Source organism: Notechis scutatus, chromosome 5 (assembly GCF_049901735.1).
Source record: "Notechis scutatus isolate UNSWTSFEM ecotype Mainland chromosome 5, rNotScu1.2, whole genome shotgun sequence".
Classification (NCBI taxonomy): domain Eukaryota; kingdom Metazoa; phylum Chordata; class Lepidosauria; order Squamata; family Elapidae; genus Notechis; species Notechis scutatus.
The window spans coordinates 82,864,391-82,936,479 of NC_142013.1; the positions used below are offsets into that span (position 1 = coordinate 82,864,391).

Genomic DNA, 72,089 nt, shown 5'->3' on the forward strand with positions numbered 1-72,089 from the left:
GATACATTACTGTATAAAGGATAATTGAGAATGGATAAAGCCTTCTAAATATCCTGTGCATTGCACCTTTACATGGTACATGAATTTGACAACATTTAGTTGCTTCTTTAATGCCAAATATTGATCTTGAGTAAAAGCAAATGGACTTTCTAGTTCTGAATTGGTGGCTGCATTTATATATGATATAATATATAAACTTAGTAGGCTATGTTAAGGTTACTTAATCATAGATAAAATGTTTCATATCTTTATAGACTGTAAGAATATTTTTCTATTTTAAGATAGAAGTACAAGGCAAAATATTATTACATATATTTCTGTCTCAAGGCATACTAGAAAGGGATTTGGCTAGAAAATATTTTAAATTCTTCTTGTGATTATTGGAAAAGCTTGCCTTCCTACGCAATAATCTATTCTCTTCTTCTTTTTCTTTCTAGAATCTAATCCAGATTTACCAGTTCACGCCTTTACTGCTGGAATGATAACTGCCATAATGTTTTCCTTTATTGCTGTAATGATAGTGGTTCTCTGTGTAATATTCAAGATTGAACTTGTTTTATTGTTCAGAGCTATAACGGGAAAGGATGAAACACTGGGAGGTAAAATGATCGATTTGACTTAACAAAGAATAGTACTGATTTAAATCCATAAGGATCAAAGGGGAAAAAAGAAGAAATTGTAACTTCTTCACTTTTTATTATTGTAGTCTTTCTCTATTCTGAAAGAAAACAGAAATTAGGGATACAGAGTTGGTTTTGGAAAGTAACACAGATACACAATTGTTCTACAAAATGGGAAATTATTGATTCTGTTCATCTGTTTCTGTCTTCCTTTGGCTCCGCATTTAATATGCCATAAACAATCTCTATTTGATTGTTTTATAAAGGAAATAATTACAGAATAAATAAATGCTATTTAGCCAATCGTACAACAAAATAGGAGAGCTTGCCTGAATGTCCTTCCTATAAGTAATTATGTCAGAGAAGTATGCTGACTCTGTGAATTATTTATTTATAGATGGAAAACTATATGATGCTTTTGTGTCTTACCTGAAAGACTGTACACCAATATGTGGTGAAGAGAGAAAATTTGCTCTGGAGATACTGCCTAAAATATTAGAAGACCATTTTGGATATAAGTTATGCATTTTTGAACGAGATATTTCTCCTGGAGGAGGTAAGTAGATGAGACAAATGAATATATTGGTAAAATATCTTTTTCTTTTGCTTAAATTTAAAATATACCACAGCAGAGGTGGTATTCAGCAGGTTCTGAACAGTTCTGGAGAATTGGTTATGGAAAATTTGAGTAGTTCGGAGAACCGGCAAATACCACCTCTGACTGGAGATTTTACAGTTTCCTTCCCCTGCCACGACCACCAAGCCATGCCCACAGAACTGGTAGTAAAAAAAATTGAATCCTACCACTGTACCACAGCCATTTAGTTTCCTAGAAATAGCACCATTGAGATTTTATTATATACTATATATCAGTGGTTGCCAACTGGTGGGCCGCGGCCCACTGGTGGGCCGTGAGAAAATTTTGGTGGGCCGTGAGAACATTTTGGTGGGCTGCAGAGAAATCTCACCTCCAGAGCACCCCCCCAAGCAATTAATCCAGGCTGCACAGAAACACAAAGCTGCGCTGCCCACATGGCCCGCGGGAACCCTCCCCGCCCACTCACTCCTTACCTGGTAAACTTGCCTGTTAAATTGCTATTTTTCCTTTTTCTGACCATCATCTGTTCTGCTGTGCCCGGAGATTTAGATTAGCTAGGAAGCAGGAAATGGTTGGATTTCTTGCTTTCTAGCTGGTCTTTAGATCTTCGGCTCTGCTTTTAAGCACAGCCGAACCTCCCTTAGGACTGAAGGTTTTATTATTCAATGCAGACTCATGGCAAGCACATTTGAGAGACTGAGTTAGCCGATGGCAGATAGATAGATTACTGAATGATTCTGTGAGCAACTCAATCTACCTGTTTTGCCTGATTTTGGGTAAAAGTTGCTCTTTTTTATAAAAAAAATTCAATATTTATATAAATGTTTATAATATTTACATACAAGCCATGCTCAGCCAATCACATGACCACCAAGCCACACCCACAAATTAGGCCACGCCCACAGAACCGGTTAGTGGTCCCTGGGATCTAAAATTATGAGTTTGGTGGTCCCTGAGGTCCAAAAGGTTGGCGACCCCTGCTGTATATTATATACTGTTTACAAACACACATACACAATACAGACACACACACACACATATGTTCATTTGCTGTGATTTTGGAGAAAAGTGCTGAAACTCTTGGCTTGTTCTTTTGCTCAAATAAAAAGCATTGGATGAATGAAGCAATGATTCTAGATGTGGTATATGGTTGTTTCTGAAAATATTGCAGATAACATCTCCCCTCCCTCCCTCCCTCCCTTCCTCCCTCCCTCCCATCCATCCATCCATCCATCCATCCATCTGAATTTGTCCTAAAGCTCGGAAATGTTCAAATTTGGCTGCTGACTGATTTTAGCATAATTATATGGTTTAACACACACACACACACACACACACACACACACCTATTTATTACTGTAACCTTTTACATTTGTATATGTTTTATATTGCTTTATTTATTGATATGTGCCACCCAGTTTATTTGGAGAAGATGGGCCACTATATAAATTTGATTAATAAATTAAAATATTTTTTGCATAAAACATTAACTAAAACTAGTAAAATATGAATAATTGTGGTTTCATAGAAATAAAATATAACCTCTTCTAACTTACAGCTATTATTGATGACATCCAATCATCCATTGACAGAAGTCGAAGATTAATTATTATTCTGAGCCGAAACTATGTCTCTGACCAAGTCATGTACGAACTAGAGATTGGACTGCATAAAGCCTTGGTTGAGAGAAAGATCAGAGTCATATTAATAGAATACATGCCAAAAAATGATTTTGATTTCTTGCCCAAGTCGTTGGAACTTCTTTCTTCCAGCCAAGTGGTGAAATGGAAAGAAGAAAAATCACTACCTTTAAATTCAAAATTTTGGAAAAAGCTTTGCTATGCCATGCCTGCCAAGCCAACTATTTCAGCTGCTTGTCAAGGGGTAACAGGACAGAAGAAAAAGAACAAATGCCTTCTGTATCACTTCTGAGCCATCACTTGCCTACTACTAGATCTTCATCACTGTTGCTTGGCAGTAAAATATAAGAATGTGTTCACAGATACTTGGGAGCTGCAGAATTGAGGCTGTGGGCTTCAGGTTGTCCTATCTGTGTCATTAGACTTTATTTCAATAATATATTTATGTATTGTTTAATTCAGTATGTATATTCCATATGGATGTCCATCTTTTTTACACAATATGTCAAAATGCCGGACTTCTGCCTTACAGATTTATTTGAAAAGTGGGGGTCCAATGTCAACATGTCAAAGAACAATCGTGTTTTCTTTGTATTTTATTGCTGTTTGAACCTTAATGCAGCAGATGGTGACAAAGAATCAGAAGCCCAAGAGAGACAATCAAAGCACTGCAACATCAATTAGAATGATGCACAAAATGCAAGCATTTGTTGAAAGATGGTTGACTTACCATTTACATTGTCTGTAGAGTTGTAATTGCAGGAATGTTCCAATCTCGGATGGCAAACCTCAGATAAAGAATGTTTCCAAGCAAATACAACTCAGGCAAACAAAGTCACTAATCTATGGATAAAGGAGGATTAGAGAGGGGAAGTAGACATATGTTAGACTTTAACTAGAGATAATTAATTGTATGGATTACTGTGCTGAACAGTAACAAAAGTTAAGCAGTAACCAAAGTTAACCAATGAGGGAGGATAACTAAAAATGTATATAAATACAAGACTATACTCCAATAACGATCATCATGATTCAGTTGTTCATGATCAAACAACTCTACTGCCTCGTCATTACAACAATTGTCCCCAATTAACAAGAACTATATTTGGAGTTCAGCTCTGTATGTGAGAGAGAGACATTGGAAAGAAAGCACTGAAAGATACCTAATACATGTGAATTCATTGGGTCTTGTGTTATTTAACTTGGGCAGGAATCAGTCAGAATTTTAGTTTATATCTGTGTATTGCATATATGAAATATATTTAAAAGAACCAGCTGCAGCGGCAATACTCTGCTTTTACTGTCATGCTGACAGTACCCTTAAGTGTCTATAACTGTGAACATAGCATCTGTCTTGAAAGTGCTGGTGTATTCCCTGAAGTCCTAATGGTGTCAGAGAGTCCTGAGAATGGCTGCTAGTTGGAGTCTGGTGCTGCATATGTATCCCATATGTTTCAAATATGGATATGGACTACTGTATAGATCTATCATTCACAGCTAGGTTATCCGATCAGGCTGGCATCAGCCTGAGAAAATTCATCTAACATAATGCTGCTGCTACAAGGTGACTAAAATGCATTTATAATATATAATAACTTATTACCCTGGAATTCCCCAGGGTTGTATGTGATAACACATTAAATTTGATGGATTGTATCTACTGGATGTTCTTAATAGAGGAATTTCTCTTTACATAAGATATTTCTCTCCAGGACAAAATTCTTCAATAAAAGGGTAGATAAGATTGCAGGTCCTTAGAGTTTTCAAGTCCTTCAAGGTTGTTTTTTCTGTGTCAGAAAGAAAACAATGTTAAAGTCATAAACACTGATTTAGATTTAGGCTGGTCCTGGTTTTCCCTACCTTTTTTTTTTTTTTTACCTTGAAGCCATGTCTATTTTTGTTACACAATCCTATGTTCCAGTTTGTGATGGAAAACCATTTCTGTACAGTCACTTCTCAGCTTACACAAAATTTTTAAAAAGCCTTTAAGCAGCAGATAAGAATGGAGACAACCAAGGGAATGTAGGTGGAATAAAGGCCATTTTAAGAGTAAATGTGTACTAGACATTGCTTTGCTATGATTTCCATGTTAGATATTTGTTAAACAAACTGACTGACTTTTTGCTGTATTAAAATTTAATTACATCCAAATGTTGAAGTCTAATGACTGAAATGTGTTCAATTGTAGTATGCCTTAATTTACTATCTACTGACTCTGTTGCAATTTTTATTTTTAAAAAATACAGAAAAAAATGTGTTAACAATTGTTCTTTTCGAAAGGAGTTATATAGATATCTGGGTTTTCTTTGATTCTTTAATAATCAATTAGGGATGTCCACGGAATCGGAAAAAAAGCATGACAGAAGCCCTAGTCAGTTTTTAAAAAGTGTGTCATCTTGGTTTTCCTATCTTCAGCCTGAATGCCTTTAGTCACCTAGATACAATACATAAAGACAAATGACCGTGATGTCCATGATAACTTTCCTCGAAGGCAAGATTATTTTTATCCAGCCTGCAACACAGGACTGATCATCACTCCCTACCCTTAAGCATGTGCACATAGCACAGTATTATTTGCTTTAAAGAAGGTACAAAATCATATTGTTTACCCTGTAGTTTCATGAACTTGTAGGAAAGAGATCTGTGAAACTGAAAAGTAAGACATTAATAGGAAACAGTCCAAGGTAATGGAGAAAATGAGTCACTCAGTTAAGGCAAAACTAGCCTGTCTCCAGTTGTATGATCTGACATATCTAGAACGTTGGTCTTTCTCAGGGTGAACGCGTAAGTGTTTTTCTCCTTCAAGTCTGGTAGCAAAAGTTCAACTTCAGTGTATTTGGCAAATATGCATGGTTTTTTTGCTGATGATTTCAGGATTCTAGCTAACTACCTAATTAGACATACATACAGAGAGTATTGTTGTGAGTTGTAAACATTTCTAGTGCTGTTGTTCAAGGTTCTTATGCTGTTTTACTTCACCATTCTCATCTCCTTATAAATTATCTAAATCCTGTACGATCAGGAATGAATTGTGAATTTCCTTTCTTTTCAGCTACATTGATTTGCATGCACTTCTGAAGCGAAATGTATGTATAATCCTAGACTGATTTCTAAATGGACTATTCTTGTTCTTATGAATCAATCTTTGCTCCTTCCCTCTGGAACATCTTTCCCCCAACCCAATGTGAGGTTAGCCCTAACCCTCCTATCTTTCTATAAGGGTCTAAAGATGTGGTTATGCCACTCGGCCTGGGGCCCCAGTGGGGGATCAGCACAATGGAGGTAGTGGATTGAGTGATAACAGATCCCACCTCCCCACCACTCCATTCCGCTCTCCCCTGCACTCTGCCTCCTCCCCATTGAGTAATCACAGATCCCACTTCAGAGGTGGTATTCAACAGGTTCTGACCAGTTCTGAAAAACTGGTAGCAGAAATTTTGAGTAGTTCGGAGAACCGGCAAATACCACCTCTGACTGGCCCTGCCCCCATCTATTCTCTGCCTCCTTCTTTTGTTGCCCTGCATAGGAGAATGGAGCTGGAAAGCAGGTTAGTGGGGTGGGGAGGAAATGGGATTTTGCAGTAACCTTCCCCCAGGAGGGGGAGAGAATGGAGATTTTGCAGTATCCTTCTGCCATGCCCACCAAAACCACATACACCAAGCCATGCCCACAGAAACGGTAGTAAATATTTTTGAATCCCACCACTGTCCCACTTCTTCCTGACTATGCCGCCACCCTCCCCAAACCTTGGCTGTAAGGTTTGATTTTAACATTTTATCTTTTAACTAAGATGTAATTGTAAGTCACCCAGAATTATCCTATGAGAAAGATGGATAGCCAATAAATTTTATAAATCAGTCGATCTCCACCATTTGCCAGGGAGAAGTGTATCACCACTCTCTGGTGATAAGAAGCCAAATAACAACTGCCTTAACTGCTAGGATATATCATTGTATTTCATGATAACAGGAAAGTGATTTATCATTGCCTTTTCCCCATATTTATCCTCTTTTCCTTCTCAGTCTAGCCTAGACTGTCAGGATTATTAACCAGGTCTGGGTTTCTTTTTTCAAAAATTGTTAATGTTTCAGAGCTAACCAACCTAAGGCATTTGAGTTATTAAATTAAATAGGGCAAAAAAAAAAAATGTAGGGTTAGTCATAACTTTAAAGAGTTCTGTTTGTGGTTTATTGACAGTGTCTGTCATTTCACTATGAACACAATTGTGAACTGGATTTAACCAATGGTAGCAATGACTGTGGTTTTCTACTTCAGACCTAGATCTAAAAAAATAAATTACTCAGATTATCTGCCAGAAAAAGTAAGGGGTACTTTAGAGTATTGTGAGCAGAGAGAGAGGACACATATAAAGGAAGGAGAATTTATTATCACAGGCAGTACTGAGGTATGTTAGTTTCTATCAGTGCAAATCTGGGAAAGATATATTCCTATTGTGTAATAATAAAATACAGATTCATATCTTGCTCACAAATTGTGGCCGGAAACATGACTTGTTAAAAGGAAGTAATGATGACATTGAGGTCAAGGAAGCTGATTAAAAGGAAATATGAATATGAAATTCCGTTTAGAAGGGAAAACAACGCTTACTGCTTCTGACAAGATTGAAAGGTAAGATTTTTCATTCAGAAAATAATCCCTTTTCAAATTACAATTTCTCAGATTTACTACCTCAAATAATACTTAAGGATTTTTTAAAATGTCACAAATAGTATGTACATATTTGTTTCCTTTCCTTTGAATGTCTTGATTTAACTTTTTGTTTGAATGCAGGTAAAAAAAAGCCTTTGGATTTCTTTCACAAGTATATCTATAAATCTATTATCTCTACTAAGTAAATTTTCTGTGTTAATTAGATGAATGTAGTAGTTTTTATTTCTCAGGTCCCAAATGAAATCAGTTCAAATGAAGATTCTATTGTGCTCTATAATCTGTCTCATTCATAGAAGCTTCATGGAGAAAATCTTACATTCAGTTGGAAGTCAACCATATTTCCCCATATGTTTCTTTTAAAATTTTCTTTAAACAGGTAGTATAAAAGATAATAGATACATGTTATATTATTATTATGTTTGGATTGTCACACAATCAGATGTTTAAACTATATTTGGCATTCTTATAATTTTGCATTTACAGTAGTTATAAATACAATCCCTTGTTTTTTCTTAATACAAATTAATAACATTCTGACAGTTGTAGCTATGAATCAGTGTGGAAAAGAACAACAAAGATCATAAGGGTTCTGGAGGCTAAATCATATGATGAATAGCTAAAGGAACTACTTATGTTTAGTCTAACGAGAGAAGGCTTAGAAGGGACATGATAGCTATCTTCCAATACTTGAAGGGCTGTCACAGGGAAAAGGGGATTGATTTTTTTGCTTACTTCTATACACTTTCCATGTAGCTTCTGTCTGGAATGAATTATTTTCAGATAACTATATTTGATTATTTCACAGTAATGAAAAGAGTTTCGATGTCTGCCACTGAAGTCTACTGCCAAAGATACAACACTGCAGAAATGAAACATTAGACAAAAAATGCTTATTTTTTTCTGGTGCTTTCTATCGTTTGTGGCAAGAGTAGAAACTGGTGATATTACTGTTACTGGTAAGCTATGTCATTACTCTTACTGCAAATCTTCGTTGTTTGATGTTTCCTTCTCAGCTTTCCTATAATGCAGAGCTCCCCAACTTCTCCAGCAAAGTGGGGGAGGCAGAAGTGGTATTCAGCAGGTTCTGACCAGTTCTGCAGAACCAGTAGTGGAAATTTTGAGTAGTTCGGAGAACCGGCAAATACTACCTCTGACTGGAGATTTTACAGTATCCTTCCCCTGCCACACCCACCAAGTCATGCCCACAGAACTGGTAGTAAATAATTTGAATCCCACCACTGAGAGAGAATGGTTCTGCCTGAGTGGCCACCAAATATGCCCACCCCAGCTCCATTTGCGCTTGTCCACTGCTCATGCAAATGGGGATGTGTGCATGCTCCCTGATCACTTCCACAGCCTGGTTCCGAAAAAGCTCACGGAGCAATAGTGGGCCATGGCCCGCGACTTGTGGATAGAGGACCACTATAAAGGATTCTGTTTTTAAAGATATTTTCCTACCTAAAGTGTTATCTTATATCTTTCACAGAAGCAGATTTTAATGATTTCCAGATAGGGAGGGCTTCCTAGGTCAGGAATATGTATATTTCTTGTTAGCTACAAAAATCTATTGTGCATGTCAATAAACAGTATAAGGCGTTTTCAAGAATACATATATTCTTGTCATTATTCACCTTTCAAAACTGCATCCTCTTCATAAGTTGGTCTTGAATAGCAAACAAGAGTTTTCTTTTTCTTAAATATGCTATCTATACATCTTTTTTCAGCCTCTGATGATAAAAAGATTTCAATTCAAAGATTAAATGCATAGAACACACTTCATCTGAAAAAAAAAAATCTGAGTTTAATTCCCAACATTTCCTGATCATTCTGGAAGTTCCTGTTAGAAATCCTGGAGAAACATTATCAATCAGTGTTGATCGTATTGAGATTGATAGATTCAATGCATATTAAAGACATATTGAAGATCAATATGTCTTTAATATATGTTGAATCTATGGAATCTTTGAACTAATGCTGAATCAGGTAAAGACTCTGCAGTCTTAGTCCAACATCTGTTTTTAGCAACTCACCCATTTTTTTCTGACATAGTTGTGGTATATTTTAAACTGCAGAATTTTCTTTGAAATGGTGCTATGCTGTATAGTTTGTGGGGAAACCATTTCCTCATTTGCTTGAACATTGGCCTTAATTCATCTTTTGGTACCAGTTTTTTAACAATCTCCTCAGATCTACCAGGCAGATGATGGCTTTTAGGCTTCCCCTTATAGGAATTGGGAGAGGGGGCTTAATCAGGTTTCCCCCCTTTTATGTGCTGCCAAATTCATTCAGTATGAAATAAGACGTGTGTGTGTGTGTGTGTGTGTGCGTGCGTGCAAGCATGTTATTTTCTTTTCAAGTAAAGTGAGGGAAATGAACTGCTATTTTATGACCTATGGATGCTTGGGGCATACAATGTTCTCAATGTGTCATGCCCTGTTGGAGCCTGAATCCGAGGAGGAAGACAATCAGCTGACAGAGTGGGAGAGTAGCTCCATTGGCTGTGGAGGAAACTGGGGAAGGGCAAAGTCAGGCTGGGCAGAGCAGGGAAGAGGTAGAACAAGGGAGAGGGGGTTCAGAGAAAGACCAAGGCCTACCCCCTCTTCATCCTAGGGTATGCAGGGCAGAACGGAGAAGAGAGCAGCATGGTGAGTTGCATGACTTACGAAGGAGGAAAGGGCCCTGGTTCCCTTCACAAGGCACACCTAGGATGAAGTTTAAAGGGAGGGACAGTTGTTGGGAACAAACATTGAGTTTATCTTGTGTTGGCTGCAGTTATCTGAGTTCTTGGCATCCTCCCAACCGGTTTGATTTACTGCCCTGTTACTTCATTTCTGGAACTCCATATCTTGCTCTGCTGGATTTATTACCTTATTTTGCCTTGTTGGATTTATAGTTTAAAGTTTTCAGTTTGGACTGGAATATCTGCAACCAAAAGCTGGTGCAGGTTCGTGGGAGACCTTTTCTCCAGACCAGAAGGTAACTGGGTCATTGTGGGCAAAGTTGGAGCTAATAAAAGAACTCTGGCTGTATTGCCTTGGTGCCATGCCCCAGGTCATCAAATAAGGTTTTGATATCAGAGGTCTTCGTGGCTTGTTTTCAAGCTGTTTGAGAGGATTTAAGGAATGCAGCTTGTTGTCTTATTCATGGCTGTAGAACTAGTGCTGGCAAATATCACACACTGGCAAATCTGATGCCTTATTGTTACTAGTTGAGAACCCGATTGCTTCTCAAAAGCAAAGGCCTACATATGTTCCTGGAGGCATATAATAACTAAAATGTCCTTTAAAAAAATAGTACTGACTTCTTTCATTATTTTCAGATTGCCTTAAAAAGCATACCAATGTGAGGTATAGAGCCATCAGCAACCACAAATTTATTGTATCATGTGACCTGCCATCTGAAGACACTACATCAATTTACAACCATTCTCCTCTTTATGAAAATCATGTCATGTGGTTCCAGCAATCCAGTGATGGAGGAGCCACTGTGATCCTCAGTGATAAAACTGCCAATCCTACTCCTTTGGGGAATTCACTCTGGTTTAACCCAATAAAACCCGAACATTCTGGAATATACATCTGTATGAAAAGGTTGGTTGTGCTGTGCAAATGAGCTTCTAATTTGCTCGTGTTTTACCATCCCAACAATTATTTCTTAATTATTTTGGAAACAATTTGTGGATGGTGGTGATAGAAGAAGTGGTTTGGGCATGAAATTATCTTTATCCAAAAGAACTGGGAATTAATGGTAATAATTGGGATAGATCATATCCTCCAATGCCACCCAGAGTCCTTTGGGTAACATGGGTAGCTATATAAATTTGACAAATAAATATATAATAAAATGAACGAACAAATAAATAAAGACATGTTAAATTATTTAATCATTTTAACTATGCCAGTAGACGAAACCTCTACAATAAATAGCAGTCAGGCTTTTTATTTTAATCTGATATGATCTACAACTAATTATTTGTAAAATATGTTTTTTTCATGTAGATAACATTTTATATTAATCATAATTCAGAAAAAGAATGGAAGCTATTAAGCTATTAAGAGTATGTATGCTGTGTAGTGTGATCATAGCCATATAATTTTATGAATGATATGATACTGTATAATATAATTCTGGAACAAGATAAAAATAAGCCAGGATACAAAACTATCCAATGATAGTGAACAGGAATTTTTACTCAAGCAACTGGGAAGGCCACATTTTCCATACCGTTTTGTGCCATGTCAAATCTACAAACCTCTATGTCAATTTCTTCCATAAATAAAATCCCCTCTACAATCTTAGGATATACTGGGACATTATAAATATAACTGTTTTCAAATATTTTAATAATACAATGGTACTTTGGTACTCAACTACTTTGAAACTCATCAAACTTGGTACTCAATGCATTTCAACATGAAAATGTTGTCCGGTACTTATCGGTTGTTCGATACATCACAAGCTAGAACTTGTCAGTGTCAGCTGCCGTGAGACTCGCTACATTATTCCATATGGAAAAATTTGTTTTGGTATTCATTGCACCTTCTGGAACCAATTAACAATGAGTACTAAGGTACCACTCTACATTTCAAGTTCAACAATATATTCAATTTGTTTTTTCTCTTCCTGCACAGAATTAGTCTCTGGATAATTTCACCTGACATTTCTTTTTGCGTCACACAGGGATAACATATCACCATGTGTCAATATTTTAATAACTGTTCAAACAAAAATTATGGCTAATTGTTCAGTTAACAACATAAATGACATTTACCTCTACGTGGACCAAGGAACATCCATTGGTTGCCCAGGGAAAAACTGTTACTCTAATTTTCAACAATCACCAGTGAAATGGTACAAAGTAAGTTTCTTTTAAGGTAACAATTCCTTTGAATCCATTCAATTGCTGTGCATTTCACACCAAAAAGCTTTGATTTGTTTGAAAAATTATAGAGAGATTGTCACTATTTCTACTGGAATATTTTATTTGACCTCCAGTTTAACCTTTTAGCCTAACATTCCCTGGTTTCTTGAAAACCTAAGCAACTTTGGATCTTGTTAATAGTTGGATGTACATTCAAGATTAGCCAAGGTCAGGTACTATAGGTGCTGCTACTGGATGGGCAAATACAAAGCCCTTTAGTTTTAATTTTAATTTCATTTTAAGAGCCATGGTGGTGCAGTGGTTAGAATGCAGTTTTGCAGGCTAATTCTTTCACCTGCCAGAAATTCGATCCTCACCAGCTCAAGACAGACTCAGTCTTCTATCTTTCCGAAGTCGGTAAAATGAGGACACAGTTTGTTGGGGGCAATATGGTGACCTTGCTTAGAGAGGGCTGTAAAGCACTGTGAAGTGCATATAAGTCTAAGGGTTATTGCTAATTGCTGTTGGAAAGGTGGGATGGGAAAGGTTGTAGGATCTGGTTTCATGTAGAATAGAATTTCACAATCTGGCACTCTTTGCTTATAATGGATCACAATTTGTGCAGTTCCCAGCCAGCATGGTCAAAACCAAAATGGGATTCATATGAACTGGAATGCCACATATCTGGAGTGCGCTGGTACAGGGAAGACTATTGCAGGAAGAAAAGCAAATTAAAACTCCTTTTTTTCATCCAAATTCTTTAATCGCACCCTTCATGACTGATAATCATGATAGTTTTATAATTCATTTGAGGATCAGAATACCAGTTGCTATGAAATATCTGAAGAATTTGTGAATTTGTACATTTCAACCTATCATAATATTTGAGTTGTTCATTTTTATCTTCTTGTAGAATGGAGTACAAGTAAAACTTAAAAAGAAAAGACCTGGCCTACAATTCTACCATGATAAACTAGTGCTGCGTTCTGTGTATGATAAAGATAATGGCACTTATACATGCGATTTCATGTTGACTGACAATGGTATACAATGGAAAATGAGAACAATACTAAATGTGCATGTTATCTGTAAGTCACTATACATAATCCAGCATAATAAATAATTTCATGTAGTGCTTTACATTCTGGCAGTAAAATAGGTGTTAGGGTATACTATATCAGTCTTATTTAGAGTTTCTTAATTTTGTTAAATTATAATTATATAGTAATATTCAATTACTATTTCAATTATTTGCTTATCTTTGTCATTCCTGAATGGTCTAAGCCAGGGATCCCCAACCTTTTCGGCGCCGCGCCCGGTTCCGGCGTCAGCTGGCGCCGGCCCGGTTCGGCGTCAGCTGGGCGCCGCCATCTTTTTGACGAAAAATCACTTCCGGTGACGTCAGGGAGTGATTTTCGCCGACAAAATGGCGCGCCAGCGCTTCTGGTGAGCTTTTTCGGGTAGAAATGGCTTTCTACCGAAAAGCTCACCAACAGCGCTGGCGCCGCCATCTTTTTGACGAAAAATTGCTTTTTTACCAAAAAGATGGCGGCGCCCAGCAACCAGCGGCCCGGTAAGGCTTGTTCCGCGGCCCGTGCACCGGTCCGCGGACCGGCGGTTGGGGACCCTGGTCTAAGCAGTTATAACATTCCCTGAAAGCAATTTACTCAGAAGATACAAACATGGGTTTTATAAACTTTTTTTAAAAAAAGAAAAAAAATGAGATCTATGTGGTAATAAATAAATAAATCACTGATTGCACTTCTTTTTCAAAATGGATCTAATTTTATTTTGGAAAACTTTGCAAGAATGCATTTAGATAATTCTTGTTTAAGATTGATGGAGCTAATTTGCAATGGTAGATTATTATAGCAGTCCAATTATGCATGCTAAGATGATTTCAGTGGAAAGTCATATGGAAAAAGTCCTGTTGAAGGAAAAGAACCAATTTAAACCCTGTTATGCCAGTTACCTTGCAGTGTGTGTGTGTGTGTGTGTGTGTGTGTGTGTGTTTGTATAAGAAGACTAGGAAATTTCCTGCCCATTAGCAGTTTGAAAGCATGAGTAGATAAATAGGTATCACTTTGATGGGAACAGCTTATAGTCATGGTGGCCATATGTCCCAGAAATATCTTTGGACAATGCTGGCTCCCTCAACCAAGAATGGAGATGAGCACCACCCCCTAGAGTCAGAAACGACTGGACATTACTAGGAAATACTTCAAAAAAATCATTATTTTTATTTTATATAAGCAAATAGTTTTTCTTTGCTCTCTGCTTGATTTCAAAAATCTGTTATCTATCAGGCCTATGGAAATAACTCTTCTGCTACTTGGTTGAGACGTCAAAAGTAGGGCAACATAACATTGTGTGCCAGTGTGTCAGTTGGTCATGTGACTGGTTGTTTGTTTGAAGCTATATTTAAATTCAGAGCAGCTGATTGGTACTCTTGTTGATTGGTCATTCAAATGGTCTGGTTTCTTATGTAGTCCTATGCTGGATTAGATCAATATGTTTGTTAATTGTTCCTATGGTAGAATACCAGGCTTCAATAAATTCACGTGTATGGCGGATGTTGGCATGGCCAATAATTTTTGTTCCTTTCCAATCAAATTGAGAAGGTTTGTTGCAACTTTGATGGTTTCAAATGAACAACCAATCACACAACAAGCTGACCACACCGGCACACAAGGCATATACAAGCTAAAGAGGAATAGGCCAAGAAAATCCTGCTGATGATATGACCTAGTCTGATAATGAAATGTTCAGAAATTAAATTGAAACAAGTTTGGAGAGCAAACCACTACCAAAATCTAAAACCCGAGCTACATATATTTTCTTTTATTTCCTAATTATTATTTTTAACTTCTAACACACCGTTTTTCATGTTTTAGCAAAAGACACTATCCATCCTCCAAAGGTTTTGAATCCGAGTGATGGGATGACCCTTGAAGTAGAAATTGGTAAGATAATTAAATTTTCACATTTATTTTGCAACCTATGAGACAATAAGTATCTTACATTGACTGCATTCCACTCTAAGCTAGAGCTTAATTTTAGTGAAAATGGACTAGCTGTAGGTACTCTTGGATTAATTATTTTATGATATAAATCACAGATTGCCTATTGTTTTAGCAAAACAGCAAGATTCTATTCTGAAAAGTTGGAGAAAAGTTACAATTCTTTTTTTTTTAAACAAATTTTATTAATTTTGAAGACAAACAAAGCATCATTAGACATTAAAGACATTAAACCTCTTTCCATTATAAATTTTTACAAGGCATATAAAACATTGTTTTATACAATATAATTCTAATATATCCCATTTCCACTTAAATATTTTTTAGCAGATTTCTTATTATTTCTCTTTGGTCTTATTCAATTACATTTCTTCTATATTTATCCATTTTATACTCATCATATTCATATTTCCCTCTGCCTTGTTTACAAATATTCTTCTCGCTTTCTCCCAAGGTTTTATTAAATCTCAATCAAAGATACACACACAAAACACAAAAACATAAAACTTCTTTTTAAAAAGTAGCTTGGCCCCGGATTACCTCTCTTTGTATGGACTTCAATTAAATTCATGTTCAACTTATATGCCATTACCTATCTTATTACCCTTCTATATCTTCATTATAACTTCTCCCCGCTTTCCAAATCATTATATTTGTATCTTTTGTCCATTCTTTTCCAATTATCCATTTATCTCATTCATATTAGAAAAAAAAAAGATTTCTCCTGAAATCACTAATCGAAGTATGATGCCTTTCCATCGCTCCCCTAAATTTACATTTAAGGTAACACCTAGTTCCTTATCTAATTCTGCTTAGTACATTCTACTTACTAAAATAGTAAATCCATAAAGTAATTAAATATATAATTAAACATTAAATCTCATAGCATTCCAATTATCTATTTCAAAAACAAATACCATAATAATAAATTCATACAAACATCCACACAATAGTCAATTAAACTCTATACTTAAACTAAATATTTTAAACATTCCTTTTAATATTTTATTAAATCTTAAAATCTATCATTATTAAACCTTTAATGTTTTAATCTTTACTTAAGTCTTATAAAATTCTAATTTTCTATTTCTAATACAAATACTACAATACTATCATGTACCTTGCAGAAACATTTTGGAACAAAGTTATGCATTACCCATTATCCCTAAAAAAAGATTTCTTTTCCACATCTTGTTTCATACCTTTGTGGCTTTTCCCCCCCTTCTTCCTTCCTATCTTATCCCATCTGGTCTTTTTACCCCCCTTAGCTTCCCCTCTCTGTTCTATTTCTCTTTTCTTTTGCTTTCTAACATTGTATTGATTTTGCATCTTATTTTTCTCTTTCTTGGATATTTTTTTAAATCTTATGTCCTTTTTAATCAACTTTGTAAACTCGTTAAAGATGGCTTCTTCTTCTTCTTCTTCTTCTTCTTCTTCTTCTTCTTCTTCTTCTTCTTCTTCTTCTTCTTCTTCTTCTTCTTCTTCTTCTTCTTCTTCTTCTTCTTCTTCTTCTTCTTCCTCCTCTTCCGCTTCCTCCATTAATTGCTGCTGTGTTTGTTGATAGGTGGCAAGCGCCATTTCTAAAAAGCGAAAAATTTCTCTCACACCGTCTTTACCTTCTTTTTTTATTTTACCATATTCCTCTCTCAGTTCATCAACAGATAAAGCCATTATAAACCTTTTCTTCTTCTTTTTTCTCTTCTTCTTCTTCTTAAAACAACCAAGATAATTCAAAGCTTGAAACAATTCCCCAAAATCCCAAAGTCATCAAACAATCCAAACAGAGCACAAAGTTCTTCACACTTTTTCTTCCTGGGGTAATATCAATTGGCAAGGGGAAAAAAACCCAATCTGTATTTTAAAGTCTTATTGCAATTAACTTCCAATCTCAAAATCTTCCAGGCATCTCCTCCAACAAAATCTTAATAAAAATTTTCCTTTTGTCCTCTCCCTTCCCACTTATAACAGAAAGCTTTAAATTTTACCTTCTGTAAAATAGCAGGATTTTCAATATCCATTTGTTAAATCCATGTGGAAGGAGAGTAAACTTTCTCTTTAAGCACTTTCACTCGCCGCTTGTAAATCTCTTCTGGAAACAAAGTATCTTTCAAAAAATCAGGATTTTCAGGATATTACTTGTATCTTATAGTCCCAGTTCAGCCAAAAAACTTTCGCTTCAGAACTTTCTCCTTCTTCCTCCAGCACAATCTTATCCAGCTGTCAGCTTCTTTGTGGCAGCCATTGCTGACCGCCGCTCCACCGCCTTGAGAAAAGAGGGTTAAGCCGGGTGGGGAAGGGGTCTGCGAAAACCCCAACCCCCTGTCCAGATCCCTCCTATCTTCGGCTGCCTCTACGGGGCAACCTTAGCCTCCAAACCCGTCCGGATCGGAGGCACCAAGACGGCTAGCGCAACAGGGATCGCGCAGGATCGCGAATCCCTGCCGCTGCCGAAGCCGACAAACCGGAAGTGAGAAAAGTTACAATTCTAACTCCCAGCTGGTTTCCATATGTACATTCACCAGTTAATAACAGTAGCTTAATGATATGAATTTGGTAGAACTATTGCAGTGTATGGATTCAAGAGTATATTATCAGAATTTTGAGGGGCTAGACATTATGTTTTAAACAGTGGTGGGATTAATTTTTTTATATTACTGGTTCTGTGGGCGTAGCTTGGTGGGCGTGGCAGGGGAAGGATACTGTAAAATCTCCAGTCAGAGGTGGGATTTGCCGGTTCTCTGAATTACTCAAAATTTCCGCTACCGGTTCTCCAGAACTGGTCAGAACCTGTTGAATACCACCTCTGATTATGATCTTTCTGGGGAAAACTTTTTTTTTAAGATTTAGACTAGTTAAAATGTAGGTTAGTGTCTTTTGTGCAGCCATTTTAATTGATAAATTCCTCATTCAAAGGTCCCATTTGGCACCCTTCTTCCCACTATCTATGTACAACATATTTTTGTCTTAAAAAATGACAGATGTTTGACTTTCTGGTTTGTGGAATTGTTCACCCTTCAAGGTAGTCCAGGCAAGAACCTGGAGTACTAACTCTATCTTTATTGAAACGTAACATAATTTTGGAAATCCAAAAGTACCTTTCATCTTTATAGTCCATGAAACTAGAAGGGTCCCTCAAAAGGATCCCTTCTGAGAAGTTTGCCATGTCCCATTACTTCTGTGGACTGCCTCTTATCTAACCATTGCCATCTGCAGCTCTTTGTCCTTTCTCCTAAACTCATTCCCACACACCATAACAGGAATGTATAGATTATTATTCTATAGCAATTTGTTCTATTTAATATGTATCCATAATATTACATTAGAAGACACACATTTATCATTCTCCAAAGCACCTGAGGGCAGGACAAGAAGCAATGGGTGGAAACTAATCAAGGAGAGAAGCAACTTAAAGCTAAGGAGACATTTCCTGACAGAGCAATTAATCATTGGAACAACTTGCCTCCAGAAGTTGTGAATGCTCCAACACTGGAAGTTTTTAAAAAGATGTTGGATAACCATTTATCTGAAGTGGTATAGGGTTTCCTCCCTAGGAAGGGGGTTGGACTAGAAGATCTCCAAGGTTCCTTCCAACTCTGTTATTCTATTCTATTTTATTCTATTCTATCATATCAAATGCAACATTTTTCAAATATGTCACTGTTAAAACCTATTAGGAGATATATAATTTGGTGTATTAAGGCATCAGGCTACAAACTGGAATTTTGTAAATTCTAATCCCATTTTAGGTATGAAGCCGTTCACACTCTCACAGCCATAAAAAGCAAGAAATGGCAAATCCTTCTGAAAAACCTTGCCAAGAGTACTTCAAGTGTCCAAGCAGTTGCTAGGAATCAAGTCTTACACACACACACACACACACACACGCACGCACACACACCTAGTATAATTATTATCCTATGTGCTTCAATATCACCTCCTTTCCACCAAATGCATGAAAGTTAAATTGGAAATAGTGTGTGATGAAATCTGATGAAAATAGTAAATATACTAGTCTTTACGATGTAACAAGATTTGTTTTTGTGTAAAATAGACCATAGTTACACGTGTTATTTTTGAAGACCCTTTGTATACGCTACTTAATATTAATAATCTGTGGATTTTCAAGTCGTATATAAAGAATCTCATAACCATTTACAAAGTACTCTAAATATTTTCAGATCCATGGAAAATATGCATATTGTTTTTCCCCACCTTCATCTTTGTTTTTTAAGGTCAACCGATTGATCTTGAATGCAAAGCACAATTTGGTTTTGAAATGAATGTTTCCTCCTCACTGGAGTGGTACCGAGAAACCAGTAAAAGCAAGCAACTGATACAGCAAGAGAGGTAGGGAAAGAAAGTGTCTGAATTGAAAGAAACAAAAGAAGAGAGAGGGGGGGGGAGGGGAGGGGAGGGAAAGGGAGAGGAGAGGAGAGAGAATTTCCCAAAATTTGTAGACCAGTGATTATCTATCTGAAATTCTAAGAGTCCAGGTGCTCCTTGGAGGTCTTAGATGCATTTCCCAAAGTTGTCATCGAAATGTACTTTTTAATATTATATTATTATGAGTAATAATAATATTATTATCTGAGTAATTAGATTAAATGTAATCAAAGTTACTTTTAATCTCAGTTAGATGAAATCCAGTTTTTAAATCCCAAATATTAATTATTAATTTTTTAAAAGGATTTTAATCATCAAAAACCATCACAGGTTTTGGGAGGCATGATTTCTGACATGTTATTCAAAGACAAAATGTGGTCATCAGTATGGAAATTGTTCTGCATCTCAGACATAAAATACTGTATATGTCTTCTTATACATTTACCACTATGAAACTGCAGATGAAATTACAATTAAAAAAAAAAATCCAGTACATTCTCTGTTGCCATCTTAATTTTCTTTAACTTGCCCTACTCTGCGGACCCTTAATTCTTCTTTTATTTTTGCAGTTAAAAAGGACTTTGGGTTTCTTGCTTGTTCATTTTTTATACTTGCAAATAAATATAGCAAGCAGAAAGGTATATGTACATGCAGAAGTCAGCATGTTTTAGTAGGTACATTATGAAATTAAAATTTGCAAATTACAGGGTCAGAAGCATAGGATTGTGGCCTATTATGTTTCTCTTTCTCTCTTTCTCTCTCTCTGTCTCTGTCTCTGTCTCTCTCTCTGTCTCTGTCTCTCTCTCTCATCTATGAAATTTATATAGCTAGCCATCTCTCAAAAAGCAACTCTGGGCAATGCAGAACAATCATGTGCATTATCCCTCAGTTCATATCTTGCTAAATCCTAATGTGGTTTGTTGATTTTAGGTCCATAACTTTTTCTAAGGTTAGTCATTTAGTTTAGCAAGCTTGTTTGGGGCTTAATTTTTCATTAGCTTTAATCAGTTGCATATATTCTGTAACATATGAATTAGCTATAGGAATTGGGGGGATTTATATAAAATGGGTCAGTGCTTCGCATATTAAGATTCTTACTGGAATGATGGGTTATAGAAGAAATATATTAGTATTTGAGTGGTAGATTCATGAAGTGGCTTCTGGAAAACCGTGTTGACCAAACATAAATACCGTGTTTCTCATATAATAAGGCCGGGTCTTATTTTTTTTTGAGCCCCGAAAAAATGGCTAGGCCGTCTTTTCGGGGCGTGACTTAATTCCCCCACCTTTCATCTTTGGGCGGGCGGACGGCGATGGCTTGGATGTTGACCTCGGCGTTGGTGGGGCACTTCGTATTGGGGTCAACGCAGGCAGCACCATATCCGGGTGTGCAACAAAAGTACTTCCTAACAGCAAGCCCCCCCACCATTCCCGCCCATTTCGCATGTTTTAATATAGGCCTTAATTTGGGGGGAGGGGCTTAATTTCATTTCATGCCTATAAAACATGCTGGGACTTCCTATTGGGGGAGGCCATATTGTTGGAGAAACAGGGTAGAGTTCTTTCTTGTTAAAAAAAAAACAAAAAAACCAAGAGTTTCAATGTGACTGGTAGATGCGACTGCCACAATTTTTTATTCTTTTTTATTTCTTTTTTTTATTTTTATTTTAAATTTTTTATTCTGACATAGAAAGAATGCTCTATACATATTTAAAATATTTGTTCTTGGGTATCATGAAAAGCTGCAAATGTCTGCACATGGATGGGAGCATGACTGATGATTGATGAGAACATTATTCTTTTTAGAGTTCATCCACAGGGACTGGATGGAGAAACTTTTTCTCTTACCTTCAAACTGATAAAAGTAACTGAAGAAGATCTAAACAGCCACTTCATCTGCTTGGCCCAAAATTCTATTGGGAATGCTACTGGAGTGATCAAACTTAAGAGGCAAACAGAAAAAGGTAAAACTGTCAAAACATTAAGATAATATCACTACTCTACTTGACCTCATTAACATTTTTCTTTGGTTTCCTGACCTATTATTTTATGGGGTAAACATCTGCATGAATTTCATGAGCCTTAGTCTCAATTTCCTATTATAAAAACAGTTCCAGTTTCTCATGCCATACTGTGATAGCTGCTGTCCTTCACCAACACAATATTTTCTAATGAATCCATATATTCAAATGCAGAGTCTATAAAAAGGGCTGCCAGGTCTCTGTGAAGTTAGATTGTGAATGACAAGAAGACAACAGGTTTCCTTCCTTCCTCTCTTCCTCCCTCCCACCTCCCCTCTTTCTTTCTTTCTTTCTTTCTTTCTTTCTTTCTTTCTTTCTTTCTTTCTTTCTTTCTTTCTTTCTTTCTTTCTTTCTTTCTCTCTTCTGCAATGCATTACGAAGAAATACAGATAGTCCTCATTTAATGACTGCCTTTTTTTTAGCAATCATTCACAATTAAGATAGTGAGGAAAAGTAACTTTGCAATCAATCCTCACCTTTACAACCTTCACAGGTATGTGAAGCAAAACAATTTCAAAATTAGATCATAAGCAGTATTTCAGTTTCACTCAGTGACTGCTTTGCATAATGACTAAGTTGTGATTGGTATGTGGTGTGTGAGGACTACCTATATCTGGCTTATCAGATGAAAATTCCACAGCTAAATATATTTATCTTGGATAAAATTAAACAATCTTCCTTGAAGGCAGTTAAGAGTTCTTGAGGATCTTGTGAACAACTGTCACCACAGCATTAACTATAGATAGATTTAGTTTACTTCAGGTTTTATCTTCAGTATATCAGAAATTGCAAAACAACTAACTGGAGTTCTAAGGCATCAACCATTTGCCATACTTTAATGGATTCTAGAGAAATACAGCGGCTTATTGTGATTTTCTTTTCTGTCTCAAAAATTCTGATAGAAAAGCAAGCCACTGCACTTCTTGTGTCTTTTCGCAGATGTTGCATGGTAATTAGTGAAATTCAGGCTGCAATAAATTGACTGAAATCTAGTACTAAAGAAATAAAAAATTCCAATCCACAAAAGAGGATCTAAATCTAAGTGGATTTAGATCTTCTAACTGTTTGCCTAAAATAGAAGAGTTTAAGGTCTTAAGTCTAAGCCTTCATGGACACCTCTATAAGTTTTGGATTTTGGATATTTATATGAATGGAAGTACAGTTTGCTGATGCACCTGAATAGAACTACCTCATGTGATTGTGATATAAACGTGTATTCTTCAACCAAACAAAATTTATTGCTCTTTGAAATACATCTATTTCTCCAGTGGACAAGTTCAGGTTACCATCCATCATATTTTTTCCGACTGTCATATTTCATCTTAAACTTTACTATTAATCATTAATTTTCTATTATGTTTTCTCTTTTTCTCTTTTCTCCTTAGCAATCCTTTTCTTGCTTATTTTGTGTGGCACTATTATTATACTACTTGGAGGGGTTTCAGGAGGCCTGCTGGTTTATAGGCACTGGATCGAACTTGTATTGTTCTATCGGAATTACCTAGCCAAAGATGAAACTCTGAGTGGTAAGTACATTTGATTTACGATAGCATTTATTGGCCAATTTACTAATGGGAGAAGATTGGTCAATTCTACTGGTTCTTAACAGTTCTCTCTCTCTCTCTCTCTCTCTCTCTCTCTCTCTCTCTCTCTCTCTCTCTCTCTCTCAACTTACCTACATTTGCTCCTACTTCACCCATTGTTTCTAAGTATCTTAACTTGACATATTGGGATCTCAACAACCCATTCCCAAATACTGAATACTAATACAATGTATACAAAATATTTTTATAAGAATCTCTGTTTGTAGAATTAAACATCTCTCTTGACCCAGTGAATGAAATATTGGATTGAAATGTAAGAAACCATGTTTCAAATCCTCTCACCCCCATTCCTAAAGCAGAGGTATACTGCAACAATATTCAACAATATTCTATAAAATTCAAATAGTAGCATTTAGTCATCATTTGGAAAGAAATGATTATTAATAAGCCCTTAAGTATCAACTTATAACTCATCAGTCAGATATGGTAAAGGAAAATTAGGGAAAGTTAGTCCTAGGAAGGATGGAATTTTCAGAATGAATCAGGCGGTACCAGAAAAAACCCAAACCAAAACACTGCACACACCCACATTTCTTAAAACTAGATATAATCATTTTAAATACACAGGAAGCAAATCTTTATCAAAGTCATCTGAAAAATCTGATGAACTCTTTTTTCCATTTCTTTTATTAAATTCAGTTAATGGAAGCTTCAACTTTCAAACATTTCAAATGTTACCATATGACATCATTGAACAAAATAAAAACTATAAATAAAATACTGTAGTTGAATTGTAATTTTAGAAACAGAGACAATAGGGAAACATTGGGCAGATTTCATAAAAATATTGGAGAAAAAGAGAACAAAGAATGAGGGAAGAATTGTCACAGTGTTGTCATGTGACATATTGGGACTTTCCCCCTCTTCGTTAAACTGGGGCGGGGCGGGACCATCATGTGACGTATCCAGCCGATGGGCCGTGAGTTTGACACCCCTGGCCTAGATACATACACACGGCTGTTATAGAATCCTGTTAATGAGGATGTTTTTAAATATTAGTTTACCACAGAGGTATTAAATTCAGGAAATGAATGTAGGTCAAAACTTTTCATTTTCTAAAAAAAGGAAAAAGAGAATTTTCATGCCCCCCTCCACATTCTTTTGATCCTTTTTTAAAAAAAGTTTCTTTCTCATTTTCAGGCTAAAGATAAAACTTTCTATATAGCTATTTTTATAATAAAAGTATATGATCAGTTTTAAAAGTGAGTTGTATAATAAATTTTCGGATACCTGAAAGGAGCTGGTAACTAAAAATATTTCATTTCTTGTGTTCTTATTGTCAAACAATTCTGATTTTTTTTTTTTTTTGATAAGCCAGCTGTGAATATAGAACAAACACTCATCAGTGATCTATGGAATTAAAAATGTACAGAATTAAGAAGTGAAAGATAAAAAATAAAGTGATAATTTTTATAGACAAACCTGCACACAATATGCATACACACACATTCATAAACACTTAGCATTAACATGGCAATTTTTTTGCTTATAACTCACCAGTTTGAAAAGTTTATGCCCCAAATTTCAGAGATAAGCAGGAATTTGAATCAAATATTAAGGTGACCAACTTTTTTACAATGAAAAGGAGAACACAAATAAATTGAAGAAAAAAACAAAGCCACTTGCGCACGGCGCACTCTTGCACATAGTGCACTCTTGCGCATGGCATACTCTCTCAAAACAATTCTCCTGTGTGGAGCGCATGCGTCTCATAATCGCATCTTGCCATACTGTACTGAGCCTTGATGAATCGTCATGTCAAATACAAATACGTCACATCACACACAACGGATCGGATCAACATCGATCAAATATGGAGATTTACAGATTAGTCTTCAAATATCAAAAAGGAGGACATGTAGGAGGACACTTTTCAAGGGAGGACAGAACTTACAAAAGGAGGACTGTCCTCCCTAAAGGAGGACGGTTGGTCACCTTACAAATATATCTACATAGCATAGATCAGTTCAAAATTAAACTATCAGGCTCTGACGTAGATTTAAATATTGAGTACTGTCTAGATATGTTAAAACGTCAAATAGCTGTGAATTCTGCAAGCTGAAGCCCAAACCTAGTTGGAGAGTACCAGGTTGATTAAGGGTGATTAAACAACTTCTTGAAACTTAAGAAGTCACCGATAGTCCAAATCGTGTGATAAAAAAATAGGATTAAGAAGAATATGAATCTTATACTGTAGATGTGTTCTACATAGAATTGCTCATCTGGAAACTACAGCTGATTCAAAATGCAGCAGTGCAGATGGTAACAGGCCTTTGTTCTTATGTCCATGTATTATTACTGTGATATGAACTATGTTTGCTGCTAGTTGACTTCTGGATGCAATTCAAAAGCTCTTCATGGCATAGGTCTATGTTATTTGAAGAATTGCCAATCTCCAATTGTTTCTGCCTGTGTTGTTCATTCAGGCAGAGAGGCTGCATTTTACATCTCTCCATTAAATATTATTATCTTGTGGGATCAAGGAAGTGTGATTTCTGTGATGTTATTCCTTCTCGCTAGAGTTACATCCCTCCAGAGATAGGATTGGTGCCCAGTCTTCTGGGATTCTGGAAGGATTTTAAGATTTGGCTCTGTGCACATGCCTTGAATTAGTGTGCCTGTGAAATCCCTGTTGTTTTTTATTAGTATGATTGTTTTTAGTCTAGGCTATCTTGTTTATTTCATGCTTTTAACACATTTTGTAATTTTATGTTTGGATAAATTTTGGACTGGGTATCCATAATAAATTTCATAAATAGCAATCATAACTGTTTGCTAATATTATTTGCACAAGATTCTTATACAGTCAATATAAAATGCTTTTGTCATATTTGTATCTAAAGGTGATGACCCGGAAATATGTTGTCCACTAAAAAGAGATTTTTGTTTTTATGTGAAAAACTGAATAAAATTTGTGTATGTATGTATGTATGTATGTATGTATGTATGTATGTATATAAAATGCTTTGATTTTTGTGTGTTACAAATTGCCATTCATAACTTTTCTGTCTGCAATTTCTGAGCACTGGTGCTCTGTGCCCATTTACATGTTCTGCATGCTGTACTTTAGCCTAGATATGGGAATCACTTCATTTTCTATAAGAAAATGCTCCAAGATCAGAATGTGTGACCATTAGTGTATTAAGAATATTGATGCAATTGTTAACTCACTGCTCAGATGGCTTACAGAATTTGTTTTAAAGCAGCCTCTGCTGGTAAAATGAAAAATGGTACAATTTTCCAGTGAGATAGATCAGCGTATTTTAAGTCAAAGAATACTGTGGCATCCTAGAGTGCTTGAAATTTCAGAAACCTTGGTTTAATGCCCTCTTTGTCCAGTAAGGCACAATGTTGTGGGCAAATTATGACTTTTGGACATTGTTTGCAGGTAGCAGTAGTAATACCACTTCATAGTGTTTCACAGCCCTCTCTAAGAGGTTTACAGAGTCAGCATATTGCCCCCAACATTCTGAGTCCTCATTTTACTGACCTCATAAGCAGAGGTGAAATGCTTCCGGTTTGGCCCGGTTTGGCCCGGTTTACCTTAACCCAGGGTGGACAAACTACGGCCCACGGGCCACATCCGGCCCGGTTGGTCTGTCCAATGCGGCCCGCCCTGAAAAAAATCGCTGCCATTGGTCTGTCCAATCCGGCCCGCCCCAAAAAATCGCTGGGCGTGGCGTATTGCCCTGTGCTGCGTGGCCCCAAAGCTGCAAAACAGTGCAGAGCGATCTAGGGTAGGAAAGAAAAGAAATTTGCAAAGGCCTCGGCTGGGAGTTCGAAATCACCTTCGAGTGCGACCTCTCCGAAGGTGAGTCCCCGCCGATCCCCTTTTTTCCGGGGCTTCCAGGCTTAAACTTTGCAAAGGCAAAGCTTGCAGGCTGGAGCGTCTTCCCGCCGAGGAGCGGAAGGGTTCCACCCGCGGGCGGGCGGGCTGCTTGGAGCCACCTAAAGCTGGGCCGCTGCTGGTGGAGCCTTGCTCTGCCTTGGTGCCTTGTTTCCCGGCTCAGCGGTCCTGCTCGGGCGGCACTTTAAAAGCCTGCTCCCAGCACCCGAGCAACTTCCCAGCAACTTTCGGCTTCGTTTTAACTCGCGGGCGCTCGTGCCTGGCCCCGAGCCGCGGGCTTCTTGGAGGAGGCGACCCGGTGGCGCTCGGGCTTTCCTCCGTCGTGCGGCTCGGGCGAGGTGCGAGCGCCCACGAGTTAAAACGGCCGAAAGTTGCTGGGAAGTTGCTCGGTTTTCAGGCTTCCAGGGCTTTGCAAAGGCAAAGTTTGCAGGCTGGAGCGCTTCCCGCCGAGGAGCGGGAAGGGTTCCACCCGGCGGGCGGGCGGGCTGCTTGGAGCGGGCTGCTGTGCGGCTCGGAGCGGCGCGAGCGCCCGCGAGTTAAAACAAAGCCGAAAGTTGCTGGGAAGTTGCTCGGATTTCCGGAGCTTCCAGGCTTAAACTTTGCAAAGGCAAAGTTTGCAGGCTGGAGCGTCTTCCGCCGAGTGGGAAGGGTTCCGCCCGGCAGGCGGGCGGGCTGCTTGGAGCGGGCTGCACGTGCGGCTTGGGGCGGCGCGCGCCGCAAAGTTAAAATGAAGCCGAAAGTTGCTGGGAAGTTGCTCGGATTTCCGGGGCTTCCAGGCTTAAACTTTGCTTGGCGGCACTTTAAAAGCCTGCTCCCAGCACCCGAGCAACTTCCCAGCAACTTTCGGCTTCCTTTTAACTCGCGGGCACTCGCGCCTGGCCCCGAGCCGCGTGGTGGAAGGAAGCCCGGTGGGCGGGCAGGCAGGCTGCTTGGAGGAGGCTCCGGGCTTCCCCTCCGCCAGGCGCGAGCGCCCGCGAGTTAAAACAAAGCCAAAAGTTGCTGGGAAGTTGCTCGGGTTTCCGGGGCTTCCAGGGCTTTGCAAAGGTAAAGTTTGCAGGCTGGAGCGTCTTCCGCCGAGGAGCAGGAAGGATTCCGCCCGCGGGCGGGCTGCTTAAACTTTGCTCGGGCGGCACTTTAAAAGCCTGCTCCCAGCACCCGAGCAACTTCCCAGCAACTTTCGGCTTCCTTGTAACTCGCGGGCGCACGCGCCTGGCCCCGAGCGCGCGGCAGAGGGAAGCCCGGTGGGCGGGCAGGCTGCTTGGAGGAGGCGACCCGGCGGTGCTCCGGCAGCAGCAACAGGCAGTTTCGCCCGGGCTCCACTCAGGTGTCCGGCTGGGGCTGTCAGGAGTTGCTACCGCCGGCGCAGCTCCGTGCGGCTCCAGTCCTGCATTGCCTTGGGAAGGAAAAGGCAAAACCAGGAGCTGCTGAGCCTGAGCCTCCGGTGCCACTGCTCCCGTTGCAAAGCACCGCCGCGGCTCTTCCTTTTTGCCTTTCCTTCCCGAGGCAACGCGGACTGGAGCCGCGCGGAGCCGCGCCGGCGGTAGCAACTCCTGACTCAGGGGCCTCCGAGGGAGGGGAAGGAGGAGAAGAGGGGGAAGGGGGCAATTCCCAAAAAATCTTTTGCTGACCCGGCCCGTCTGTCAAATTTTAAAAGTCAATGCGGCCCCGAGCCAAAAAGTTTGCCCACCCCTGCCTTAACCGATAGTAAAAAGAAGCTACCGATTCGGGTGAACCAGTAGTAAAAAAATGCTACCGGTTCAGCTAAACCGATATTTCCGATGATCAGCTGGGCGACAACCAGCTGTGGTGCACGGTTTAGATTAGCTAGAAAGCAGGAAATCGTTGGATTTCTTGCTTTCTAGCTAATCTAAATCGCGCAGCACAGCTGATCCCTCCTCTTTGCTGTTGTACTTACCTTGTAAGGCTTCAAAATGCTTCTTTTTTTCAGCATCCAGGCTTCCTTGAGGTCCACTAGGCCAAAAACCCAGGGGGTTGCTGCAAAAGAAAAAATACTTTTGACTCCCCAGTCACATGACCACATAGCCATGCCCACCCAGTCACATGACCACCTGGCCACGCCCACCTAGCCATGCCCACCTAGTCACGCCCACAGAACTGGTAGTAAAATTTTGAATCACTGCTCGTAAGGATGAGACTTGAACTGCCAGCAATCAGCAGAATTAGCCTGCAATACTCTGTGCCACCATTGCAGGTACATAGTTTGTATGAAAGAAAAGGCATGTATATTTGTTTGATAGTTATGAAATTTTCATTTGGAACTTCAGTGTTATTTTCATGAGTCAGATTTTGTAAATAAGGAATTAGAATAAGAAAATAATTTTGTATGAGAGATAGCCTTTTTTATTTTATTTTAATTACTATTTTATTTTCATAACAAGAATTAAGTAAGAGCCTGTTTGAAGATAGCGAGGCTCTGTATAAAAATAAGTTGAAATCCATATCTAGGTCAGTTTTCTCATCTCATCTACCCACTGAATATAGTTCATCTACATATGTAGGATGGTTTGTCTAACACAACATTTAATACGGTTTTGATATGAAAAGATACCCTAGCTATGGTGATATGAAAAGATACCCTAGCTATGGTGGCTGTTTTTACTTCTTATACAGACTTACACACAAAGGGATACTCATAAAATACACCCATTTACATAAGCACACTGTTGCCAGAATATCTCTGCTTTCCCTGATCTTCCTCGCATTGTCTGAGTAAACATGGTGGTAATGGCCAATTCAAACAAAACATTTCTCTCCATCTCTCTGATTTAGGAAAGATTTTCCTTTCCTTCTCCTTTGCTTCTCCTCTCCTTCCTCCTTTTTAAATTTCAATGCCCATTTGCTTCTTTTCATTGTCATTATTTTAATTAATTCATTTATTTTTAGACTGGAAGGAATTTGATGCTTTTGTCTCCTATGCAAAACCGGAGTTCACTGAAGCCAACCAAGAACCATGCATTGAGGAGCAGTTGGCTCTAGAATTTCTTCCACTCATTTTAGAACACGATTATGGATATAAGCTATGTCTTACAGAAAGAGACATCCTTCCAGGTGGAGGTATACTATTTATTTCTTTGATTTCATACAATAGCTAAAATAAAATAGCTGCATCAATACTTTCCATCATAGAAAAGAGACAGCCTCGTGTCAGGGTGATGTTAAACCTAGCATCATTTGCAAATACAGGTAGTACTTGACTTACAGCAGTTCATTTAGTGACCATTTGAAGTTATAGTGGCACTGAAATAAGTGACTTAGGATTGTTTTTCACACTTACGACCACTGCAGCATCTCCATGATCTTGTGATCAAAATTCAGAGGCTTGACAACTGATTCATATTTATGACAGTTGCAGTGTCTCAGGGTCATATGATCCCCTTTTGCGACCTTATGACAAGCAAAGTCAACGGTGAAGCCAGATGTCAGGTTTCCAAGTGATGAAATCCATTTAAAAAGAATAAAACAAAGTCCATTTTCCAAGGCAATTCTTTTATTTAGGAAAGGATCAAATTGGCAAGTCCGTGGTAATTCCAGATCTGACACAACCCGGAATTACCCCACAATACTAGAATTTAGAAACAATCCCCAAAAGTCACATTCTCCAATAAAAGTTATTCAACATTGCTTCATGTCATAAATCTCCACCTCAAGGGGCCTAAGCATGGATAGCTCATTTTCCCACGGGAAGAAGAAATACCTAGCTTAAACAACTCTCTCTATCTCCTCTCCTCCTCCCTTAGGAATGTTGCAAGCCCGAAACCCTTCCCCCCATGACTGCCACAGAGAAAGTAAGAAAAAGAATATATACTAAGCCTAACTAAAATGGCTGCACATATATCAATTTCAGGCTTGACACCAGATTCACTTTAACAACTGTGTTTAGTAACTTAACAACTGCACTGATTCACTTGACCAGTATGGCAAGAAAGGTCATAAAATGGGGCAAAACTGACTTCACAATGGTCTCACTTAGCAACAGAAATGTTAGGGCTCAATTGGGGTCATAAGTTGAGGACTGCCTGTAAAAATCAAACCCAAACCCAAATCGTATTTACTAAGATTTGACCAGTTTGAATAAAATACAGCGGTTCTGTAAAAAGTCATTGACAGTATTGGTCAGTGGAAAATACAAAAAAACACAGACTCAATCCTGATCTAGAGACAGTCAATTAGCTGCAAAGAAGGAGGAGTTTCAGGTTTTACTTCTCAGATTTAATTAGCGTGCTTTTTCAGAATGTATTGTTTTGGTTGAATTTTATACTGCTTTATACCTCTAGTTCAAGGCATAGTTTCAAAGACGTGAAAAAAGAAAAAAAAAACACGTTAGTAATCATGCTCTCTTTTGCCAGCCTACACTGACGACATTGTAAGTGCCATGAAAAAGAGCAGGCGGGCCATCATCATTTTGGGTCCAAACTACGCTAAGAATACCCAGGCTCTCTTTGAACTTGAAGCAGCAATCAACACTGCCTTGGAAGATAAAACAATGAAACCCATCCTAGTACAAGTTGAGACTTTTCAGGAACCACCTTCATTATCTCCTAAGGTGAGGAAAGCCCTCAGGATTTTGCCCAGGGTTACCTGGAGAACATCTACCTCCCCTTCAGCTAATAAGCAGTTCTGGAAGAAATTACGGTATCACTTGCCAGTGAAACATAACAACAGTGCCTTGGACAAGTGGCCTACATTTCCCATCAGCAACCGTTGGTGTTGGTAACAGAAAATGAGAAACAAAGGGATGAGCAAGTAGAGTATAATATGGCAGAGACCATAGCTCAATATTTCAAAACTCTCCACAGCTATAAATGATTATTAAATGGTAGAGTTGGGAATTTGAGAAAGATTCATTTGCATTTTATTTATAATATGGCCACTTTAAACTAAAACTCTGAAAGTTGTAACTCTATGAATGTTGCCACCCATGTTACCAATTGTTGTTTTTTTTTAAAACAAAGCCCATTGAACAAAAACAAACAAACAAAACTATCCCCTAATCCCAAATGCATATTGGAGGAAGTAATGCACAATTTATTGTAATAGAAAAATATGCACTTGATTTACAACTGTGAAGCAAAATGATTCTAATATGGAAACAGGAAGAACCACATTTATCCATAGAAAAATTAGAAATACATTATGGAAAAGCCAAATTGGACAGATTCCCCATCTCTAAGTAGACTCTGTAAGCTACTAGGTAAGTTGATGATCACTTCCGGTTTCCATTTGAACTGTGTCTTTAGTCTTTCATGAAAATAATATAATTATTTAATGCAGTATTGTATAATGTTAAATGAAAATGTACTGTTTGTGCCATATTTATTTATAGACATGCTATTCAGTTGGATGTGACGGGGCGGCTTAACTTGGATTTATCCTTTTAAAGGTGCACCTGGCTGTAATGTATTAAAAGTGACATACAAACACATATACAGAGGGTGAGAGAGAAAAAATACGTAAAATGGAGCAAAACTCGCTTAACAAATGTTTCACTTAGCAACATAAATTTTGGATTCAATTGTGGTTGCAAGTCAAGGACTACCTATATAATGTACCACTTATATTACCATTGCCTATGATTTGTTTCCAAATACAGTTCCAGGTTTTGGCTATTATCTGTAAAGTCCTTGGTTTTTATGAAATGCACTGGAGATGATAGCTACATATATAGCTACCAGCATTTGAATGTTTGTTTGTTTGTGTAATGAAACCATTCTGATGTTATTATTGTATACTGTAATGAAAATGTACTCTTTTATCAAAGTTTAATATTATATATTGTTTAGATTACAACCAATTGAGGCAATAAAAAAGAAATCTACAAAGCAAAGAAACAAAACAAATAAACAAGTAAAAGTTAAATATCTAAAAGTTAACTATCTCTTGATAGTTCCAACCACATACTGTAAAGTCATGACTGCAAGTCTTGTGACTTCCATTAGGTGTCTCTAACATAACATTTGATGTGTTTTTGCCACCAAACCCAGAAATGATTCACTGTAAGTAAACCTGGAAAAACTACTGTTGGAGGTGGACCTGTCAAATATTTCTGTTTCTGGATTCTTTGTAACTCAGAACATGTGGTGGATTATGTTGTTATAGTCTCGGACCAATAATTGTACCACTAGCCATAAAATTGTATTGTTTCTTTCCTTCCAAATGGAGTGAAAGGCTTCAATTAAAAGCTGTGGCAGCGGAACGTTACAAAATATTGAAAATAAAATTTAGAAGAATGAGTTTGAGAAGACCAAGCAACAAGACAGGAAAGTCTACATAAAGCTGGAACAATCCTAAAGACTCTGACTTAAAATGGAATTTAGCAAAGATAAAGCAGGTTTAAGATTTCAGTCTTGAAGACGTCGCATACATAAAATTCTTCTCACCATGGCTGTTAAGACATTTGGATGTCCAAATGTTTTTAGCTGCTTGTTGCTGCTAACCAGCCTAGATAGTTATTTTGCTGCTGGAGACCTGTCTTTGCAACATTTTCATACAAATTCTAGTGCTTCATATAAAGCTGACCCCTTTGATGGGACAGAATCAGGACGAGATGAGAGGCTACATATTTTCACCTTGGACTATGAATATGTGCAAATACCATACGAAGTTACACTTTGGATTCTCTTGGCTTCTCTTGCAAAAATAGGTGAGTGAAAAATACTTCTTTAATAAAAGTAGGTGTGAAAAAGTAAAACTGCAAAAACAGGGAAAAAAACAGCTTGTTACCAAGGAAATAACAATTTAGTGAGATAACTTAGGTTGCAAAGAAGTTTCTACTTGAGGCTTGAAAACTTAAGTACACTTGTCACCCAGTGAGAACAGATACAGTGTTAAAGGTCTTAAAGTTACTTTGTGATGAACCCCAAATTAACCTTCATGTGATTTACATTTGAAATGTGAAATTGTGCATGTGAAAATTTTTAGAGCTGTGTTGCAACTTTTTAATTCAGACACCTTCAAGAGCATATGCAACGTTTCATGTTAAAATTTGCTCTGAAAGTTTCACCTCACTAACTTTGGAAAAGCACTGATTGTTTTGCAGTTTGGAGTTTTATTTTAAAATGTAAAGGTTTTTTTTTTAATCTTCCAGTTATAATATGTATGGAAGGTAAGGATTTTACAAAGTAAAGTACCATGCACTTTTACTTGGATGTAAATATACTTGTAATCAATGGGTTTTAGTACACAGATGGTTGTGAACAGACCTACAATTTTAACAACAGTTTACATTTTCCAAAGGAAGGCAATGATTTGTTTCATTCAAACCACAGTACTTGAAAATATATTCTGCTAATATTTTAAATGGTTAGTTTTCTTTCCTAACTTTTGAAACTAAATTCAATGAAGATCAATACTAAATTTAAGAAATGTACATTCTGTATATGTATTTAAATTAGAAATAATTTAAAATTCTTACATTAAAAATAACTAAAAAATAATTTACTTTGTACTTGACCATTGTCACAGATACACAGAATTTAAATTTAAATTATGTTATAATCTGATAGTCGTTTACCTTTTTTATCAGTAAGAATACTGTCCTTGGTGACTAGTGTTTTGCCTGAACACTGTGAAGTTACAATACAATCTTCTTAAACACTTTTAAAAGATCTATAGATTGGAGTAATATGTAACCATATGCAGATTGCTTACAGAAAAAGGAACAGTCTATATTATATTATGTTAATGGTGATAATGAAGTCTTTAGCTCCAATTGTATAAGCTGCTCTGATATAATGGATTATTTAATTGATTTATCCCTATCCCTAATCTATCTGTCTGTCTGTCTGTCTGTCTATCAGAACTGAAAACCATTTCTAAAAGTCATGGAACAAAATACTAGCATATCTGCTGTCACTCTTCTATGAGGAAAATGCACAAATGTTGCTGCTGTTTTTGTATATTGAAGTCTAAGAAAGCAATGCTAGAAAACAGAGGGTTTGACAAGGGAGGCTGAGAAGATATTTTGTAAAAACCACCCTAGACTCAATATACCTGGAAGAATAGAGGATAACATATGATGGGACATTGGATTAAAAAGAAAATTAGTGAAGGACAAGCGCATTTCACTGAAAGGAAAAGGAAACATAACACTGAAACACACACAGAAAAGGACTAGCTGAACAACATCAAATTTTCACTGATTTACTCAGATCCTAGGTTGCTAGATGCAAAAAAACAAGCTGTGTCTCTGCCTGTGTACTTCAATTAATCAGTGAAATCTGTATAGGCCATTTATCAGATTCTCTGGCATGGCCACAATCCATTATCTTCTGATTCAAAGGAAGTGTTTGAAAGTATGAATTGAGATGCAGCTTCTGATATTCATTATCCAGAAGGGAAATCTATGTTATGGTAACTTTCCTAATGCCTAATCTGAATTACAAACTGGCAGTATCTAAGGATCACAAACCATTGTGTGATATAAATCCTTTATATTAAGGACATTAATTTCTCTAAAAAAAACACCTTAGACTACAATAAAAAATTAAACATGTTTAAATCTATTAATCACAATTACAATTAAGCTATCTGATCAAGTCTGGTTGTGTAGTTTTTCAATGATCCTTATGCATTTTGGTTGCTCAGAAATTCTTCCCTTCATTCAAGGCCACTGCAGCATTATAACCGGAGAGCAACAAATTGTAACCTTTAGAAAGAGTGTGATTAATCCATCCTAGGGCTCCATCAGGCTAATATCCAATATGGAGAACATAGGTAGACTTTTTAAAATTCCCAAACCCCAATATAATATCATGATGGTTCTATTTTTCTTTCAAGGTTTCCATCTCTACCATCGTCTTCCACACTTCATGCCAGAAAACTGTGTCCACATTGCCATGGGTGTTTTGGTTGGTGGGATTATTTTTGGCACCAAGCACAAATCTCCACCAGTTATGACTACCAGCATTTATTTCTTATACCTCCTTCCTCCCATTATCCTTGAAGGAGGCTATTTTATGTCCACCCGTCCCTTTTTTGAAAACTTTGGTTCAATTCTTTGGTGGTCTGCAATGGGTTCCCTCATAAATTCCTTTGGCATTGGATTGTCACTTTATGGAATTTGCCAGATCACCCCTTTTGGCCTCAAGGATGTGAGCCTGCTTGACAGCCTGTTATTTGGCAGCATGGTCTCAGCAGTGGATCCAACAGCTGTCTTAACTGTCTTTGAAGAGATGTCTGTCAACGAACAACTTTACATGATGATATTTGGAGAATCCTTATTAAATGATGGGATAACTGTAGTAAGTATGTTACAACTTTTTGTAAAAATTGAGCTTCTATAATGCACAGGTATACATATCTCTCCTTCTTCCAAGGAAGACAAGGCAACCCAAATCATCCCTCTTCTGTTATTTGAATAACCTTTTGAAGTAGACCCAAGATAACCCATATATTTGGTGGCTGACCAAGGATTAGAACAAGTGCCCTTGTCAAATGGAGTCTAGTACTAGATGAACATACTGTCCAGATTTAAGCTACAATCTGGCAAGTTTATCATCAAATAAACTACCAAATGTACATTCATTGTATTGCCTTTTGAAAACTTTAATTACAAAGATCATGCTGACTTTATAGCTGAGGAATAGCAAAGACTGAGATCCTTAATCAAAATGTTACCTAAGCAACAATTCATGCCTTTAGCTTTTGCAGTTGGGAATTAATTTACAGCAAACCATTTCATAAAGAATTAAGAACTATGGTGTCTCGTTACCAACTAAGAATTCCAATCACATATTTTTATTATCAAGTAATGATTCTCACTAGGGTTTCAAACTATGCTCAGTGATACCATTGTTAATTGAGATTGCTTTGACTACATATACTGGCTATAGCCAGCTGAATCGATCATTGCAGCACAAAGACCTCTTAATTTAACATTTTGGAGCATAATCTGCCACACTGGCCCAGTGCAAATTGGTAAATACTTTTTTTTTTTTTGCATCTGAATGGGAGGCCCAAAGTAACCCAGCTAGCCTCCATGTCTAAAGGAAGCTTTTCTGACTCCTTAAGGATCCTTAAACAATATGCTATGACAGTGCTGCTCAATTCTTTTAATAAATTCCCAAGTCTTTATGGCCTTTTGGAAGCCCAACATGATGAAGGAAAACTGACTATCTCCAGATAGTCTGATCCATAGAAGAGAACCATCACTGGGAACTCAACCCTGAGTCCTTGTAAATGGCATTCCTCAGTAGCCCTCTTTCATCTTTTAGGATGGTTGTGCTGTTTTTTGGCAAACATATGAAAGTTGTTTGCTACTGTCTTTTTGCAGGACCTATTTCCATTGCCTAGTCTAATCCATAGCCTCCAATACTCCTCCTACTTTCTCATCCATATTTTACCTAAGGTCAGCCTTACCTCCTTTCCAAGCTCAGACAAATTTGCCTGCTGAAGCAGTGAGAGTACATGATAATGCTTCTCCAAGTACTGTAGCTTATATCATTGCAGTGAATTATTCAGTGCTGGGTGTTGCAAAGAAAGAGTTATTTCACTCATTAGTTGGTTTATTTTGTTATAATGTTTGCATTCACCAGTAACGAAATCCCCTGAGGACCTAATACAACAGTAAAAGGCAAACTCACATTTTAGAATGTAAATAAAAATCTAAGTTAAATCTACCATCAGTACAAATTTGCAGTGTTTCTAGCACAGGTCACTTTTTTTTTTTTCAAAACACGCCTTCAAATGGTACAGTAGATGGAAACAAAAACAAAACAAAAATTACAGAAGGCGTCAGATGAGTTTCTTTGGGACGTGCTTTCCATGACCAGAATGATAACACCAAAGTTAACTGGTGACTGAAAACAAAGTTAGTTAGCAAGAGCAAAAATGTTCCAATCATTCATTCATTTATTTTAAAATATACAGATCACTCATTTAGCATGCATGCCTGCTTTCTAGCAAAGGATGCGAATGTATTTCATGCTTTCTATGTATTTAATATCTTTCGTGTCTATTGCAGCAGCAGGTGAAAAAAAAACTTGTATTCTTGATGTTTCTGAACATGACTAATTTATGACAGATGATCATTTTGCAACAATCTGAATTAAAGATACCATAAGCAGGAGAGGCTGAAATGCATATAAATATCACTGAAATCTCATGTATTTTTTGGTGCCACACAATGAAATCAAGCCTAGTTTTACTCTCAGGTGTTTGTATTATTTTTAACATAACAGAATAAAAGAGTCAGAAGGGACCTTGAAGATCTTCTAGTCCAACCCCCTGCTCAAACAGGAAATCCTAAATGGGTTGTTCAATTTCTTCTTAAAAGGGATCGGACAACCATTTTTTATTGTTTTTTAAAGTGTATTTGAATTTCTTTGCTCCGTTGGGACATTGAATGATGGGAGGGGAAATAGTTCTTCATAATTCATTGTTTATTTAAAGCTATAGTGGCAGTGGCATCTGCCTGCAAGGCATCTGCTGCACTCAAATAGCTGGTCTAAAGGATAATGGCAGTGAGAATCTCTGCGGAGAACTAAGGATGAAATGTTTTGTTTCTTTCTCCTGCGCAGGTCCTATACAATATATTCATTGACTTTACCCAGATGCATAAATATGAAACAATTGAATCTGTTGACATTCTAGCTGGCTGCGCTCGCTTTTTTGTAGTCAGTCTTGGAGGGCTGCTGTTTGGCATCGTCTTTGGATTTGTGGCAGCTTTTATGACTCGATTCACCCAAAACATTTCTGCCATTGAACCTCTCTTGGTCTTCATGTTCAGTTACCTGTCCTATTTAACCGCGGAAATACTTTACATATCTGGCATCTTGGCGTAAGTAAAACTTGCAATGTTCATTTTCCTAGCTGGCAGCCTCTTATTAACTTAGTATTTCCTAGTTTTACACCCTTGGGTGATAAGAAAGAATGTTTGAGGAACCACAAGGATTTAGGCACCAGGCAATGATTCATTTAAACAAAGGCATTTTAGGCCTTTCCCTCCTTTGATAATAATGAACTCAGCATATGGTACTGAATTACACCCTTATTAAGTGCCGCTTATGTCAAGGTTAGGGAATATCTTCATGCTGGGTGCTTTTTCTCACACTGGCATGATTTCTGCTGTTAACCAAGTTTAGAGACAAAATCAGGGTGAAATGGTTGCAGAGCTCCGTTCATGAACAGACTTCTGGAACTGCAGCAGAACCTAACCTTTTCTGGATCAAGGATTATACTTCAGATTGTGAATAGTTCATGTCTGACAATTTAAACAATTTAAACTAAACATAGATAACATTAATATTCTTTTTCATGGATTTAGCTACAGGTAGTCCTAAAGTTACAACCACAATCAAGCCCAAATGTTGTGTTGCTAATTGAGAAATTTGTTAAGTGAGGTTTGCCCCATTTTATGACTTTTCTTGCCACAGTTGTTAAGTAAATCACTGCAGTTATTAAATTAGTAACATGGTTGTTAAGTGAATCTGGTTTCCCTATTGACTTTGCTTGTCAGAAGGTTGCAAAACGTGATCACATGACCCCAGGACACTGCAACAGTCATAAATGTGAGTCAGTTGTCAAGCATCTGAATGTAAATCATGTGACCATGGACATGCTATAATAGTCGTAAGTGTGGAAAATAGCAATAGCAATAGCACTTAGACTTATATAGCGATTCACAGTGTTTTACAGCCCTCTCTAAACAATTTACAGAGTCAGCGTATTGCCCCCAACAATCTGGGTCCTCATTTTACTCACCTTGGAAAGATGGAAGGCTGAGTCAACCTTGAGCCTGGTGAGATTCGATCTGCCAAATTGCAGGCAGCCGGCAGTAAGCAGAAGTAGCCTACAGTACGTCATTCTAACCACTGTGCCACCGTGGCTCATTGTCACTTGGTCATAAGTCACTTTTTTCAGTGCCATTGTCACTTTGTACAGTCACTAAGTGAACAGTTGTAAGTCAAGGGCTACCTGTTTTTTTCTTTCATTGTTTCATTAAACATGACAAGATGATAAGAATTTGGGGATGTCAGAATTTCAAAGGATATGAGTTCAGTTGCATATCATCTGCTAAAGAATGGACAAAATTAATTGTGCCAACTAATCCTGCAGTGGACAATCTGTAGACTGATTTCCCATTTATATAGCTTAGCATCAGCAATGTATTGAAATAGCAGTCAACTTTTTGTGCACTAGTGAAACAGAATTATTGTAGATCATTCTTCCTTCTTGGCACTTTCTGGTGCCTCTCTACTTTCTAATCTTCTCTACCCTACACAACAATGCACAACTATACAACATTGAATGTGGTAGGTACTTTATTCTTCATCTTAATGTTCTCATGTTTTATTTTCCTCAATATTATTATTATTATTATTTTCTTGCTTTCAAAGTACCTAGAGAACTGTATGCTATGAGGCAGCATACAATAGTCATACGTAATCAGAAGCTGAATCAAGATGTTATGGTCCAGGCTTCTGTTTGCCTCCAGGTGTGACATTAAATCTATTTAGAGAATGTATAAATATTATAAATGGTAACTTCCCCACATCTTGAGGTCAGACTGTTAGGAAAGCTGCTATACTACATAGACCATAGCCAAAGGAGTGACAAGCAATTAAGGACCCTATAAACTGAAAGCTGTATTTTGGAAGATATCACTTTTACTGCCCTCTAGTTTTCAAGTTTCTTTACTAGAAGATGCATAATAATTGCATGCCCACAGATCATGCTTAATCCAGGCTTAATCCTGATTTTTTGAGGAAAGAGCAACTAATTCCCCAATTATTTATTTGTTTTAATGGATTTCTGCAAATCTCTATGTTGCTCCAAACATGTTGAGAATTTCCTGTTGTTTCTCATTGTTCCTTTTGTTTCCAATTCCAATTTCTGATTGACACTGTAAAATAACCCTCACGATGAATGTAGAAATATGCCGAATTCTCTTTTCATGTTCCTCTGTTTCCAATGGTTCTTACTTCTTTTCTTCAATGTTTATGACTCAACAGGATTACAGCATGTGCAGTGACAATGAAGAAATATGTGGAAGCCAATATTTCTCAAAATTCCTATATAACCATAAAATACTTCATGAAAATGCTGAGCAGTATCAGCGAGACCCTGATCTTCGTGTTCATGGGAGTGTCTACAATTGGTCGGAACCATGAGTGGAACTGGGCTTTCATTGGCTTCACCCTGCTTTTCTGCATGCTTTGGAGAGCACTAAGTAAATTGCATAGGCAACTTGAAAACAAACTGGATGGATAAAAAGCTTTGAACATTTCTAGCTGAGACAGAAAGTAAGAGGGAGAGAACGTAAAACAGAAAGAGAAATGTTGGGACTGTTCAGATCTGACTGGTCTAACCAGTTTAACAAAGACTTCAGGTGTAATGTATTGACTAAGATAGATTGAGGCATAATTTACTTTGCTGAGAGAAAGTGTTACCTATAGAACTCTTCCGGATATATTGCTTAAGGCAGGATAAGCAAGTTATGTTAGATCTTTCATTACTATACAGGATTCTTTGTTTGGCTTGGATAGTTTGCATAACATACGTGTTTCCAGTTCTGTTTTATTAGGGAGTTATGCTTTTTTATTATTTTGTTTCTTAGGTGTGTTCTTTCTGTTCTCTATTTGCAACAAGTTCCGCACTTACAAATTTACTCTCAAGGATCAACTTATTGTTACCTATAGTGGGCTAAGAGGAGCCAGCAGCTTCTCCCTTGCGTTTTTGCTTCCTACAACCCTCTTTCCTAAAAAGAAGATGTTTATCACATCTACTATTGTGGTGATATACTTTACTGTTTTCATTCAGGTAAGGAGAATATTTCATCACAAAGCATCAGTGCATCTTGCAGACATTAGAGGAATATTTTATTGGAGGCATGTTTCCCCTGCAGATCTTCCTCATCCATTCATCTAACTTGATCCTGTGTTCTTACAAATATGGACTCAGGATTTTGTGCACAAGGGTAAATGCATCATACTGGTAAAAATGGCTTTTTAAAATACCAGCTACTCCCTCCCCCCCGAAGCTATTTTGGCATGTGAAATAATGAGGAAATAGAAGTATGCTAGGCCTCAATTAATACTACAGGTATCTCATTCATATTGTTTAGTTGCACAGTTTAATGGTTGCATTTCTTCTTTCTTCTTTCTTTATTTCACACAAAGGGAATCACCATTAGACCTCTGGTAAAATACCTAGATGTTAAGAAGACCAATAAAAAAGAATCAATAAATGAAGAAATTCATATGCGAGTAAGTTGAATTTTTTAGTATTAATGGACAACAGGAACATAGGAAGATTATAAATTATTGCCTGCTCTTAATGGCTTTGGGTCTTCAAACATATAGGAATAGCTATTCATTTTTAATTTGAGGTTTGCAATTGGGATCAGCTGCCTCAAAGTATGTACTGTATGACTTTAAAACCTGAAACTTGATAACTAACTGTTCTTTTGACCTTTGGGATTTTCCCTGCTTCTTCATGACTGACAGGAGCGGCTGCAGTTTTGATTTAATGCAGTCTTTCATGGATTTCCCCCCCCCCCCTATTTTATTTCGATTTAGTGTTTTGGGGCAGGTTTTGATCACAGAAGCAAAGGATAAGATATTTCAGCAGATGCAATGTTTCATGTGTTAAGATTTTGGAACAACTCTTATTTGATGATGCTAGTGCCAAAGAAAGCCACAGTTCTAACGGTCCTCATGCTTTATTCTGGTTTTATCCATACAGTTTTGAAGAATATTATAAGATAAATGCTTTTACTTATTACCTTGAAATTATATTCATATTGAGGGGATGCTGTTTTGAACACAGGACTTCAGGATCAATATTATTTGTGGATTTTGATTTAGTATATCCAATATTATAATCAAGGCAGTGGAACCTTGGACCGTGACCTTAATCCATTCCAGGACTACAGTTGCAACCCAATTTGGTTGTGACTGGAAGCATGACCGACTGCGCATGCATGGACAGACTGCACATGTGTGAAAGGGGAAATCGCAGTGGCAAGGGTTTGTTTGCCACCCGATTTTTGAATTGTGACCCAATTAAAAATTTGGGTGGATTTTTTGGTTGGAACAAGAGGTGGTATTCAGCAGGTTCTGACCAGTTCTGGAGAACTAGTAGTGGAAATTTTGAGTAATTTGGAGAACCGGCAAACACCACCTCTGACTGGAGATTTTACAGTATCCTTTCCCAGCCACGCCCACCAAGCCATGCCCACAGAATTGGTAGTAAATTTTTTTGAATCCCACCACTGGTCGGAATCCAATTTGGTCTCGAACAGGAGCGTTCACGACCGGAGGTTCCACTGTAGAAGATAAACACTGAGAATTTCCATTATTTCTATTTGCAGAATTCTGTTTTTAAATAAACTGCTGTGTACTTATTCTAGAATGCAAGAAATGTAATTCATGGAAACTGCTTCTGGACTTTATGCTTGAAGTGGAAAAAAAAGAAATATTGATTTTGGGTTTTACCGATTAGTTTGTTGTTATAAAAATAGCTAGTTTATACTATAGGTAGTCCTTGACTTATGACCACAGTTGAACCCAAAATTTATGTTGCTAAGTGAAACATTTAAGTGAACTTTCCCCTATTTTATGACCTTTTTTACCACCATTGTTAAGTGAACCACTACAGCTGTTAATTTAGTAACACGGTTGTTAAGTGAATCTAATTTCCCCATTGACTTTGCTTGTCAGAAGGTTGCAAAAGGGGACCACATGACTCTGAGACATGACAATGGTCATAAATATGAACCAGTTGCCAAGCATCTTAATTTGGATCATGTGACTATAGCGATGCTGCAATGTTGTAAGTGTGACAAACAGTCATAAGTCACTTTTTTCAGCACCGCTGTAACTTTGAATTGTCACTAAATGAGCTGTTGTAATTCAAGGACTACCTGTATTATATAAAAGTAAAAAGTTGAGTTTTGATATTATTATCTTAGTCTACTGTACCAAAGGGAATTGGAAGTCAATGCCTTTTCTTTCTTTTTTTCCCCTTTTTCCTACACTTTCCCCTTCCCTTTTCTCTCCCCTATCTTTTCTACTATTTTCTTTTGCATTTTTGTATTTTACATTATAAATTAATAATAATAAAAAAGAAATGTTTTAATTCATAATAAAATTTTTATATCTATAGTTGATGGATCATTTAAAAGCTGGAATTGAAGATATATGTGGACACTGGAGCCATTATCAACTGAGAGACAAGTAAGGATGTGTCTATGATTGTTAGTCAAAATAAAATAACTGGATAAAACTAAATTGAATAAACTAAGCTGAAATTAAACTAACTGGGAAAACTAAAGAAAGACATAAGAAATATTGATTTAGTTTAAAGCAGGATGGATTGGAATATATCTTCACTCAGTATTTGAATATGTCATTTTGCACATTTACTAAATTATCTTTAATTATTAAATCACATTTTTCTTTTACCTTGATTTTCATATATTTATCCATAAGTGGAAATTTATTGTCATATTACTGAATGATGAATGGCTGTTAAGATCTGGCAGTGTGCTGAATAAGTGTAAAAGAATTCAGGATTTTGCCTCTCTCAGAATCAAAAGTATGCTCTGTTCTTCCAACACCTCTTTCTCCCATAACAATGAATTGATTGCCCTTTTCTTATCAGTTTAACACAAGATAAGCTGCTGCTTTTTGTATTTTTGATTTTTGGATTTATAAAGTAATTAATGCCGGAACAATGTTTGACATCTTGATTATTGCTTTTACCAGATTTAAGAGGTTTGACAATAATTTTCTGAAGAAGATACTACTGCACAAACAACAGCCTAAATCCAGCCTTGTATCTTTATATAAGAAACTGGAAATCAGACAAGTCATTGAAATGGTAGAAAGTGGGAGCATGACACCTACGACTTCCAAATCATCTTCTCTGTAAGTATGTTAAGAACTGTTTGTCACAGATCCAATAAATATAGAAAAAGGTGTCAGACAGGGCTGCCCTCTCTCACCTCTTCTTTTCATTTTTGCCCTAGAATCACTCTTAACACGGGTTAGACAAAATTCTGAAATTAGAGGAGTGAGGGTCAAATCAGAAGAATATAAACTACAAGCGTTTGCTGACGATATGGTTTTCTTTTTGGAGGAACCCATGGAAAAAGGTTATAATCTAATAAAAGAATTAGAACAATTTGGCACAGTGGCAGGATTAAAAATTAATAGAAAAAAGACGAAATTAATGACCAAAAATTTAACAGAAAACCAGAAGGAAGAATTAGAAACAATGATGGGGATACAGGTAACAAAAAAGGGTCAAATATTTAGGAATATGGTTAACACCACAAGGTAAATCACTTAAAGAGAACAATTATGATAAACTACTTCAACAAACAAAGAAAGATTTAGAATCCTGGAATAAGTTGCAGCTTTCCTTATTGGGCAGGATTGCCTCGATTAAAATGAATATATTACCAAAATTTCTTTATTTATTCCAGACAATCCCAATTAAGTTGCCCAAAATTTTTTTTGAAGAATTAAATAAGATCACACTTAAATTTATTTGGCAGGGGAAAAAAACCCAGGATCAATGTAAAGGCCTTACAAGATGCGAAAAGTAGAGGGGGTCTAGCCCTTCCAAATTGGGAATTATATTATTCGGCAGCTATCTTATTATGGATAAAAGACTGGGTGAACTTACTTAACAAAAGAATTTTAGCATTAGAAGGGCATGACCTCCAGAGAGGGTGGCATGCCTTCTTATGGGAAGTGGGAAACCCAAGCAGTCTTACTTTCATAGACACCTCATTAGGGACTCATTATTAATTAATTGGAAAAAAATGCAAAAACACTATCTAAAAATTCCGATCTGGCTATCAACAATGGAGGCAATGGTACATCCCAATAATTTGGACATAACAAAAATGATTAAATATAAAGATTTATTAGATCCGCAAGGAAAATTAAAAACTCGACAAGAACTACAGGAACAGGGATTTAAAATTGATCAGTGGTTATATATACAAATCCATAGCAGATACAAACAAGATATAAAAGACTTTGGAATTTATAACAAACTGCAGTATTTAGATAAAATTTTACTAGGATCAAACAAAAAGAACATATCCAAATTCTATAAATACTTACTGGAAGTAGAATTAGAACAAGAGATAGTCAAAGGAACATGATAGCCTGGAGCAGGAATGTTGGAAGAAGTATTACATTATCAGAATGGGAAAAGATTTGGAACAGAAATATTAAGATTACAAAATCGGCAGCATATAAAGAAAATACATACAAAATGTTTTATAGATGGCACTTGCCCCCTTCGAGGTTGGCGAAAATGAACCCAAACACGAGTCCAAAATGCTGGAAATGTAAAAGCATAGAAGGAACCTACTTTCATATGTGGTGGTCTTGCAAAGAAAACCAGAAATATTGGCAAAAATCAGAAAATGGTTGGAGGAGATAACCAAAGAACAAATCGAATACAAACCAGAGTTCTTCCTACTAGGGATCTCTGATAAACATTTACCCAAAAAGATGAAATATGTAACAATTCATATCCTAACTGCAGCCAGATTAGCATTTGCCCAGTGTTGGAAATCACCCTATGCACCTACAGAACAAATGGTCATCCAGAAAATATGTGATTGTGCAGAAATGGATAAATTAACTATAGCACTTAAAAACAAAGAGGCTTCAACATTTTACGATAATTGGAACTCTTGGTATAATTGGTTAGTCCAGAGATAAACTGCTTAATGGACAATGGGTAATTTAAGCATAGATATCGATAAGATGTGTGTATTCAAATTAAGGTAGGAGAATTGGATCTTGCAGACTGTCAAAAAGGATATTGTCTGTTTTTAAATGCATCTCTTTTTTTTCTTTTTTTCTCTTTCTCTTCCTTTGTTTCTTTCTTTCTTTTACATCTCCTCTTCTCTTTTCTTTCCAGTTTGTAAGACCAATGTTCTTTTTTTGTTTTTTTCCCTTTTGTGTATGTAATGTCGATATGTTTTTAATTGTAAATTTAATAAAATTTATTTTAAAAAAAAAAAAAAAAAAAAAAATGAAGAAGATATTAGTCTTAGGGAAAAAAAAAAAAAAAAGAACTGTTTGTCAGAACAATGCAAATATTTTGTTTAATCAAGGAATATAATGAACAGGGGCAACATATGGTTCTCCAGGCAACGTTGCTGATGGTGAGAAGCAATGGTTTTTATAGCAGTTTGGCTACATTTGAAGGCCACATCTGGAGGGAGCAACTTTGATAGACAACAGATAATCAGAAATTTGCAGCTGAATATGTGAATTGATGCTACTGAATGTAGAAAGTTAGCACCCACCCCTCTTAGAGGAATGTAATATTTTAGGAAATATTAAAAAGGCAGAATATTATATTTTCCCTAAAGGAGAAACATGTTTCTAAAGACAGAAACTCAGAGCTCCAGCTCCCTGCCCCGCAGCAGATATTTTGGTGCACGTTAAGAAACTCTGGGCCAGCCTATCTACAAGACAAAAGACCTTCAGCTGCAGGATGATGGGACTATCCTTTAGGTTTTGAGTATATAACTTCATTGGGCTAAATTTTTACTTAGACCAAAGTGATACCTTCCATCTACATAATTTTTAAAATAAGTACTGTACAGAAAAAAGTAAAAAGTCTATCATATTTAGGCTGCAAAAATACAGATGATGTTAGACATGGCACCAAAGAGATGTAACAAGATATTAGTTTGTTGCTGTCATCAGAAGATCAACTGGGTTTTGGCAGTCTAGATCTGATAACCCCAGGGATTCTACCAGTTCGCACCTATTCTCTAGAATCAGTTGTTAACATTCTAAGCAGTTCAGAGAACTGGTTGTTAGAAGAAATTACTGGCCTAATCCTGTAAGGAAGGCAGGAAGGAAACATTCTGGTGTTGCTTACAGAAACTGCCTCTCCGTTAACCCTTATTACATTCTTGGCAGGACTAGACTTCCTGTCTCAGGAACGTCTCTGGAGTTTTTTCCCCCTCCTTTGCTGGTGTGGAGTGACCATTCAAAGTTACAATGGCACTGAAAAAAGTGACTTATGACCATTTTTCACACTTACGACTGTTGCAGCATCCCCACAGTCACGAGAGGCCAGGCGAGGAGATGCGTGCCTTGATGTGAGTGATATTGAGTTGGCCATACCCAGTCAGTCACATGACCACCAAGCCACGTCCACCCAGTCACATGTCCACCAAGCCACGCCCACCAACTAAGCCACGCCTACAGAACTGGTTGTTAAAAAGTTTGAATCCCACCCCTGGGTAACCCTAGTTTAGATTAAGTGGAGCTAGAATGAACAAAACTTCATCTAGTTCTTCAGTGTGTGCTGAGACGCCAGAGAACTAAACATACATTCCTGTATTTGCATAAACTCTGATATATTTAAATAGGATAGGCTTGCACATGGCACAGGCATGCACAATTTAGTTTGCACAAGCCCACTATTGGCTTGCAGATTTTATTGGAATACTTAATGCATGATGTTCATTGACTAGATGTTTCCATGAATATACATTAAATTCATTTAAAAATATTATAGTGCAATAAAATCTGAAAATATGTAACAAACCTTAATAATGAGTTGCTTTTGTATTCTGAGGATTACACAGCCACGATGTACACACACATTCAAATACGCCTTTTTAAAAAATCATAATATATTTGAAATTACCATACTACAAATAATAAAACATAGGATAAAAAATATTTAAGAAGAAATAATAGTTAAGAAAAGTTAACTCAAGAAAAGTTAGAGTCTACTCTAAAAGAAAACATCAGTGAAGTAATCAGTTTTATTTAACTGTAAAATTTTCACTAAATCTGATACTTAAAACTGTAGAATTTTTTTACTTAAAAATTGGCTTATTGGTTGGTTTCCCTTTGTTTTATTTGAAACAGATCTGTATTATAAGTTGCATAGCACATATGTCTATCTGTAAAAGGAGTGGAGAGAAACCATGTGTTTTCTCCCTTAAGGAACTGTTATCAACTTCCTTGGTTAATAGCTAAACTCATGAATGAGCTTTCCCCTTTGTCTTGATGTATTAGCCAACTCAGAAATGAGTTCCATATAATGACAGCAGAGTGGTACTCACTCCTCCCTTGAAACTGTTTCCAGACAGAGCCTTCACGATTACATTGATTCAAACATACTGTATTTTGTGATTCCTTAACTCTAGCAACTTCTATTTGTTGACCTCCAATTTTTAGTGCTCTTTAAATTTCTATAAAGAAACAAAACACTTTCATATTTCTACTGTGTTTCTCACAAAATAAGGCCGGGCTTTATTTTTTTTGACCCACGAAAAAACGGCCGTCTTTTCGGGGGTGAATTAATTCCTTCCCCTTGCATCCTCAGGTGGGCGGGCAGCAATAGCTTGGATGTTGACCTCGGCATTGGTGGGGCACTTTGTATTGGGAGACCTTCTGCCACTGTTGCTTTCCCTTCTCCCTTGCTGCCACAGCATTTAGAGCAACGCCACGGCATTTGGTGCAGCCATGTGCAGCCAGCCAGGGCTCCTTCCTGCAACCAGAGCCCGGCGGAGACACTTGGCTTCAGGCACTCCTGTCGCCACCTTCCCTTTGCCTTCGAAGGCAAAGCCAATTATTTTAAAAACGACGCCCTACTACAACAAAGCCTCCCCTGCTCAAGAGGGCAGCCCAACCCCACGTGGGGAGGCAAATCTCCTGGGGCCGCAGCGCAGGATTGGCCCACCCTGGGAGAAGTGCCCAGACACCATCCCTGCCTGGCGCCGGGCAGAGCGCGAAGAGCTTCACCTGGGGCACCCAGCGCAGCTGACAGGCGGGCCCTCCTTCCCGGCAGCAGAGCTCTCACCAAGGCAGTGAGTGCCTCCCTGCCGGACCCTCCGCTCATCCCGCCAGGGCCACGCCAGAGCCATGAGGGCTGGGCAGAGCCAGGAAAGTGAGCCGCAGGTACACGCCCACCTGCCAATCAAAAGAGCCGGGCCGACCTGAGCTTGGCTTCCTTCCCAAGTCCCTCCAGCACGAACCCGAAGGGGCCACCGGGACAGGCTGCCCGAGGCAGTGATAGTGCCCACCTGTCCGCAGACAGGGAGGCGAGGTGATGGCAGCGCTGCTTCCCTAGCCAGCGGAGAGAGCCCGAAGCTGCCCATCCTTTCCACCCCTTGCCCAGCCCATCCACGTCCCCACGCATCTCCAAATGCGCCGGCAGCTCCAAACACTGCAGTGGAACGGGCATCAGGCAGAGGCACTGACTCAGCAGGGCTCAGCTCAGAGGAGGATGCGGCACAGGTTGTCACCTTGCCTCCCTGTCCACGGATGGGTGGGCGCTATAACTGCTTTGGGCGGCCTCTCCCGGTGGCCCTTTCGGGTTCACGCTGGAGGGACTTGGGAAGGAAGCCAAGCTCAGGTCGGCCCGGCTCTTTTGCTTGGCAGGCGGGCATGCACCCGCGGCTTGCTTTCCCAGCTCTGCCCAGCCCGCACGGGATGAGCGGAGGGTCCAGTGGGGAGGTGCTCGCTGCCTTGGTGAGAGCTCTGCCACTGGGCAGGAGGGCCCGCCTGTCAGCTGCGCTGGGCGCCCCAGGCGAAGCTCTTCACACTCTGCCTGGTGCCAGGCAGGGATGGCGGCTGGGTGCTTCTCCCGGGGTGGGCCGATCCTGCGCTGCAGTCCTGGGAGATTCGCCTCCCCACATGGGGTTGGGCTGCCCTCCCAGGCAGGGGAGGCTTTGTCGTACCAGTAGTAGGGCATCGTTTTTAAAAGAATTGGCTTTACCTTCGAAGGCAAAGGGAAGGCAGCGACAGGAGCGCCTGAAGCCGAGTGTCTCCGCTGGGCTCCGGTTGCAGGGAGGAGCCCTGGCTGGCCGCGCATGGCTGCGCCAAATGCCTTGGCATTGCTTTAAATGCCGCAGCAGCACGGGGAGAAGGGAAAGCAACAGAGGAAGGTCTCCCGATACGAAGTGCCCCACCAACGCCGAGGTCAACACAGGCAGAACCATACCCGGGTATGCAACAAAACTACTTCCTAACGGCAAGCCCCCCCGCCATTCCCCCCATTTTGCATGTTTAATATAGGCCTTAATTTGGGGGGAGGAGCTTAATTTGATTTTATGCCGATAAAACATGCTGGGCGTTCCTATTGGTGGAGGCCATATTGTTGGAGAAACACGGTAGGAAACTCCTGTCTCTGGAATATTGTTAATAATATTTTACTGTGAAGATTGGCCTAAGCTCGAATGTTTTTTTCACCAAAACAAAGGGCAACATGGTGCCTTCTTTCTTGTTCCATTTGTACCATTTCATTCTGGACTGGACAGTTATTCTGTCCAGTCCAGAATGACACTTCTGACAGTTATTCAGTTTCAACAATGGAGATAGTAGGAATAAAGAGCTTAGCATAGGCTAATTCATGATAGTATCCAATATCTTGCTGCTTTTCTACATTTTCCAATAATTCTGTATCTTTACTTATGGTAGTAGCATGGCTGGTCCTGTTTTTTAAAAAGAAGTTTCTTTAGACTATGAAATGATAGGTTTGAGAATAATAAGACTAAAAAAAACAGTAAAAAAATTCCTAGGAAAAAATAAACCTGTACACAATCACAATTGTTGTCAATCTGGCATATCTTAAGTCCAATCAAGTTACTTTGAGAACTAGGTCTTAAAACGAGAGAAATAAAAATATCTGTTTAGAAGCATTTTATAATTATGTAGGTTTTTTAAAATTCAAAGTTTCAGTGAGTTACTTTATTTCCAAACCAGACTACTTCTAAATTACACTTGTAGTATTAGTAGCGCTGGTTGAGAATTTTGGTTCTAGAAGAACTATGACATACTTTGTTTATATTAGTTTATAATATCCAGGGTATCTGATTATGTAATTTAAATTCTATTAATTTCAATATAGATTTTAAAAAAATTGAACTTAGGGGTTTCTCCCCTTTATTTATATTTTTGATCCCTCATCTTGATTCACCAATTAAACTAATTGCATTTTAAAGTCATTCAACATTGACTCTGATTTTAATATGTTATGATACACACTTCAACAAAGAAACTTTATATGTGTGTGATACATGCAGATAGCCACTAATGGTCATGGTTCTACTTGCATTTATATGTAGCTTATGTAATGAATTTCTTCTTTCTACATTACACCTCTATAAATTATTTTATTTTTTACTAAGAAGACTGCTGTACCTAATAGTGATAATACTCAAATATACATATACATCTTGCAAAGAAATTAAGCAGTTTGTTCCATTGATTTACAAATGATTTCTTGCCATCCTTTGTTAGGAAAGTCAACTTACAGGTAACAATAACTGATAACAGAATGTAGGCGAAACTATTCTAGTGAAATAATGATTGAACTTTTAGCTTAGTCAAATAACATTTGTATTCATATTTGTTTGCAGGAGGTGCAGGAAGGAAAGAATACAGAAACTTTCCCCTAAAGATGTGGAATCTATGCAGAACATGCTGGCACATAATCTGTATCAAGTGAGGCAAAGGGTATGTGCTTTCAGTTCTGATAACCTGTTCCTGTTACATAAGAAAAGATCATGTTTGAATTATTTCACACCTTAGCAGAAGTCGGTGGTGGCAGAATTGCCTGGAGTGAAAGCTATGGTTGTAGCTGAAGTGCAGAATAATATTAAGAAGAGATTGGCTCATTGTTTTTAATGAATTCATTCCAATACTTCTGATGTGTCTTTGTAGGACAGCCATAAAATCACTTTCACTGACACTTGGGCTTCCAGAAAAAAGGAAAAGAAAAAAGGAAGGAGTTTAGAATTGCCATCTCAAACATACCTTAGAGTTATTTTAAAAAATGACAAGTAGGTTGTTAAAGTGTTCAAGTTTGAAGAATAGAGAATCCATGTGCTCCTTCAAAATTTTTGAAAAACCCTCAAGACTTTATTATACTTGGGGCTAAGATTTCGTCATGGTGGTTCCATTGCTAAGGGAACCATTTTTATTCTGCCTTCATCCATGGCTAATATTTTGGTTATTATGTTATTTATTGCTGTGACTTTTTAGCTCTTTATCAGTTTTATCTTGGCTGTTTTATTTATTGCTATGTGCTATCCAGACTCTCCTTTGGGGGGAAGGTGGGTGACTATATAAATTTGTTTTATAAATAAATAAACACAAGAATTTAAAAAGAGCACAACAGGCCAAAAGGTTATCTAATCTGGCATTCTGTGTTACAGAGAGGTAAACCAAATCCAACAGAGGTCAAAATCTTCTTGAGAGCTACTGCTGGGATTTGAGATATGTTACTGGTAATTCAGAAGTAATAAACAACTACCAGGACTAGTAGCCACTAATATCTGGATCCTTCATGAATTTATTCTGTCTGTCCCTTAAGCCACATCGATGGCAGAACTTCTCATTTATTAGATAAAGAAGTGGGTTTTTTTTCCTTAGTTGTGAATTATCTTTTAATTAATTATAATGTCTGAGCTTTAGATCTGGCAAGTGAGTTAGGAAAAAAGGATGCATGCAAAAGAAATGGAATGGAATCTAAAGATGAGCACTAGGTGGCAGGCGCCCCTTATTTTAAATTTTCAACAATTCAATAGGTTTAGTTTGTAGGGCGGCAGCTATATTACATAGTTGATTGTAGCATCTGATTGGACCTGGTTGTATGTTAAAGACTAACATGAGTTTTATAGTATGCATTGGCCCCAAAGACTCAACTATAACACATTGGTTGGCTTTTAAAGTAACACCTGACTTCTTAATTATTGTCTTTGTTAAAATGCATTGAAACAACATTGCCAAATAATGTAATTTTTTTAAACTTGGTTTTAAATTGGCAGAAGGTGTAAGAGTCACTGATGAGCATTCTACATTGGATAAATAGATCAAAATAAAAGAATTGTAAAGACAAGTGTCCAATATATTACTGTGATGCAAATTTTAAGGAGGGATGATGTAAAATCTTTCCTGAAAAAATTATAGTTGAGGAATAGAAGTGAATGTATTATTCCATACTTAAATAAATCTGTTAATCTGCAAGGGGATAACTTGAGTTTGTCAATTTTGCAATAAAAATTAACAAAATAGTCCTTTTCGGTGTAATTTTCAACTCTAGGTTTCCACTATTTTTTTTTTATTTACTAGCACATAATTTTTACAGGTGTTCCAGTGACTCAGCTATATTTTGGCAACTATATTATTTTGTTTATAATAAATGTGTGCAATCTTTTTGACCAAGCCAAGTATATGAATTATGATTTCTTCTGCTTCTTTGTGCAATCTGCATTTTGAATCATTTGATGATTTTTCAATTTTGGCCTTAGTTTGAATAGCTTGCTCTTGAGCAGTCAGATTCTTTTTCCAGCTATAAGCCACTACCAGGTTTTATCTTAATCCACGTTCCTCTCACATTTTGTAGAAATTGACCATGTAATGCTTTTCCTTACCAGTATTTTGTTCTTGTTTTTATTACATTATTTTAATTTTGATATTGAAGTTTTGCTTCATACATATTCAGTAAGTTTCAATTTTAAGTTTCATTAATGCTTGTTCTTGACTGCCTTTTATATAATTATCCAAATGAATCCTTTTCTTCTTCAAGATTTTGTTTGATTCAAAGAAAACCTCTGCCTCCATTTCTGCAGAGCAGGTATCAATATAACTACAGGAATGTAATGCATAGTGAATAGTCATTAGCTTTCTTGTAAAAGCTTCATCCATTCAAGAAGATGGCAAAATTTTATTTGTGAGCTATGGATTTAAGAAGTATTTCTGAAAACTACTAAGATGAAGTCAGAATAAAGTAAAAAAATAGCAATATTTTTAATATACACCTGCCAATTTTTATTTCTATTAGGGATTTTATACTACCATGTTCTAAGATTGTTATCTATTTCAACTTTATTTTTTTCCATGGATGCTATAGCCTATGGATTATGGGCATTCATCCCTGGAGTTAATATCTCTTCCAAGTTTATCCTATATCTCCTGGGTGTTGACTTTTGCTAATGTGGGAATTTCCTCCAAAGGAAAAATCAGAGAACCAGCATCCTTTCTTGTAAAGACACCATGCCAAGTTGATTACAATAGAATTGACCCTTGGAAAAGGGAGAAATTTAGAATAGAATAGAATATTTCATTTGGCCAAGTGTGATTAGACACACAAAGAATTCGTTTCCAAAAACTCTCAGTATAGCAATTTTCTAAAATCACATGATTATAAAGTGGTCATTTTACATGCATTGTTTGGGAGCTAAGCTGGTGAGATCAAGTAATGCATTTCTCATTTCAGACACTATCGTACAACAGGTATAACCTTGACCCTGAAACAAGTGAAAAGCAAGCGAAAGAAATACTTATCCGACATCGATGCAGCATGCGGCAGACCACAAGGAAAGGTCATAGCTTACCATGGGGAGGGCAGGTATCTATCACATAATAAGCTATGGAGTTTATGCAAAAGTGTATGGAAATTGCTGAAGTTTCTGCCAAAACAAACATGAGAGAAGCTATCTAATGATTGGATAAAAACATAGAGATAGCAAAATATGCAATCCAATAAATCCATAGATTGAGAGGCTAAGATCTAAAAGGCAATGTATGGAATAATGTTTGGATATGAACGAGAGCGAAGATGGTTTCCAGGGTTTTACAAGTTTGAAGAGTGAATTAAATTGCTGTAAACTATTAATTTTATCCCACCCCCTTATTTTTAATCTCATCCCTTGAATTTATTAGCTTATATTTCTAACTCTTTTTCTTGTTCTGTACAAAGGAAATGCTATGGAGGCAGGTGTATTTAAATAGGTATTGTGCATACTGCTGCTTCTTAGCAATTGATGTAGCAATTGGATGCACCATATCAGCTGTGGGGTGGCTGATTTTATTTTCTTTAATAAAAAAAGAATTAGCAGAAGAATATTATTGTCATTGTAGGGAATGTTCAACCAGGAAGCATTTAATTAATTTTGTTTTAGAAAGACAGAGATTTCAATAGTTTGGATGAACAGTAGTTAGATTAGCTGACTGAGATTTTTAACTAGCTGCAAAAGACATGAGGATCACCAATGGACAGGTTGGAAACTGGAACTATTCCAGTGTTTTGAATTCCTGTATACCACATGCATGATGGGTAAGTTTGCAATTATACTATCATTATAGTAAACGATACTGTTGGTATTAATTTTCCTAATTTCAAATATTTTTTCACATTTTTCTCTATAACTAGAGGTCAGATAATTCAAAATGGAATCCACACACATTTCTGCAAATGTGTATCTCCCCCTCTTTTTTTACTGTCTACAGGCTGCCAGTAAAAGCCTACGTTATTTATCCCTACCCTTTGGTAATTCTCAACCAATGAGAAGAACAACCAGGATGAACGATGATGATCAAACAGGTAAGGCTTCTTAATTAAAACAATAAAAAATGGAAAATTATTGGCAATCCTTACTAATTTTGCTATTATCCATCAGGTTCCAGATAGATGCAACCTTGGCAAAGTTTTGCTTTCAATGACTCTGTGAGATAGTGCCCATCAGAATTTAAAATGCTTACCAATCTGGTGCTTTCCAGATGTTTACTATTCGAATTCTGTAAATTTTAGTTGCAAAATAACTGGAAAACACTGGTTGAGAAAAGCTGGTTTAGAGAAATACCCATTTTTTGCATTGCTATTATTTAAAATGATATTAACTTCATTATCACAGAAAAGTGATTTTTTTTTTCTACATCTTTTATAGCCAAATAACATTTGGACAGCATTGTTTGATTTGAATACCATGCATTAGTTTAAGGAAGTAGTCTGAATACAGACACAGCTTCTTTAAGCTTTCATATTAAAGGTACAATTGCCCTAACCCCCTGATTCTTTAAAGCAGCCATGTCACCTTTTAGGCTAATGTGGTAGCCTTTAAAGCTCTCAGATGCTATAAAGAAGCAGTTCTACTTTCACCCCATGAATTCCAAATTATTTTACACATGGCTGCAATTAGCTAACTATTAGATGTTACCAAAAAGTTAGATTTCTGTTATCATATGGTTGTCCAGATTTTACCAGCAGAGTTCTAATTTCCATTTAATCTTTAACTACTAAGTAGGTATAAATAGGCAGCTATATTTTTTCAAGTATTTTACATTTGCTAAAGGCAGAGGGAAGCAAATTATTAAAAAGTAGCAACATGAGCGGTAGATGAAAAAATATGTGCCTATTATACTTGTTTCATATCAGGATTTTCATATCAGAAAATACACATACAATAAAAATATTTACAAACAAGTAAATTTTCATTTCTGAAACCATTTACTGGCAATACAGGCTAAGGTATGTATTATATACTAGAAAAATAGTGTTGGAAGCAGTGGTGGGATTCAAATTTTTTTACTACTGGTTCTGTGGGTGTGGCTTGGTGGGCATGGCAGGGGAAGGTTACTGTAAAATCTCAGAGGTTGTATTTGCCAGTTCTCCGAACTACTCAAAATTTCCACTATCAGTTCTTCAGAACTGGTCAGAACCTACTGAATACCACCTCTGGTTAGAAGGTATCTTGGAGGTCTTCTAGTCCAACTCCCTACTCAAACAGAAAACCCTATAACATTTCATACAAATGGTTGTCCAATCACTTCTAAAAAACCTCCAGCGTGTGTGTATGTGTATGTGTGTGTACACACACACACATATGTGTGCATGCATACATGTGCAATATTTTAGGGCAGAGATTTCTTATTTTCAAAAAGTCCTAAAGCTAACCTTCTTTGAACCTGATAATTAAATGTGCCCCAAACCCAGTGAAAAACCCAAGAAAACCATTTATTAATTGCAGATCTTGCTCATCTTGGCTTTATGGTCCAGCAGTTGACTCAATGTCCCAAAATATTAATAATACCCATAAAAGAGGTGAACCCTTGCATGAATCATTGGACTCAATATAGTCAAAGCTTTGGACAATCAGATTTACAAAAAAGAGAATTTATTTATTTATTTTAATTTCTATGACCACCTATCAGTGACTCTGAGTGGTACACAAGTATTACAACAACACTTTATCCAGTGTTCACCTTGAATTTGTAGTTAAAGAATCTTATCCCCACCCAATTTTATTTAGACCAAATGTTACTATTTTTATCAATAATCATAAGGAGCCCTAGTTTCTTCATTACACTAGTTTTGTCTATTCTTTAATAAAGATTTCTTTGTGCTTAAAAAGAATCTTCAAAATTATGGACAAGAAGTAGAAATGTAACTTTATGGCACCCAAGAAAAGAAGATGTCTCCACAAAATAAAGGGAAAAGAGTGCTAGATCTATATGGCCTTTTTGTATAAGGCAAAGTATAATAGTTATAATTTAAATAGAAATACAGTGCATATCACTATGATAAACAAAACTGTGACTAAACAATCTTTTGTTTAGCTTGTTGTCCAATTGTTGGTTCTAATGGTCATTGTTGTATTCATGTCAGAAGCACCTAAGATAGTTTTAAGTTAAAAATATGGCAGGTGACATCACTGTTACCCAGGGAATGCCCACTTGTGGGCTCTTCTTATAACCACATAAATGTGTCCGCCGAAGTGATACACATCTATGTACTAACAGTCACTGCTTTAGAACTGCTGAGTCAGCAAGAGCTGGAGCTCACTGTCAACTGTTTTCTGCAAATAGAATACATGGCCATGATATTGTTGTCTGCAACTTCTCCTCCTAAATATTTCTTTCTGAATTCAGGGTATGGTAGCAGTGATTCCGAATCTGTCTTCATGATGCATAATTCAGAGGCTGGACCAAGGTCACCTCAGAAGAAACACCGTCAGCAGAAGGAATTTCTCCCAATGGAGCAAATGCATTCACGAACTAAACCAGCCAGTTTTACAAGGCAGAAAAGAACAAATCAACAGGATCAGCGAGCCAGAATACAAAAACCACTTTTAGCCCCGAAGCCTCAACTTAATGCTGTTCTTGAAACTGATACTCAGTAACTTGAGTCAGAGGATGAGGTCAACAGGGCCTCATGCCCTACAGCACCTGTTGTTGTATGGGCAGGAGAAACCAGAGGCAAAAACCATGTTTATCAGTCCAAAAGACACTTTACTCAAAGAAAAAAATGAATCCTCACCTTCACTGCATGCTATGATGACAATTTTCATGCCAAATGTTTCATAAATTGTTGGAAACTTCTAAATGGAAAATTTATGTATTCTTAGATGCTCTGGACAAAATAAAAGATTGAAATATGGATTATCTGTAATCTGTCTCTACTATTTGAAAATTATTGTTTTCAGTAGATTTGTGATACAGAAAATCTTGTTACAATAAATTGTGATCAAGCTGACTGACAGCTCATTCCTAAATGCAGAAGAAAATGTCTACAAGGATTATGAAAATAATCATTGCATTTGTTTTGTAGTTGTACAACTGTGCAACACAGTTGGCTTGACTTCATCAGAATGAAGTGCTATGAGGCACAGATAGCGCCCAATTCTTTTTAAGGAAACACTTTTGCACTGACTCAAATCTTCATTCACAAGTTTCATAGCTGAAGAGGTTTCAAAACATATATTTTACATGTGTATAAATCTATTTTGACTTCCAATACCTGCTTTGTAACATCAAAGCAGAGGTGGTATTCATCAGGTTCTGACCAGTTCTGGAGAACCAGTTGCGGAAATTTTGAGTAGTTCAGAGAACCAGCAAATATCACCTCTGATTGGCCTCACTCCCATCTGTTCTCTGCCTCCTCCCGAGTCCCAGCTGATCAGCTGGGTCTTCTTTGGTTGCCCAGCACAGGAGAACGGAGCTGGAAAGCAGGTTAGTGGGGTGGGGAGGGGAGGAAATGGGGATTTTTCAGTAACCTTCCCCTGCCACTCCCACCAAACCACACCCACAGAATTGGTAGTAAAATATTTTGAATCCCACCACTGCATCAAAGATGTATTGACTGGATAAGAGTTATTTTTATTGCTTCATGAAATGATTCTGATAGGGTACTTCTCATGAACTTTTATGAAATTATTAAAGCATTTTAATTTTAAAGCTTTGCAAAGCCCTAATGTTAACATAACTGGCTCCAGTTGCTTGATCTGTGAAAATACATATAATCATCTAGCATTTGATTAAAGATATTATGTAATTTTCCATTATGCTGAACTATAACTGCACTGGTTTGCATTGTTAAGTAGCAGCATTGGTTGACTTGCAAAGATTATATTACATAGGTTGTGCCACTATTTCAATCCAATACAATGAGATAAGTTTGAAGTATTGAATTTTATTGGTTCTTCACAAAACAAGAGTTGCTCAAGATTTCCAGTATCAATCATCAATCATCCAGATACATAAAACAAATGTATATAATAAAAATCTTAGTGGGAATATGAAGACTGAAGATTTTCTCAGGTGCTGTGACATGGACTCACTTCACCAATTCACTTTGCCTAACAAAGAATATTACTTATATGATCGATAAGTTTGTCTATAATAGTTCTGTCATATGAGGCTTTCCTAAATCTTGCCACTGCCCTTTGGAACACCTTACATGCAGAGTTGAGGCAACATACCCTACTCTTCTGCGTTGCTGGAAAAATGTTAAATCCTGGATCTGCCCATTAGCAGATATGTGTAGCTAAGTTTGTGATGCAACCCTAGGAATGGCTGCTGGTGTGAAGGCACTCCCTCCACTTGGTTAACTTTTTTGAGTCTTCTTATTTTTTTAATTTTGATTTTTAAGTTAACTTTTAACTTGGAAGTTTTAACCTTGATATTAATTCTTTTTCTAACTGTCCTTTTAGTCATGTGTTTATATTGTTTTTAAGACCATAGTCACTTATGTGAGATGAGTCATGCAGAAATTTAATAAACCAACAAATAAAATAAACTATAAATTATAAAAAACAAAAAAAATCCACATAAAACTTTTCAGTTATACAATGAATATATACAATGTGGTGCTCACATTGCAGCAGTGGTCAAAAGGGCCCAGCAGAGATTATACTACCTGAGATTTCTCAGGAAATAACAACTGAATGAAAAACTGCTGGTGACCTTCTACAGCTGCACCATAGAGAGCATTTTAACTTACTGTACCTGTGTATGGTTTGCCAATTGCACAGTGGCAGAGGGTTAACATAATTGCTCAGAAGATCATTGGTTGCCCTCTCTCCTCTCGGGAAGAGCTTTATAGCTCCCGCTGCCTTAAGAAAGTTCAAAACATTCTCAAAGATCCATCTCATCCTGGGCACCCTTTTTTTGAACTATTACCATCTGGCAGATGGTACAGGACAATAAAAACAAGGACAAATAGGCTGAAAAACAGCTTCCATCCCAGGACAGTAACTCTATTGAATTCTATTGTATAGTGCAGTGTTGGTGCAACGTTGGGGGTTTTCGGGTCAATGTATGGAGGGTGAAGGATGTGTGTTTGTGTTTATTTTCATGGTCATGATGTGCACTGAAGATGGTGTTTGATTTCGTTGTATGAGATGCAATGACAATAAACTAAACTCAACTAAAATACTCCGAATGACAAGGGCAAATTATAATGTGTGTAAATAAAATGATTTTCAAGGCTGTAGTTATTACTATGACTTCATAATGGCTTTAGTTTCATGCAATAGACACACACATACACAACACAAATCACTTTTCTTAGTGATGTCTGAATTATATTTATCCTACAATTTCTGTAATGTCTTAATAATGACCTATACTATATTATTCAGAGCTCTCTGTTCCAAACAAGTTTTTTTTAAATGTACATACACTAAGAGCTGATTTGCCTACCACCAGACATAAAGATACCATCAGGAAATAATGTTTTATTTCTTTAATCAGTCTTCAGAGCTAAGACATGCAACTGGTATGTTATATATCATATAAATGTACTTTTCAGGGACAGTAAATGTTATTTGAAAGGCACTAATAATAGCTATAGCTCGGAAAGAATATCTTGTTCTTAAGAAACAACATTCAAGGCTTCTATTATTCACTGATTGTAACATAAATATTATCTAAAATGTTTCTTAGAAATTTAGCTTGTGGGCTGATAGTCTCAATGAAAAAATAGTAGACTTTAAGCTTGGCAATATTAAGACATATGAATTTCAACTCCCATGCTGGCTGGAGCTGAAATCTACCTATCTTAAATTTATCATGTTTGAAAAGCACTGCACTAGACTTATGCAAATTATTCAACAAGGCACTTTGCTCATGAGGGAAGCATGTCTCTGGATAAGCTTTTGGAAAGTTTGAGCTACACAGGTGCAAAAGGGTGGTATTAAGGGCTTTTCAACATGTTCCAGGCATTCTCAGAAATCAGGTCACAGATAATAAGGCCTAACAATGCTAGGAGCAGGAAAATTGAAGAAAAAGACAGAGGGACTAATTTTGGCTGCCCAAGACCAAGTCTTAAGAACTAATACACAAAGCTAGAATTGAGAAGACAGCAACATAAAGCAAAGGTCACTTCTGCAGAGAAGGTGAAGAAACCATGGACCAGCTAATGCAGAAAGATCACACAGACTGACTACAGAAAACAGCATGTCAAAAGAACTGCAAGAAAGACCATTTCCCTGCAAAAAGAATTGATGGGACCACAAAATAGGTAATGTAATAGAAAATGAAGAAGCTAAAGTGCTCTGGGACTTTAGAATACAAACAGACAGGCACCTGCCATATAATACCCCAAACTTAAAACTGTTTATAAGGAAGGCAAATAGATATGGTTAGTGAATGTTATAGAACTGGAGAAAAATCAAAAAATACAAAGACCTACAAATAGAAGTCTAATGACTCTGGCAAAATAAAGCAACAATAGCACCAATAATGATAATGATTGGTGCAATCCCAAACATCTGGAGCACTGCTCCATCTGCATTGACAAAATCCCCATCAGTAAATTCCAAAATTGGAACAGTTTATATCCTGTAACAGTACCTTTAACATCATAAAAAAAAAACATCTGGCTATCCATGTTCTTGGGAAAGGTTCAATAGGTTGATAAAAATGCCAAATTCAATCTAAATATATGGTTGTACAATCAACCATAATATCTTTACTATTGCATATACTGTATGAACAGGAGACATACAATTTATAGTGATTCAAAAAGGAAAAATACAAATGAATTTCCAATCTAAACTGAACCTTAGCTAAGCAAACACTGTACCGTGTGTACTATTATCTTCAGCCTGTACTATAATTACCCCTACAGATTTGCAAAAGATTTGCAACTGGGATTAAGCAGCTGTGTGCCAGAATAGATAGGGTGGGGTTATTTTTTAATGAGTTACAAAGAACAAAGCGGTTGCAGCTAGCTGGTGCTAGGATTTGCCAATATCTCTAATGCATTTTCAATTTGAAAAAAGGAAACCTTTGCTTTATTTAGAAAACCTGCTTCACTAATAATTTCTTAGTTCAGATTCCTGGTCTCAGGAATGCTCAGAGGCACATAGAACACATATTTTAACTTCCAACAGAAGTTAGGTTTGTAAGATGTTAAGATTCTCAGTTGTTTAATAACCAGAAATAAGTAACAAGAGGTTCTTTTACTTAGACTGTTGAAATGTACAAGTAAATGTCCAATAGTTAAAATACCACAGGCTGAACATGTGTTTAGAGGGATCCAATACCTTATTTTTAAGTATACTGTCATGTCACTCATATCACTATATTCTTGTGATAATTCTTGTGATTTTTCTCAGTAGATAATAGCATGATTCAAGTTATATAATTAATATTACGGCATAAAACTTATTTCATAATACAGCATGATTCATGTTTATGCTCTGTGAAGCCTGGCCAGATGTTATATATATATACCGTGTTTCTCACAAAATAAGGCCGGGCCTTATTTTTTTTTGACCCCCCCAAAAAACGGCTAGGCCATCTTTTCGGGGGTGATTTAATTCCCCCCCTTGCATCCTCGGGCAGGAGGGCGGCGATGGCTTGGATGTTGACCTCGGCGTTGGTGGGGCACTTTGTATTGGGAGACCTTCCGCCACCATTGCTTTCCCTTCTCCCTGTGCTGGCGCGGCATTTAGAGCAACACCACGGCATTTGGTGCAGCTATGCGCGGCCAACCAGGGCTCCTCCCTGCAACCGGAGCACGGCGGAGACACTTGGCTTCAGGCGCTCCTGTCGCTGCCTTCCCTTCGCCTTCGAAGGTAAAGCCAATTCTTTTAAAAATGACGCCCTACTAGCGGTATGACAAAGACTCCCCTGCCCGAGAGGGCAGCCCAACCCCACGTGGGGAGGCAAATCTCCCGGGGCCGCAGCGCAGGATCAGCCCACCCTGGGAGAAGCGCCCAGCCGCCATCCCTGCCTGGCGCCGAGCAGAGCACAAAGAGCTTTGCCTGGGGCGCCCAACGCAGCTGACAGGCGGGCCCTCCTGCCCGGTGGCAGAGCTCATGCCAAGGCTGTGAGTGCCTCCCCGCCGGACCCTCCGCTCATCCTGCCAGAGCCATGCAGGCTGGGCAGAGCCGGGAAAGCGAGCTGCGGGTGCGCGCCCGCCTGCCAAGCCGACCTGAGCTTGGCTTCCTTCCCAAGTCCCTCCGGCCCAAACCCGAAAGGGCCACAAGGAGAGGCCGGCCAAGGCAGTTATAGCGCCCACCCATCCGTGGACAGGGAGGCAAGGCGACGGCCTGCGCCGTGTCCTCCTCCAAGCTGAGCCCTGCCGAGTGATTGCCTCTGCCCGATGGCCATGGCGCTGCAGCGTTTGGAGCTGCCGGCGCATTTGGAGATGCGTGTGGACAGGGATGGCCTGGGCGAGGGGTGGAAAGGATGGGCGGCTTCGGGCTCTCTCCGCCAGACCCGCTGGCCAGGGAAGCAGCGCTGCTGTTGCCTTGCCTCCCTGTCCGCGGATGGGTGGGTTCTATCATTGCCTCGGGCAGCCTCTCCCAGTGGCCCCTTTGGGTTCGGGCTTTGAGGGACTTGGGAAGGAAGCCAAGCTCAGGTCGGCCCGGCTCTTTTGCTTGGCAGGCGGGCACGCACCCGCGGCTCACTTTCCTGGCTCTGCCCAGCCCACACAGCTCTGGCACAGCACTGGTGGGATGAGCGGAGGGTCTGGCGGGGAGGCGCTCACTGCCTTGGTGAGAGCTCTGCTGCCAGGAAGGAGGGCCCGCCTGTCAGCTGCACTGGGCGCCCCAGGCGAAGCTCTTCGCACTCTGCCTGCTGCCAGGCAGGGATGGCGGCTGGGCGCTTCTCCCGGGGTGGGCCGATCCTGCGCTGCAGTCCTGGGAGATTCACCTCCCCACGTGGGGTTGGGCTGCCCTCCCAGGCAGGGGAGGCTTTGTCGTACCAGTAGTAGGGCATTGTTTTTAAAAGAATTGGCTTTACCTTTGAAGGCTAAGGGAAGGCAGCGACAGGAGCGTCTGAAGCCGAGTGTCTCCGCTGGGCTCCGGTTGCAGGGAAGAGCCCTGGCTGGCCGCGCATGGCTGCGCCAAATGCCACGGCATTGCTTTAAACGCCGCAGCAGCACGGGGAGAAGGGAAAGCAACAGAGGAAGGTCTCCCGATACGAAGTGCCCCACCAACACCGAGGTCAACGCAGGCAGCACCATATCCGGGTATGCAACAAAACTACTTCCTAACGGCCAGCCCCCTCACCATTCCCCCCCATTTTGCATGTTTAATATAGGCCTTAATTTGGGGGGAAGGGCTTAATTTGATTTTATGCCTATAAAGCATGCTGGGACTTCCTATTGTGGGAGGCCGTATTGTTGGAGAAACACGGTATATGTATGTATGTATGTATGTATGTATGTATGTATGTATGTATGTTATTCAGCTTTGTTTGGGTATTTTTCCACGTCATTATAGTTGTGCTTTTAAAGTTCTAGCAACGTTTTGGCAGAATCTCATCTGCCATCATGGGACCAACACAGACCAAGACTCCCAACCAATCAGGATGAAGAAAAAACCATTCTGGCACAGCAGTAGGCTAGCCCCAAATTTAAAACAGAAATGGCTGTGAAAGTCTGACTCACAGACGAACACAATACAGAAGCCTGATGATGGCAGATGAGATTCTGCTGAAACGTTGCTACAACTTTAAAAGCACAATTATAATGACGTGGGAAAATACCCAAACAAAGCTGAATACCACACACACACACACACACACACACACTACATTGAGGAAGCACCATCATCTTCATAGATCAACTAGTATGCACTTATTTGACAGGCAATGAATGCTAATCAGTGAATATTTAAGAAGCCTCCAAAGCTGATGTACAATTTACAGATTTTTATTTTATTTCATTTCTCAATATTTGAGTGGCATCCTGATCAGAGCCTTTAAGCACTCCCAGAAGAAAATATAAAACTCCATAAAACTTAAGCTCTATAAATATATAGTATACAGTATATTGTCCATATGTAATTACTAATTTGTATTAGCAACATAGCCATCATTACACCTGCCAGCTACAATACACTAGGTCACTAATAACTACAAATGAACCTCTAGAAGTCCAATGACTTAACAGAAAAGAAACGTCTTCACCAGTTTCCTAAATTAAAAGGAATAAGAAGTTGTTCAAACTTTAGGGGAAGAAAATTCTACTGTCCTGTGCAACCATAGAAAAAGTTTTCCTTGGTATTCCCATTCCCCCAAGCAATCAGAACCAGAACTTCCTGGACAGAATGTCTGTGATTGAAAGATTCCATTTGGAAAGGACAGTCCTGATGAAAATGATGAGGCAAGACAGAAAAAGCTTTATAAATAATAACCATCAATTGTAAATTGTGCTGGAACCTATTGATAATCAATTGTAGTTTACTGAATTTTGCTAAAGTGGATTGAACTTCTTTTCAAGCAGGCTGCTGCATTTTGAACCAATAATAGTTTGAGGCACTCTTCAGAGACAGTCCCAATACAGCTGATTACAAGAATCTATCCACAATGAAGGCATAATTTCTTCCAGAGATATACTATTGTGTAATGGAGGAAGGTACAGCAGCATTTCCAACAGCCACTGATTGATTCACGTCCAATCCTCTACAACAGAATCTCTCATTTTGCCTGCAGAGTGTCCTTCATGGCAATAGTTATTCTTTCTTCTTTTGCCTATTGCCAAAACACAATTCAGAGAGAGGAATACCCATTCTTCAGCCACCAAGTCTGTGTAACTGAAAGCAGGTCCCATCCTCTATCAGTGAACTGAATGAATGAGTGTTTGGAAGGACATATCTCAGTTTTCCCTTAGAAAATGAATCAGGGATTCTCAACAGACAATTCCCCCAAAAAGATTGACAGCAGCTAGATTGGCTTTTGCACAATGCTGGAAACAACCCTATACTCCACCTGAGGGAATGATTATTCAGAAAATATCAAGCTGTGCAGAAATGGATAAATTAACTCTAGCACTAAAAAATAAAAAGTATCAGAGTACTATATGAGTTGGAACTGTTGGTATGAGTGAATAATAATAATAATAATAATAATAATAATAATAATAATAATAATAATAAGTACTCAAGGACATTAGCGGACCTCGCCAGAGCGCGAGACAAACGCTGAAGAAAAATAATAATAATAATAATAATAATAATAATAATAATAATAATAATAATAATAATAATAATAATAATAATAATAAGTGAGGACTGTTAATAGTAGTAATTATATATTCACACTAAAGATTAATTGCAAATATGGCACAAAATAATGAGATAAATAAGGAACCACAAACTGTTGATGATATAATCGTTTTTAATCGTTTACCCCCTTTCCCTTTTTGTTCTTCTTTCCTTCCCAATTTGTTTGAGTGTTGTTTGTGTATTTTAATTGTAAAACTTAATAAAGTTTATTCAAAAAAGAAAAAGAAAATGAATCAGTAGCTGATAACGTGTAGTGGCTGCACCTTCACATGTTAAATCTTCAGATCTTTTCTTCAGATTTCAGTAAGTCAGACATCTGTATCATTTACTATTTTAACTATGAGCACAGAAGCCACAGGAAATAAAACACTGATCTTATAATTAAATGCACCACTCCAGAGGTAGTCAGGTGTACAACTTTTGCTTTAAACAACAGAGGTGCGTCTAAATTATTGTGGATTACACCTATCATAATATAGGTAACACTTTAAAGATGCCAAGTATTCTGAAGTGATTATCTCCTTAGCAGTGTTAACAATACTGAAGTGGATTATGCAGAACCTGTACTATGATATCACTAAATTATTCCACATTACATCATTTAAAAATTTTTCTTAGCTAAATAGGTTACCTGCCTGAAATTTCTTCAGATCAGTGAGGGTAGAGATTAAAATCTAAACTCTCAATTCTAAATGCCGAAGGTGGAAGAACATGAATGGAAAACCGCTTCAGTATCAGGCAAAGCACCTCTTGAGCTGCTTTATAAGACTTGATCTCCTTTGAAAGATTAACAATAATATGCATGAAGATTGAAAGGTGTGAAATACAATGGAGGGATAGTCTATAAATTCAGCAGTATTTGAAGGGAGGGCAAAATTGACCTGTTTGATTAGGGAAAAGACAATAACTACATTTGTAAGTGACTGGAAACCTTTTATAGATTTTTTTTGCTGAAAATGAAAAAAAATGAACTTGCGATTTATCAGTTTGATGATTAGAAAGGGTAGAATTTTGAATGAAGGGAGCTACGATATAACTTGGAGAGAAAGAGAGAATAAAATATAAACACATTTATAACTGCTGTAAATAACATCAGCAGCTACTCCTTTATGTTTTTCTTTTTCCTTTCTCTTTTTTCTATTTTATTTCTTTCTTATTTACTTATCTCTTTTTTACTTTATTAAAAAAATAAATAGATTATTAACTTGAACTATTTGTTTTAAATAAGAATAGAATTGCTATCCATTGTTTTCCAGTCTGCAGTTAGTCTTTGATGTATAAATATATGCACAGATAATACAGCCTTCAATCTCAGGATATGATATTCTTATCTTAAATCTCATGGTGATATTATCAAGTTTCATCTCTTAGTTAATTTAATTTCAGGGTCCTGTAGATACCATCCAAAGTGAATAAAAGTATTATGGTACTAATAACTCTTATAGGTGATTCTTGGTTTGTATTGTGACTCTCAAAAACTTCACTGGACAGTACAGCAACTACATGAAAGGAATGATCGATTGAATCTTATCTTACAATTTTTTTATAGCAACTGTTAAAAAACTCCCTTTGATGTCAACCTAGTCATTTGTCATCCATGCCAAGAATAAACTGTGGTATTCATAGTGTTTCTGAGCTATAATAATAATATCCAGCATTATGGCTATATTTCCTAAGGATGTTAAATTTGTCAAATGTCACAGAATTGCTTACTTTTGATGTAGTCAAAAGCTTGTACGCTTGTAGTGTGACTTGCATGCTTCATTATAACACCATATATCCATATATCTTAGGTTTAGTTTTCAATGGTTTTCATACACAGTTAAAAGAACGATTTAAAGTAGATAACAGGATATTTGGAACTGAGTAACAAAAGCTAGACTTTGAAGATGAATTATGTGCAAATCATGAACATGTAATTGGCAAAATATAACAATTCTTGCTGAAATTTGATATGGAAGATGAACAAGTGAAAGAGTATATGATAAAATGTGCTAATAATTTTATACAAAACATATTGCATCTTACAATATATAACAATAGTTGAAAGGATTGAAATTCACAATATGTTATAAACAAAATGTTAATAAAAGTATGTATCATTGATATTTGAGTCTAGAAAATTATCTAATATATGTAAAGGTACTTCAAATTTATGTTGGAAATGTGAATTACATGAAGAATCATTTTAGCATTCTTGGTGGACTTGTAAAAAAAATAAGAAAATTTGACTTCAAAGACATACATTGATACAAATAATTTTAAAGACTAAGATTCAAGTGAAACCTGGACATTTTGTGGGGTGGTTGGGGGGTTTGGGATGAATGGACAGACAAGTAGAAAAATGCTGTGGCAGATGGTTTAAATATACAATCATTGCTGTCAGATGACTATGGAAAGATTCTGAATACACAGAGGAAGAAGATGAAGATGATGTATCTAACAGAGACTACAAAATTAACTTGAGAAAGATCAACTACCTATTTTCTATTGGAAATTCCTTATGACTGGGGTGTCAAACTGGCTGCCTGCAGGCTGGATGCATCACACACAGGCCACACCCACCCCAGCTCCGTGAATGGGGAAATCATCATGAAACGTTATGTGACGGCAATGTGACGCCACAAGTTTGACACCCATGCCTTATGAATATTGAAAAATGAACTGAAGCTTTATGGATTTGTTGATTAGAAATGGTAGATTATGGAAAGAATGAAACTTTGATGACCCTTAGAGAGAGAACATAAAATACAGATGAATTCATAACTGCTGTTAACCAGACCAGAAACCACTTTTTAATTTTTCTTTCTTTTTTTCTTTCTTTTTTCTACTTTTTGTCCTGTATCTATTTTTCCCTTTTTTTAATTATTTTTCTCCATATCTTTTAACTTGAAATTTAACTCTGTGGAAAAGCTTGTTTAATAAAATTTATATATAAACCACATCCTCCTTCTTAGATGTAATAAATTAATTTCTAAACTGGACCTTTCTAAACAGTGAGAATGGGGAAGACATGGGGAAAAAAATCTGTACATTTTAAACTTTTTCCTGCTTTTTTCTTTGTCTCATGTACCTTTACATTGTTCAAGTATTGACACATGCAGAATCCAATCTGGAAAAGCAGTCCCCTTTTTACTTCTGACTTGGTATGGGTTGTGCCAGTGTATGCGGTTAATACAATAGCAATATCTTGAAATGGTTTTCCTTCCTTGATTCGTTTTTTTTAATGGTTCTGCTAGACAAATCCAGACAGCAGAATTTCATTGTGTTCTTTTAGTGCTTGATAGGATTTTTGCTATCCAGATATTGTACAGCTATTATAATCAAGATTTTTGAGAATAGCAAGGTTGAGAAAGCCTAGTGCAAGTCATTGTTCCATTATCCTTTCCCCAGTATTTTGCACGTACTTTTCTGATTAGCAGACTATGGGCGTTGCTGATTTCAGCGTTTCCACTTCCTGGACCAGAAGTAGAAAACAGTATCACTTTAGTTTCTGTTGAAGTGCAGTGCTATCAAATTGCTATTTAGAGAAAGGGTCCTAGGTCTGCAGTTAAAACTTTGGTAATTGATATGGCCCAACTCTTTGCCTCTTAGCACTTGTTATAAACTGCTTATCAAGTGATAATCACCTTGAATTTTTGAAGAGTATTTCTTAGAATGTTGCTAAATTCAGAAGTCCGTTCCTGAACTATATGACATCCTAATTAGCTATTGTTCATTTCATACAACCAATAAAGTTGAATAAAAGCTTCCTTCTCTTTCTAAGTACAAAAAGCAATTGATTGAAACAACACTGTTTAAACTGACTTCCTTTGTTCCACTGCCTATTTGAAGATCTAATGAGTCTATGCAACCAATCTTGAAGCTAATTTGACTCACCTGAATTGGAAAATAGGCACGGCCTTTTATTTCTGATAAAGGAGATAAGATACAGTATTGCTTAATATGCAAATATCCATGCCCAACAGAAACTTTAAACATGCAGTGAAAAAGGAAGGAACAAAATCAATTAAATACAAGCATGGCAGACAGCAGAATTGCCAAACACCAATATTAAAAAGAATCAAGGAACAAGAAATAAAGTGTCAACTGACCATGGTATGAAAACTGCAGAAAACAATTACATATTCAACAGCAATCAGAATAAGAAAGAATACCATTTCAAAACTAATGTGAAAACAGGAGAAAGGAGACCATTGGCACATTTTACCTTAGGAAGATATATGGTTTATCATATACTGAACATTACACATTCTAAAGAAGAAGAAAATATCTTTT

The 72,089-nt window shown here is 37.6% G+C and overlaps 3 protein-coding genes across 3 annotated transcripts in view; all 3 read left to right on the forward strand.

The window, feature by feature from the left end:
• The window catches only part of IL18R1 (interleukin 18 receptor 1), an 18,608-nt gene extending 15,291 nt beyond the window's left edge, over positions 1 to 3,317 (forward strand). The window contains 4 exon segments of the mRNA XM_087967181.1: positions 438 to 599; positions 1,018 to 1,176; positions 2,777 to 3,104; positions 3,106 to 3,317. Coding sequence (XP_087823307.1) covers positions 438 to 599; positions 1,018 to 1,176; positions 2,777 to 3,104; positions 3,106 to 3,172 — 716 coding nt within the window. The 3' untranslated portion in view covers positions 3,173 to 3,317.
• A 5,021-nt stretch (positions 3,318 to 8,338) lies between these two features.
• On the forward strand, positions 8,339 to 33,456 carry IL18RAP (interleukin 18 receptor accessory protein). Its single transcript, XM_026666954.2, has 10 exons — positions 8,339 to 8,485; positions 10,849 to 11,119; positions 12,210 to 12,387; positions 13,304 to 13,478; positions 15,285 to 15,353; positions 19,643 to 19,757; positions 21,600 to 21,757; positions 23,200 to 23,340; positions 30,170 to 30,340; positions 31,633 to 33,456. Exons 1-10 carry the CDS (start codon positions 8,416 to 8,418, stop codon positions 31,998 to 32,000), a joined length of 1,716 nt encoding a protein of 571 aa, XP_026522739.2. The 5' UTR covers positions 8,339 to 8,415; the 3' UTR covers positions 32,001 to 33,456.
• Positions 33,457 to 33,461: 5 nt separating this feature from the next.
• SLC9A4 (solute carrier family 9 member A4) lies at positions 33,462 to 59,420 on the forward strand. The gene is made up of 12 exons (XM_026666771.2): positions 33,462 to 33,926; positions 36,062 to 36,525; positions 38,803 to 39,062; positions 41,236 to 41,453; positions 41,841 to 42,043; positions 42,403 to 42,489; positions 44,390 to 44,460; positions 44,992 to 45,153; positions 52,650 to 52,746; positions 55,511 to 55,642; positions 56,524 to 56,617; positions 58,942 to 59,420. Exons 1-12 carry the CDS (start codon positions 33,665 to 33,667, stop codon positions 59,190 to 59,192), a joined length of 2,301 nt encoding a protein of 766 aa, XP_026522556.1. The 5' UTR covers positions 33,462 to 33,664; the 3' UTR covers positions 59,193 to 59,420.
• Positions 59,421 to 72,089: the final 12,669 nt, after the last annotated feature.

Excerpts from the sequence above, each read along its gene's own strand:
- IL18RAP (XM_026666954.2), top strand. The coding sequence starts at position 8,416 with ATGCTTATTTTTTTCTGGTGCTTTCTATCGTTTGTGGCAAGAGTAGAA. Across the intron at positions 12,388-13,303 it reads CACCAGTGAAATGGTACAAA|AATGGAGTACAAGTAAAACT; the intron begins GTAAGTTTCTTT and ends ATCTTCTTGTAG. Across the intron at positions 21,758-23,199 it reads TAAGAGGCAAACAGAAAAAG|CAATCCTTTTCTTGCTTATT; the intron begins GTAAAACTGTCA and ends TTTTCTCCTTAG.
- SLC9A4 (XM_026666771.2), top strand. The coding sequence starts at position 33,665 with ATGGCTGTTAAGACATTTGGATGTCCAAATGTTTTTAGCTGCTTGTTG. Across the intron at positions 33,927-36,061 it reads GGCTTCTCTTGCAAAAATAG|GTTTCCATCTCTACCATCGT; the intron begins GTGAGTGAAAAA and ends TTTTCTTTCAAG. Across the intron at positions 56,618-58,941 it reads GAACGATGATGATCAAACAG|GGTATGGTAGCAGTGATTCC; the intron begins GTAAGGCTTCTT and ends TTCTGAATTCAG.